This window comes from Nicotiana tabacum, chromosome 5 (assembly GCF_000715075.1).
Source record: "Nicotiana tabacum cultivar K326 chromosome 5, ASM71507v2, whole genome shotgun sequence".
Classification (NCBI taxonomy): Eukaryota; Viridiplantae; Streptophyta; class Magnoliopsida; order Solanales; family Solanaceae; genus Nicotiana; species Nicotiana tabacum.
Genome location: NC_134084.1, coordinates 144125106 through 144197194, shown reverse-complemented (window position 1 = coordinate 144197194; position 72089 = coordinate 144125106). Strand labels below are relative to the sequence as shown.

At 38.1% G+C, this 72089-nt stretch overlaps 4 protein-coding genes, 1 long non-coding RNA gene and 1 other non-coding gene across 9 annotated transcripts; 2 read left to right on the top strand and 4 right to left on the bottom strand.

Moving 5' to 3' along the window:
* Positions 1-5174: 5174 nt before the first annotated feature.
* Positions 5175-7685, top strand: LOC107799869 (uncharacterized). The gene has a single exon (XM_016623006.2). The coding sequence runs from the start codon at positions 5942-5944 to the stop codon at positions 7445-7447; it is 1506 nt and encodes a 501-aa protein (XP_016478492.1). The 5' UTR covers positions 5175-5941; the 3' UTR covers positions 7448-7685.
* A 2400-nt stretch (positions 7686-10085) lies between these two features.
* Positions 10086-13593, bottom strand: LOC107799868 (heat shock cognate 70 kDa protein 2-like). 2 transcript variants are annotated; one of them, XM_016623005.2, is made up of 2 exons: positions 13201-13593; positions 10086-11955 (listed from the first exon to the last, which is right to left on the bottom strand). In XM_016623005.2, exons 1-2 carry the CDS (start codon positions 13412-13414, stop codon positions 10223-10225), a joined length of 1947 nt encoding a protein of 648 aa, XP_016478491.1. In that variant the 5' UTR covers positions 13415-13593; the 3' UTR covers positions 10086-10222. The 2 variants fall into 2 exon arrangements, with proteins under 2 accessions (XP_016478491.1, XP_075110266.1); XM_075254165.1 differs by lacking the exon at positions 13201-13593 and adding an exon at positions 12505-12596.
* A 13816-nt stretch (positions 13594-27409) lies between these two features.
* Positions 27410-27910, bottom strand: LOC142181016 (uncharacterized). The gene has a single exon (XM_075253126.1). It carries the CDS (start codon positions 27908-27910, stop codon positions 27410-27412), a length of 501 nt encoding a protein of 166 aa, XP_075109227.1.
* Positions 27911-34068: 6158 nt separating this feature from the next.
* LOC107796602 (THO complex subunit 4A) lies at positions 34069-63568 on the bottom strand. The gene is made up of 5 exons (XM_016619395.2): positions 63299-63568; positions 63043-63201; positions 44144-44212; positions 43861-44042; positions 34069-34676 (listed from the first exon to the last, which is right to left on the bottom strand). Exons 1-5 carry the CDS (start codon positions 63470-63472, stop codon positions 34517-34519), a joined length of 744 nt encoding a protein of 247 aa, XP_016474881.1. The 5' UTR covers positions 63473-63568; the 3' UTR covers positions 34069-34516.
* On the bottom strand, positions 52171-60125 carry LOC142181260 (uncharacterized). Of its 3 annotated transcripts, none has more exons than XR_012709891.1 (4): positions 56627-60123; positions 56046-56525; positions 55667-55946; positions 52171-55583 (listed from the first exon to the last, which is right to left on the bottom strand). It is a non-coding gene; the product is annotated as an uncharacterized LOC142181260 (long non-coding RNA). The 3 variants fall into 3 exon arrangements; XR_012709890.1 differs by having other exon boundaries at positions 52171-55946; positions 56046-56283; positions 56430-56525; positions 56627-60115; XR_012709889.1 differs by having other exon boundaries at positions 52171-55946; positions 56627-60125.
* A 103-nt stretch (positions 63569-63671) lies between the features above and the next one.
* TRNAV-AAC (transfer RNA valine (anticodon AAC)) lies at positions 63672-63745 on the top strand. The gene has a single exon. It is a non-coding gene; the product is annotated as a tRNA-Val (tRNA).
* The last annotated feature ends 8344 nt before the right edge of the window (positions 63746-72089 follow it).

The following is a 72089-nucleotide window of genomic DNA, read 5'->3' as shown; positions in this document are numbered from 1 at the left end:
TATTTATTTAGAGGATACAGGAATCAGCAAAATTAAATAATAAATCCAGCAAGTTAGAATAAACCGGAGGGAAGAAATAATAACAAGAGATAATGATTTCGTTAATAGTGGAAATAATAATTATAGAAATAATTAGCTAAAGAAGAAAGCAACGATTATCTAACAAAAGTGTAAAAAGACCAATTTTTGTTGATTGCACTTACGGATGAATCAAGAAAGCTATTTATAGAGATGCTAGGAGTTTCTTAAATTGCCAAGTGTTTAATTGCATGAAAGATGGTTGCCACTTGTTTATGGCTTAGCCATTTGACCACATATCTTCATGCAAAAGACCACATGGTAGATATTCATAGCCATTTGTCCACAAAAATATTGAAATACTACCACAGTCCCCCACTATTTCAATTTTTTGTTTGTACAAATAAAAGTAATTGATAGAAAAGTAAAACTTGCGGGATTTGTATGGTCTAAATGTAATAGATTTGGTGTCTTCTGGATTATGAACCAAGCTTAGACTAATAAAATTTAACTTACACAATTACTGGTGAAATATAATATTTTTACGAACCAATAATTTTTATTGTAAGTCAGAGATTTTATCAATCACATTTCGACCCTCACAGTTTTGTTGTTCAACGCGGTTTTGCGCCCAATAGGCCATGCGCGTGCCTGGTTATTCATGAGAGCTCTAGAGACTAGGCCAAAATCTCATAGGAGCGGCCCCACTCGACTCTCATATAGGTGAATTCATCAAGTGTATACTGCTTTTAAATACAACATCCATAAGGAATATGAATTCATTAAGAGTTATAACTCATCCTCTCAATTAATAGCAGTCAAGCACTCTCTTTTAGTGCCTTAGTGTCAATATCGACTTGTTATTACCCATATGAACCTACTTCATGGGATCTCTAATCACATAGGTTGGGTTACCATCTTTGTTGACAACATGTCGGCCTTAATCTCACCTCTTTTGAGGTTTGAAGAATTAATTTTCTTCCCACCGGTTTAGCCAGAGGATCGGCCAAATTTATCTCTGATTTCACATAGTCAATGGAAATTATTCCATCTCTCAGCAGCTGCTTTATGACATCATGTCTCAATTTCATGTGTCTACTTTTACAATTATAAGATTTATTTTTTGCTATAGCTATTGCCGTTTGGCAATCACAATGTGTAGACACAGGAGGCAATACGTCTTTTATTAAAGGGATATTAGCTAAGAAGTTTCTTAGCCACTCAACATTAGAACCAGCTAACTCCAGAGCTACAAACTCTGATTTCATAATCGATCTAGCAATGATCGTCTGTTTAGCTGATTTTCACGATATTGCACCACCACCAAGGGTGAATACATAACCACTAGTGGATTTTGTCTCATCTGCATCAGTGATCCAGTTTGCATCATTGTACCCTTCTAAAGTAGAAGGAAATCCACTATATAGGATACCATAATTCATGGTTCCTCTCAAATATTTCATTAGTCTATCTAATGCAGACCAATGCTCTCTGTTGGGATTATGAGTATATCTACTCAGTCTACACACTGCATAGGCTATATCAGGCCGTGTAAAATTCATTAAATGCATCAGACTCCCAATAATCTGCGCATATTTAGATTGAGCAATTGGGTTACCATTATTCTTTTTCAACTGAGAGTTAGCATCGAAAGGAGTGCTCACAGATGTGATATTAAAATAATCAAACTTCTTAAGAAGTTTCTCAACATAATGTTCTTGTGACAACATTATTCCATTTTCACTCCTTATAACTTTAACTCCCAATATTGTAGTTACTTCACCTGGATCTTTCATATCAAAATTAGCATACATAAATAATTTAGTACTTTGCACAATATTTAAACTTGTACCAAACATAAGCATGTCATCAACATACAGACATATTATCACATAATCATTGTCTACCACTTTAGTATAAACACATCTATTCACCTCCACTGAAGGAAAACCATCTCTTTGTAAGACTTGTTCAAATTTCTCATACCACTGCTTGGGAGCTTGTTTAAGGCCATAAAGAGATTTAATTAATTTATAAACTTGATTTTCTTGTCCAAGAATGACACAGCCTTCAAGTTGAACCATATAAATTTCTTCTTCTAAATCACCATTTAAAAAAGCTGTTTTGACATCCATTTGTTGGATAAAAAGCTTACGGATTGAAGCTAAGACAACTAAACTCGAATAGAATAAATTCTAGTCACTGGTGCAAATGTATCAAAATAATCTATATTTTGTTTTTGAGAAAATCCTTTTGCTACTAACCGAGCTTTATATTTATCTAAAGATCCTATCAGAATTAAATTTCTTTTTGAAAATCCATTTACAACCAATAGGTTTTGTACCAGGGGGTAAATCAGTTAAAATCCATGTATTATTTTTCATAATAGAATCAATTTCAACTTTTATTGCCTCTTTCCAATGTTTAACTTCTGAAGAAGATATAGCTTCAAAATAATTTGATGGTTCATTATTGACAAGAAAGGTTTGAAAATCATTTCCATAAGAAAAATATTCTTTCCTAGGTCTTTTGCTCCCTCTCAGTTCCTTATTAGAGGTAACTTCACTATTTGTTTCAACAGGTGTATGAGAAATTTTATCAGAAAATGGATAAATATATTCAAAGAACTCAACATTCTTTGTCTCAAATATAGTATTGCAATCAAGCATATCACTTTTTAAAACAAGAAATCTATATGCAGCACTATGTTCAGCATATCAATAAGCATGCAATCAGCAGTTTTAGAACCTATTTCCCTCCTTTTAGGTTCAGGCAAAAGAACTTTAGCAAGGCACCCCCACATTTTTAAATATTTCAAGTTAGATTTATAACCCTTCCGCAATTCATACGGAGTTTTGCCAGTTCTTCTATGTGGTACTCTATTTTGTAAGTGACAAGCAGATAATATAGCTTGACCCCACAAATTATCAGGAGCATTAGAACTAACTAACATAGAGTTCATCATCTCTTTCAATGTTCTATTTTTCCTTTCAGCTACTCCATTTGACTCAGGTGAATAAGGCGGAGTTACTTCATGAATAATTCCACCGTTTTCACAAAATTCATTCAAAGATAAATATTCTCCACCTCTATCAGATATAATTCTCTTGATTTTTCTACTAAGTTGATTTTCAACTTCAGTTTTATAAGAAATAAAAGCATTAAAAGCATCATCTTTATTTCTAAGTAAATACAACTTAGTATATCTAGAAACATTATCAATAAAAGTCATATAATATCTTTTACCACCTCTTGTCATAGTCTACTTTAAATCGCCTAAATCGGTGTGAATCAAGGATAACAATTCAGTTTCTCTATTTACGGAAACACAAGTCTTTCTAGTACTTTTAGCTTCAGCACATATTTCACACTTGTCAAAATTATTTTGAGTCTAAACCAGATATTAATCCTAGCGACGGCATTTTCTATATATATGCAACATTAACATGTCATAATCTAGCATGCCACAAAGAAATTGACTCAACCATATAAGCAGAAGAAGATGCATTTTTATTGCTAGTATCGGAAGTTTTAAGTACAAATAAATCATGGTTACAATATCCATTGCCCACAAAAATATTATTTTTGGTCAATACGACCTCATTATTTTCAAAAGAAACCTTCATTCCAACTTTTACTAATAACCCCACAAAAATATTAGGAACATGCAAAATATCTCTCAATGCTAGAGTTTTACCAGATGTGAGTTTGAGAAGAATTTTTCCTTTCCCAAGAACACGAGTTATTCTTGAGTCACCAAGATAAATAGTTTCTTCTCCTGCCTCAACTTGGGTGTAAGACAAAAATTCATTTTTGTTTGCACAAATGTGCCTAGTAGCACTAGAGTCTATCACCCAATCTCTCACATTGACCACATTATTTATTTGGGAAATGACCGCAACAATTATATTATCCGCTTTAGGCAAATTTAATTTTGACTTAGCGAGATTATCATGTATCCCAACTCTTCATTTGCATTGAGGTGCATTTTTCTTGAAGGTTTTAATTTTAGCATTGGATATGTAACTATGTCTATTTACATACCTGTGTTTTGACATTAGTATCTGCCAAAGTTGTGGATGCAATAACGTATTTGCAACACCATGAATATCTGACAGGACAACTGGAACCGTAGCAGCGGAGACAACACCAAAATTGGTAGCACCATCAAAAATTTCCGTAGTAGTATTACTTGTCATAGTTTCTTAGATTGTAGGGGAAATGACACCGAAAAAATAAAAATAATAATACTGCAATAATATTATTTGTAAGAATATACACGGATTGGCTTGAGTCGTGGTAGGCACTGTCCTAAGAAACTATTTCAGCAATGTGAAATATTTCCCCAGGATTAAACAAGCACATCTCTATTTATTTAGAGGATACAGGAATCAGCAAAATTAAATAATAAATCCAGCAAGTTAGAATAAACCGGAGGGAAGAAATAATAACAAGAGATAATGATTTCGTTAATAGTGGAAATAATAATTATAGAAATAATTAGCTAAAGAAGAAAGCAATAATTAGCTAAGAAAAGTGTAAAAAGACCAATTTTTGTTGATTGCACTTACGGATGAAATCAAGAAGACTATTTATAGAGATACTAGGAGTTTCTTAAATTGCCAAGTGTTTAATTGCATGAAAGATGATTGTCACTTGTTTATGGCTTAGCTATTTGGCCACATATCTTCATGCAAAAGGCCACATGATAGATATTCATAGCCACTTGAAAATAAGTAGGACACTTATAAAATTATACATTATCAATATATCATAAATGTATATCGACTTAAAAAAATATATTAAATCTTACCAATTATTTGTGTGATATTCCCTATTTATGTTCTTCTTCTTCACATGTCCGAACCAATCTTCCGAGGCATATCACTTCCTCTTGATAGCGAGGAGAGTAAAAAATAGTAAAGTCAAACTTTGTGTGAAACATAAATAAACAAAATCTAAACAACTCAAAAAGTAGTAAAACTTCAAATGGTACAAGCAACTCACTAAACACCAACCCTAATTAATTATATCAATCTCTTACCATCCCCGACTTTATATCTACCCCACAAACAGTCCAAAAAACCACCGTCACCGTTAGTGAAAATGGTGACAGCTGTTCTTAGATCAATCAAACGGTGAACACTCTTTGATCAAACGGTGTTATCTAGTACAGGGTATTTCTGTTTGTCACCACCAAACAGCAAAAGCACAAACTAATTTCCCCATATATTTGTGTCCCCCTTTTTTCCCCTCTCTCTTTGTAGTCTTGACTTGAGTTCTTTTTTCACTTCATTCCTATGTAATTGCTGTGTGTTTGTGTTAATTCTTCAAACCAAAAGTAAAAAATCAATTACTAGTAGAAAGTGAAGATATGAGGATGGTAAGGGCTATTGATTCTTCAGAGTGTCCAAATATTTGTGGGTTTTTAGTTGTTGAAGCTTATCCTAAAAGGTATTCATCTAAGATCCCTTCTGATTTAGTCCTTTTCTTGGGCCTTGGCTTTATTGATTGGTAATACATTCTCCTTTTTTCTAGTCCCATATCAATTTTCTTGATTTTTACATAATCAAAAATACATATAGTTCTGTTATTAGATGCAAAAAGATACAGTTTTTCTGTAGGTTTTGGGGGAAATAAAGACTATGGGGTTTCCAAGATTTCATTTTTATAGCTTTTCTTTGGAGTTTTATAGCTGTTGCTGAATATTTTGACTATTTTCCTATTTGGGGTTTGTAGTTATGTGATGAAATAAGTTAAAGGGATTTAGTGGTGGTGTGAATGTTGTGGTTGGGATTATCAAGATGGATGTGTTGTTTGTAAAGAACAATTCTTTGTCAAAAAAGTTCATTTGGGTACTTAAATATTGGAGCTAGCATTTAGCAATAGAGTCCCTTTATTTTTAAGGGGATAAATTTGTGAAATGGTAGATACTCTTCTTAAAACATTGTCAATGGAGAATAATCATCACCCTTCAACCCTATTGTCAATGGATTCAAGTGCTTCTTCTTCACATGATGAATTAGACCTCGAGATGAATCGCCAAGTTGTTATTACTCGTCCGCCTGACATCAATCTGCCCTTATCAGCTGAGCGTAGCTCGCCTCCTCAGCCATGGAACTCGGAACACTGTGATATTCTTGATGTCGGGCTTGGTACTCAGATCTATGAACCTGAAACATTTCTTAGTGTGCCTAAAGTTGGGAGGAAATGTGTGAAACGAGTAGATAGCATCTGGGGCGCTTGGTTTTTCTTTAGCTTTTACTTTAAGCCTGTTTTAAATGAGAAATCTAAGCCAAAGATGGTCCGAGATAGTAATGGGGTTTCCGGGTTTGATAAATCTGATCTACAGCTCGACGTTTTCATGGTTCAGCATGATATGGAGAATATGTACATGTGGGTATTCAAGGATAGGCCCGAGAATGCACTGGGTAAGATGCAGCTACGGAGTTACATGAATGGTCATTCTCGACAAGGTGAACGTCCATTTCCCTTTAGTGCCGACAGGGGTTTCATTCGATCCCATAGGATGCAACGGAAGCATTACAGAGGCCTATCAAATCCTCAATGTGTTCATGGGATCGAGGTTGTGCCATCTCCGAATCTCATGGTTCTTGATGAAGAGGAGCGCAAAAGATGGAAGGAACTCACAGGTAGGGACGTCAACTTCACTATTCCACCGGAAGCTAGTGACTTTAGTTCGTGGAGAAACATCCCCACCACTGAATTTGAGCTTGAGAGGCCAGCTCCGCCAATAAAGAGTAAGAAATTGCTTAATGGCTCTGGACTTAATTTGTCAACTCAGCCGTCCAATCATAGCAACGGAGAGGCGATGGATCTACTACTACCTGTCAATGGCAAAAGGAAAAAGGATTTCTTCTCGAATGGAAATGAAGAAGAGTGTTATCTGCAAGTAAATCCTCCTACTTCCTATCAAATTCCAGACCTGGAAATTCACCCAAATGAACCATATTGGTTAAATGAATTTAGTGGGGTGATGAGGGATGTTTATGGGCCCGTAACAGCTGCAAAATCCATCTACGAAGACGATGAAGGCTATTTGATCATAATCAGTTTGCCATTTGTAGATCTTCAAAGGGTGAAAGTTTCGTGGAGGAACACGCTCACACATGGGATAATCAAGGTTTCTTGTTTGAGCACATCTCGAATCCCGTTCATCAAGAGACAGAACAGGACTTTCAAGCTTGAAGCGTCGTCCTCAGAACATTGCCCTCCGGGGGAGTTTGTCAGAGAGATCCCTCTTTCAACCAGAATTCCTGAAGATGCTAAAATAGAAGCATACTACGATGGATCAGGAACAGTGCTTGAGATATTGGTGCCAAAAGTTCGCGAGGGGCCGGAAGAAGAGCATGAAGTTCGGGTATGTCTTCGTCCTCACCTTGTGGGAAATGATCTCATGTTGACCTAAACGCTTACTCGGAGATATGCATGGGTGGTTGTTAGGGCCGATGCTTCATTGGACGCTGACTTTATATTATCTATATTGTGGTTTATGGAACTGAATATGATCTTGTGTTCCATTTTCACACACTAAATGTTGTGTTTGGTAGTCTTTTTCCAGCTAGTTTTTGTTGTAACAGTGTTTGCTATGAAATTTCACTCCTTGGTTTATTAGCATAGTAATTGATGTTGTGTTATCTATTAAACTTCATAGCTTCTCATGCTTAGCATAGTAATTTGGTTAGCTAACAAAACGAAGCATTTGGTTCTCTTTCTGAAGAATGTTAAATGTTGCATTGTAGAATGGATTTTGGTATTCAAGAAATTACTTCATACATGTGAATCTGTTGTGTTGTGAATTTTTCAAAATAAAATTGAGGCCACAGAAATAAAGAGGTATATAAGGCAGCCACACCTTTGGCATCAACTTATCTTGGATAGCTTGTAAGCTTTAGATGAGGAATTTTGAACTTATTTTCCTTTTTGTATGGATGCTCAAGAAAGCAAATTTCAGTAAATAATCTCCTCCCCTAAGCCAAACATGATTTTTAGCAAGAGATTTGAGACAGGCTGATGTTGTGTATGGTTTTTGAAGAAAAGGATGGTAACATAATCGCCATGATACGACTAGCGGTTAATGAAATGAGATAAAAATCATGAGAAATTGGTGTTCAAATTTCAACAGAAATTTAAAAATACGCTAGGTGCTTTCTTCTCATTTGTCTAAGTCGTGTCATGGGTAGGATTATTCGATACATATACTTAGAGGCGGACCTATGCTATATAGGGAGGGGTCACCTGCACCCATAAAGTTCGGCAAAAATTTCATGTAAATATTTTTATAGAAAATAGTGATATATTAGTGGTGGATACAGATTTTTGTTGAATTTATAAGTGCACCCCGATCTTCAAATTCTGTGTTATCCCTAAGGAATAGTCGAGATGAGCGCAATTAACAAAAAGTAATTTTTTAAAGAAAATGAAAGAAGGAAAGTGATAAGGTTGTTAGGTTGAGGAAGGATTATAGAGTGGTTGTTGGATAGGTGATATGGTCTTGTTCATATAACTCAAAAGAACCCCACTTGGATATTTTGGAGGACTTATGTTATGTGTTAAGGACCCCAATTCCACATCATGAGAGCCTGCCTATATTTGTGCCATATAAAAATATTGAATAGGTGTAGTATGTCGTGACTTAATTATTTAATTTACAGAAGCTGTTTTTCAAAACTTAATCCTGTCTTTTCTTGCAAGTTGTTAATTGTCGTGGTCAAGGCTATCAAGTGCTTTATCCCGATTTTTGTTTTATATTTTTCCAAATAATCTTGAGTCGATGGTCTATTGGAAATAGCCTCTCTATCTTTACAAAGTAGGGTGAGGTCTGCGTATACACTATCCTCTCCAGACCCCACGGTATTGGATAATACTGGGTATGTTGTTGAATTTTTCCAAATAAAATCTATGTCACATAAGGAGTAAATTATATGGTTCCCACACGAATTCTATTATTGAGCCAAAGGTATCCATCCCACTACAAGTAGCTATTGATTTTTCTGCCCCCTTTCATTGTCTTTATTGTAGTGTTATTTCCTTTGCCTTCAACTTGTCTTGGTTTGCTTTGCTCAAGAAGACAATTTTCAGTAAACTACGTCCACTCCATTCTCAACCACACGAAATTCCCCAAGCTAAATCATGATTGTGATAAAGAGAGAGGGACTATATGGTCAACAATAACAATAAATTCAGTTTATTTTTATAAGTGAGGTCTGGGGAGGATAATGTGTAAGCAGATCTTATCTCTATCCTATAAAGATAGAAATAGACTATATGGTCGAGGATAGGAAAATAAACAAAGTGACAAAATTTGTGAGTTTAAGGATTTGGTAATAGAAGATTGATTGGATTGGCAATATGGCTCCTTCGCGGACATTGCGAGAGGATGGACATATCTTTTATTTTTGTGGACCACAAGTCCACATCATGAGAGCCAATCACTTTTTGCCACGTATAGATTTGACCTGATTACCTAGTATTCGCTCAAAACTTATTTAGGACTATCTTATTAGTATCTCTTCATGGGAAGAGTTGAAGAGGATTAAGAACCTTTTTTTTTAATTATTGTGGGATCCCTTTTAGAGGATTTCTTCCTCTTTTAATATAATTTCATTTTAAAACATTTTGCACGTTACAAGGAGTTGATAGTTACATGCTATTTCTCTGCTTGTTCCCAATTGTCGTGAGGTGTAGAAGGTTAAAGATACTAGAAACTAAAGACTACTGACATCAAAGAGGTGTGGAGACCCTCGACAGAATTTGGCCTTTCAGATCTGGAAATATTGTTTAGCAAATCCGACCCCTCTTAGTAGTACCCCCTTGACCCAAAATAAAAGAAATTTACTACTATTATAAGTACTAAACAAATCGGCAACCTCCCTGGTCAAAATCCGCTTAGTTAGGATTAAGAGAAACAAAAAAACAAAATAGGCGTCTTTCACACTTCGCCTAACTCAATTTAGTTAAGCTATAATATAAAGTTGACCTCAAGCTCAAAGGGGAACTAAGACTAAGACATAAGGAAGAGCAAACATTTGATGAAAACCGAGAAATAAAAGATAGCAGTACTTGATTGCAGAATGAAAATAATATAATTCAACTACTAAGCAAAAATCATAGCCACATAGATCTTTAAAATAAAATTGCAGGTCTCTAATTAAGAAATAAAAAACAATATAGGAGCACCAACTTAGTCCACCTCCTCAATCTTAGGACCAGCACCGCCGCCGCTAGGAGCAGGACCCTCATCATCCATGGCACCACCCATGTCGCCGCCAGCGCCCTGGTACATTTTTGCAATGATTGGGTTGCAGATGCCCTCGAGTTCCTTCATTTTGTCTTCAAATTCATCAGCCTCGGCAAGCTGGTTGCCATCAAGCCATTGGATGGCTTCCTCAATGGCATCCTCAATCTTCTTCTTGTCTTCAGCGGACAGTTTGGATGCAATCTTCTCATCTTTCACAGTGTTCCTCATATTGTATGAGTAGTTCTCCAAAGCATTCTTCGCCTCGACCTTCTTCTTGTGCTCCTCATCCTCAGACTTGTACTTCTCTGCTTCCTGAACCATCTTCTCAATCTCCTCCTTCGAGAGTCTGCCCTTGTCATTGGTGATGGTAATCTTGTTCTTCTGCCCGGTGGTCTTGTCTTCAGCAGAGACATTCAAGATACCATTGGCATCAATGTCAAAGCAGACTGTGATTTGAGGAACTCCTCTAGGAGCAGGAGGGATACCAGAAAGCTCGAATTTTCCAAGCAAGTTGTTGTCTCTAGTCCTCGTTCTCTCACCTTCATAGACTTGAATCAACACACCAGGCTGGTTGTCAGAGTAGGTTGAGAAGACCTGCTCTTTCTTAGTTGGGATAGTGGTGTTTCTGGGAATCAACACGGTCATGACACCACCAGCAGTTTCCAGACCAAGGGAAAGAGGGGTAACATCCAACAGCAGGAGGTCCTGCACCTTCTCGTTACCCTCACCACTCAAAATTGCAGCCTGCACTGCAGCACCATAGGCAACAGCCTCATCAGGGTTGATGCTCTTGCAGAGCTCCTTCCCATTGAAAAAGTCCTGCAAAAGTTGTTGAACCTTTGGGATTCTAGTGGAGCCACCAACAAGGACGACGTCATGAACTGTGCTCTTGTCCATCTTAGCATCCCTCAAACACTTCTCAACTGGTTCCATACACTTTCTAAACAAATCCATGTTAAGCTCTTCAAATCTAGCACGTGTGATGGTGGAATAGAAGTCAATACCCTCGTACAGAGAATCAATTTCAATGGTGGTCTGAGCAGTGGAAGAAAGAGTCCTCTTTGCCCTCTCACATGCAGTTCTCAACCTTCTGAGTGCCCTAGGATTACCAGTGATATCCTTTTTGCTCTTCCTCTTGAATTCCTGAACGAAATGGTTAACCAACCTATTGTCGAAGTCCTCACCTCCAAGATGGGTGTCTCCAGCAGTAGCTTTCACCTCAAAGATACCTTCCTCAATTGTAAGAAGAGAGACATCAAATGTACCACCACCAAGATCAAAGATAAGCACATTCTTCTCACCAACACTTGTTGCCTTCTTATCAAGACCATAAGCAATGGCAGCTGCTGTAGGTTCATTGATAATACGCATCACATTCAATCCTGAAATAACACCAGCATCCTTGGTAGCCTGACGCTGAGAGTCATTGAAGTAGGCTGGAACAGTAACCACAGCATTCTTAACAGTTGTGCCAAGGAACGCTTCAGCAATCTCTTTCATCTTAATGAGCACCATAGATGAGATCTCCTCGGCAGCAAACTGCTTCTCCTCACCCTTGTAGTTGACAACAATCATGGGTTTATCACCAGCACCAGGAATGACCTTGAATGGCCATAACTTCATGTCACTTTGCACAGAGGCATCACTAAACCTCCTACCAATCAACCTTTTAGCATCTGCATGGCGCAAAAATTCAGGTTAATATTTAAAGTATGTCGTTGTCAAGAAACTGAAATGAACAAACTAGATAAATTTAATTGCCAATGTGCATACGCTCCAAAACAGCCATATACAAACTTCCAAGAAATCCACATAACAGTAACACATTAATATGCTTATGATCAGTAGGAGTTTGTATGTTGCTCTTAACACTATCATCACTCAATAGGAGTTTTATCTGCTCACCAGTAATACTGTATAAGCAAGTCGGCAACACTACATATGAAGAGAACGCAGTACATCCATTAACTCACAGGAGTCTAATGGTAATAGAAATAAGATGCACAATGGATATGCTAAGCCTATATTGAGCATACACGTTAAGGTAACAATGATTGTTTCAATAACATCAAGTAGGGCTCCCTCCAGTGCTGTAACTGCTAAATCTATCACTACAAAATACCTGAGTTTGCCCCCTAACATCCTATTTATTTAGTGGTTGAAGATTCAATTAATGATGATTAACCTTCCTGGCCAAACAAAGAAAAAAAATGAACACAGCTTACCACTTACACTTGCCACTATTCCTCCAAAGAAACTTCACAAAGATCAACTAAATCTTCAACTTAAAGAATTCCAGTCAATCAAAGATGATTAACCTTCCTGGCCAAACAAAGAAAAAAAATGAACACAGCTTACCACTTACACTTGCCACTATTCCTCCAAAGTAACCTCTCAAAGATCAACTAAATCTTCAACTTAAAGAATTCCAGTCAATCAAAGATGACAAGCAAATCACATATCCTGATTTAAATCTCAACTAGCTTCCCCGATTTAATAACATGATACTGAACTTAGAGTTTTCCCCCAATATACTAGTAACTTTTTAGTGCGCATGTCCAGTTAGTTAATAATTTAAAAAGGTTGTGTTTTTAGACGTTCAAAAAACACGAGCACAGCCATTTATCAAATAAAGATTCATAATAAACGCTCTCACAAAGTAGTCCAGAGTATACAACTAATCTAGCTTAACCGATCATAGTAAATAGCTGAAGTAGCTACAGATTAACAGATCTAAATTAAAAGCGCGTTTTTGTATCGTTCTTACAACTAAAGCACTTCAAATCAACAGATCTAAATTAAAACACAGACAGTAAAACCTCGGATCTATCAATTACAATAAAAATCAGTGAAATATAAAGCACATCGCATGTTACTGATGAAAAATCTGATATTGGAACCACAAAGAAAAGAGATCTTACCAAAGACAGTGTTGGTAGGGTTCATAGCGACTTGATTTTTGGCAGCATCACCAATGAGACGTTCAGAATCAGTGAAACCAACATAGGATGGCGTCGTTCTGTTACCTTGATCATTGGCAATGATTTCAACACGGTCGTGTTGCCACACGCCGACGCATGAGTATGTAGTGCCGAGATCGATTCCGATCGCCGGACCTTCTCCTTTCCCGGCCATGGATTTTACTCTCCTTTTGTTTAGTGTCGGCTAGTTTAGAGGAGAGCTTAGAGAATGCTTTGGAGAACTAGGGTTTTTGAGAGAGAGAGTATGGGGTAAAGAGGAAGGTTTTATAGTGGGAGCTGACAGTAGGTTCGTTTTTCTAGAATGTTCGATAACCCTAATTAGTATGTCTACCACCGTTAGATCTCTGAAGTATGTTACGGTGCAGGTTTTTCTTTTTTCTTTTTGGTTTTAGAAAAGTATTTTTTTTTTCTTTTTTCCAATTAATATTATACATGGGACAGGGAAAATATTCGATTTTACGGATTTAAAAAATTATAACTTAACTCCAAATCAAATAAGTTTAGATTGGTTCAATTAATTTTCAAATTAATCATTTTCAATATTTTGCCTTTTTTGTTTTGAAGATATAAGGTAGATGTATTCTTATAATTTGAATTTTCAATTAAGATATTTGTATCAAATTATCTCAATAATTCATCTTTCTCCACCATAATTATGATATGAAATAGGTAATTGTAAGCTTAAATACAAATCATTGACATGAAGAAAAGGTATAACAAGAATAAACAAGAAAAAGTAATATAATATTTAGGGATATTAGGTTTTAAATATCTGTCCTAAATTTAGCTTTAAATGTTCTTTCATAGATTTTCGAACCTTCGACAGATAAAATCTCCATGCATGCGTTCTTTCTCTCCTCCTCTTTCGACTATAAAACAGTAAAATATGTCACTCAATTTATTTGTGAATGACAACTAATAAGTCGCTTATAACAAGTACTATATGTCTATTCTTTCTACTAACATATGTTAAAGGACATCAATTTATATTTCTACTCTTTCTATTAATATGTAATAAGAGAGGATCATTCGAGTGATTAACAACCTCTACCTTTAACCAGGGCGGATGTAGAGTAGTGGAGTCGGGTTCATTTAAACCCAGTACTTTTGATGTGGAACATAAATTTATACGTAAAATTTTACTAAAATTGTCATAAATGGTAGGTCTGAATCCATAAGTATAAAGATATAATGGGTTCAATTTTAAAAATCTTAAAGGCTGAACCCATAATGTTTAAATTCTGGATCCGTCTCTGCCTTTAACTCTAAGGGCTCGTTTGATAAATTTAAGAAGAGTTTATTCCGGAATAACTAATCCTGAGATAATTAACTCTGGAATAACTTCTTTCCAAACAAACGACCACAAATATTATAACCTTGAGTTATTAAGGAAGCAAAATGAGGAGCTCTTGAGAAATATAAAAAAAAAAACTTATATAATTGATGTCGGCTGAATATTGAGAACATCCCATTTAAGGGGAAAGAAAACATGAAATGGCCTTATTGAAATGTAGGTGCACATCTAGTTTGTCAAGATATTCAACTGTCACCAGCCGACTTTACTAGTAGGCCGCTATTCGGTCCAATGAAAATTTTGGATACAGTGTAAACGCGTCTTATGACATGACTAACGCAACCAGCTCGAGTTGATTTAGTTCTTGGCCCATGTGATCTATGCCATTTCCATAGTGTTCTATTGATTTTGTGCTTCAACCAATTTTGAATATCTCGGAGACTTGTGCTTTAGACCAATTTACATTAAGTATTTATTTCACATTGAAATTTTATCAACCAAGCCCTACAAATAGGATGTAGTAACATCCTATACTGGACACGTCTCAGACTTTCATGATTCACTATTTTAATACTGTATATATTTTTATCAGATAATCATAAAATAACATATAATTGTTTTTACAGCATGGTATTCAAACCAACTTGAGCACACCTCAATTATTCTACTGGATAACTGTTACCTTCTACCAGCACATGTGACTTGTGAGACCTTATATTTCTCCTACCACTTTATTAACTGTCATGATCCAATACGAAGTGCAGCAGCTGGGATTCGAAATGAAGAAAACAATAGCAGAAAATGGGAAGGGAATAACAGAAATTTGAATGAACGGCTAGGATTAGTTTAAGCTTTAATGAGCTCCAAGGGCCACGATTTGGCCACGTCAGCTGAAGGTTGTTATAACCAACTGCATCAGAGAAAGGGAGGCATCGTTCATCAGAGTAATTCTGTCTTCTCTTTTCTCACTCTTTTCTTCTTTTTCTTCCTAACAGATCTCTTTCTTCTCTTCTTCTTCTTCTTCTTCTTCTTCTTCTTCTTCTTCTTCTTCTTCTTCAGGTTACTGCAGCCATGGAGTTTAGTTAGAAGTAGTCAATTTTCATTCAGTTGTAATCGTTAGATTTCCTTTATCAATATAACAGAAAATTGTCCCAAAAATCATTCTATTTCCATTATTGTATTTTAATTCCTTAATTCAAATTGAGTTCATTACAATTGGTATCAGAGCCTCGATTCTGCGACTGTGAGAAGGTGATGGTTGAAGGAACTAGGCTGAAGGTTATGGATGATAAACTAGTTAGACACGAGGAGGTTCTGAACGAGGTTATGACCACTCAAGAGGAACTCTGCAATACTCAAAATGTAATACAAGGCACACTGGAACTGATCATAGAACGACTGACCAACCTGGAAAGGGTTCCACAAAGAGCACAAGGGGATAGACCTTAAGGTGATGGATTACTGCCTATACCATGTCAAGAAATAATGCAGCATCGACCTCCAGCAGTACAAGCTCTTGCGCCTAAATGGGAGCTACGTTACTTTGAAGTTCATGAGCCTAAAGGGCGGATTCGGAAAAATGAAAGGTACTTCAATTTGTATAGGACTCCTGATAACTTGAAGGTGGAAGCAACTGCTCTCTATTTGAATGGATTGGCAGACATCTAGTATGATTCCTTAGTTCTAAGCAAAGGTGAAGTAAGCTAGGCTGAATTCAAAGATGAACTGCTGATTCGATTTGGGGAGGAATTAATGGGAGACATAGTAGAGGAGTTCAACAAGCTAAGTCAGACTGGGACAGTGGATGAATTTTTGGGTAAGTTTGAAGACTTAAAGGCCTAGATGTTGATCAGGAATCTTAACTTAGATGAGTCACACTTCATATCTAGCTTCATTGGGGCTCTGAATGAAGAGATTAGGTTTGGTATGAAGCTATTCAAACCTATAACTCTACGATTTGCGGTAGAACAAGCTAGGCTACAAGAGAAGGCCATCGAAGCTGCTCTCAAGCGTACAAAAATGGTAACCAAACTCTCTCTGATCACTGGCAACTCTAGTATTGCCAAGGCACCTATTGCAACTGTAGTTAAACCAAATTCATTCTGGCTTAGTCCTGAGAGTTATGAGTATAGGAAGAGCAACCATTTGTGTTACAAATGTGGTAAGAAGTATACCCAAGGCCATCAATGCAAGAAGAAGCAATTGAACAATATGATAGGGACAACAGAAGTTCCTACTGAAATTGGTGAGATATGAGAAGATCAGAACTCTGCAGGGCTAATCATTGAAGGAGAAGTGGAATAAGAGGTCATAAAGGCAGTATGTTTGAATGCCCTATCAGGTGATAACAAAGGGGTTAATACCATACTGGTGCGTGGTACTATAGGTAACAGGAAACTACCAGTGTTAATTGACTCTGGGAGTACCCATAGTTTCGTTGATGCTAACACAGTCAAGGAGACATGCTACCAGGCTAGGCATTGCCCACCAGTGAGAGTGACAGTAGCTGATGGGAACTATGTCATGTGCACCTCCATTTGCACAGGATATCAATGGAAGATGCAAGGTAGACCTTTCCAAGAAGACTTGCTAATCATTCCACTAGGAGGCTGTGACATGGTTATGGGAAATAATTGGATGAAGAAGCATAATCCAACCAAATTCGACCATGAGAAGATGTGTGTTACTATTGGTAAGAAGGGCAACAAGTTGGTATTGCAGGGCATCACTGAGGAAGGGAAGCTGACTATGATCACCAGTGGAACCATGGGGAAAATGTTAAGAAAGGGTCAGGCTCTAATAGCTCACTCATTCATGATGAGTGCTTGTAGACAATAAATTTGCGTCGAGAAAATAAAATCAAAACCGAAAATATCGCAACAATCGTAGTATTTTATTTTGAATATTTGAGTGTTACAATCTCTATGAATCCTTTGATTCTTCTTTCCAATACTAAATAAATTCAAGGGCTTTCGAGCTTGATCTTGAATCTATATTTGTTGCCATAAATGATGATATTGAATTCAACTAGCACAAACTTTGATTTGAACTCGTACTCCTTGAACCTTGATTTGTTCTTCGTTCTTGAGCTTGAACTTGATTTTTTCTTCATTCTTGAGCTAGAACTTGATTTCTTGAACTTGAACTTGATTGCTTGAAGCTCAAAACTTGTGGAGGAATTTGCAGCGTTTGATCCACGAGCTCTTTCTTGCTTCTTGTTATAACTTCTGGTGTCTTTTCTAAGTTATGCAGACCCCTATTTATAGTCGTGGAAGGGAGGAGTTGTGATAAGAACAAACTCTTTCCGACCAATCAAATTGAAGTGTGACATGGCCACATTTGATTGGCCAGAACATGTCACTTGCACACGTGGCGCGATTTCATTGGCCTTTTAGTGTGATTGGGCATGCCTTGTTATTTTGAGACGTGGCATGGTCCTATTGGCTCTTCCGCTTGACTTGGCGCGCCACGTCATTTGACATGTGGCGCCAATTTGGGCCTCTAGGAAGATGACATCTTGGGCCTGATGAATTGGGCTCATCACTTTAGCCCAATTAAATGGGCTAGCCCAATGAATTAAGACTTACTTATTTAATCCATATATATTGGACTTATATAATTAATTCAATCATATTAGCCCATAGTATTTATTTGGACCAATATATCTCAAATTTAAAATATAGTTCAAATTATTTTATGAATTTAGTTTATGTAAAATTTATATGCCTACAGTGTTGTTAAGGTAGAAGAGCAAGACCCAATTGGGGAGGCCATTGAGGAGGTACTGCAACAATACTCAGATGTATTTGCTAAGCTAAAGACCTTGCCTCCTGTCAGAACCTTAGATCACACCATACCCTTAAAACCTAGGGCTATGCCAGTCAGTTTGAGGCTCTATAGATACAACTACTCTCAGAAGGAAGAATTAGAAAGACAGGTCAAGGAGATGCTCACTAATGGCATCATACAGCATAGCTAATCACCTTTTTCTTCACCAGCTTTACTTGTTAAGAAGAAATATAGTTCTTGGAGGTTTTTTATAGACTATAGGGGTTGAATGACATTACAATAAAGGATAAATATCCAATACCCATTGTGGATGATCTATTAGATGAGCTAAGTGGGTCTGTGATGTTTTCCAAAGTAGATTTGAGGGCTGGTTATCACCATATTAGAATGAAGGCAGAAGATGTATACAAGACAGCTTTCAGAACTCATTTAGTCCATTATGAATTCAGAATTATGCCATTTGGATTAACAAATGTGCAATCCACCTTCCAAGCTTTGATGAACCAGATTTTTCAACCTTTCCTTCGAAAATTTATGTTAGTTTTCTTTGATGACATACTTATATAGAACTTATCGGAGAAGGAACATGTAACTCATTTGAGTGCAGTATTTGACACCTTAAGGAAACACTCCTTATTTGCTAAAAGGTCTAAGTGTTCCTTTGGTCAGTCCAAAGTTGAATATTTGGGGCATATCATAACTGTAGAAGGAGTATCAACTGATCCTTCCAAAATCAAGGCCATGATCGAATGGCCTAAACCCAACTGTGTGAGAGCTTTGAGGGGATTCTTGGGATTGACTAGGTACTATAGGAAGTATGTTGCCAATTATGGCACCATTTGCAGACCTTTGACTGACTTATTAAGAAAGGAAGCCTTTAAGTGAAATGAGGAGGAAAATTTAGCATTTGAGAGATTGAAGAAGGCTATGACTTCTACACCTGTGTTGGCACTACCTGACTACAACAAGGAGTTCATAGTGGAAACTGATACTAGCCAAATGGGCATTGGGGCTGTACTAATGCAGGAAGGTAGGCCAATAGCTTACTTTAGCAAGGTCTTGGCTCCAAGACACAAGGGTAAATCCAACTATGAAAAGGACTGATAACGCCAAACTATGCCTTATACAAAGACACACACGGACTTAGCAAATATAATCTGAGTAATTCTGCCTAGAGTCGAACCACAGAGAAATAACTTATCAATTACTTTTGACAGATTTACTAAATTCACAGAATCAATTTCCCCAAACTTTGTAATTCACAATTGATGATATCTCTAACAACTAAAGTCTGAAAATAATTAACAGCTGAAAATTAACTATGCTTGATGTGTAAACAGTTAGAATAAGGTCTAAGGTAATGGTTTCTCCCGTGGTGATTTCCTTGGTTGTACGTTTCTTATAGCGATGCCTTAGTTGTCTCTATCAATCAAGAACTCTCCGGCTATCATAAATCTCTCTCAAGCAATTATGATAATTTACTAGACGCACTCTCTCAAGCTACGTTAGCTAGATTCACATTACCGTTCTTTTAGATTGCACCCGAGATATCGTTATCTCTAATACAATCTCTAAACCCTCGGTTATGACTCTCGTCTATACTCCGGGAGTGATGTTGTTCAAATAACTACCTAAATATTCACTCTCTCTCAAGAAGATACATAATAAATAGGAACGGATAATTGAGGGTCCTTTCAACTAACCACAATCAAAACGTAGATGAACAAATAGAGATTAACAACCAATTCAAATTATATTATTATAATAACCAAGTCATCCCCAATGGGTTTCACCAAAACCTTAGATTAAAGTATTTAGCTACTCATGACAACGTAAGAATAAACTATGAAAATATTCATAATGGAAAAATTGCAAGAAAATTAGAAGAGAATAAGAACTATGATATTTTGGGTGATCTCTCACACTTGTTCTTCTTGCCAAAATAATCTCAAAATCAGCTCTCCCTTCTTGGGCAAGTTTCCTACATCTTATAAGGATTTTACAAAAGTTTTCCCGACTTGACACTTTGGCCCTTTAAAATTTGGGTTGTGAACATGCCGCCGCGGCGTCGACTGCGGCGTCGACTGCGGCGCTGACCGCGGAGAACACTGCCTCCAACCGTAGTGCATGTGCTGAGCCTTTTTTTCTCTATGTTCCTTCTCTTTTTGCTTTTTTGTGTTTGGGTACCTCTTGAGTGAGTGTTTTATTCACGTTATTGCCTCTAAACACTTCATGTTGCTTCCTCACATCTTATATTCCTTGCGAAACCAAATAGCATTAATTAAAGCATTTTATTGGCAACTTACATTATAAAACAACAATAAAGCATGAGCAATTATGGTGTAAATAACAATTATATAGCCTATTATCAACACCCCACACTTAAATTATTGCTAGTCCTCGAGCAATTCACCACACTCCATAAAAATTCATTTCCTATGTTTTTCCCTCAACGACTCACGCCATGAACATTTCACAAGAGTTACACCTAGTAGTGAACAACTTTTACCTCAAGAATCAAGTTTTCCGTACCCTGTAACATTTGCACTTACTCAAACCACTCTACACAATAGTCAAGATGCACCTTTCTTTTGTGAATCACATGCCCTCACATCACACAAGAGAGTAATTCCATATATATAATGATAGTGATAACAATTAGGAACACAAATAGACAGAATTCGCTCACTCTCCAAAAAGAACATTCACATGCCACAAAGATGCACCATAGGCTTGCCCCTAGTGTAGTACTCAACTAATCGAGCCCCACTTAGTCTAAGATCAATAGGACTTTATTTGGTTGTAATGTAGGCTAAGGGACGGGTAGGATACATTTGGATATAGTGACTAACCTCCCTAAGAACTTTTAGTACAATTACGTTGAATTTAAAAATGATCATTTTGTAAGCCAACACTCCCCCGCATTTATTTAAACATCCTCATGCATTAGGTGCAATTTGTACAAGCTACCACTTGTTAATCACGACAAAATATATATGAACTTTTTTTTTTGTGGTGCTTTTCTTTTTACGCTTCACATTCTGCACCTTTTCTCTATTTCCATGGTTCCACTTCAAAAACCAAACCACCACCCCACACTTTTGTTTTCACATAATCTCAATACCAATCTAGTGCTTAGTGATAGGGAGGAAAATTGGTTCAGACAGCAGGCTATTCAAACAAATGGTTAAGGTTCACATTGTGGTTGCCAAAGAAACAGGCTTATAGGCTCAACGGGGTTAACTGAGATGTAATGCATTTATGTGGGTTCACTTTATATGTCCGGCTCAACAAATAAATGTCTGTATCACTTCTAAAACCGAATGAAGCTACTATTTTGCTTTGCAAACACACAGGGCAAGTTCTAGGCATCAAATGTACAACATGGAATACAATGATACTCACACCCACATGGCACATGACTCACTCCAGATTAGTTTATCAAAACATTCTATTTTGAGTGTTCAAGTTAGGTACAAACATACAATTTTTAAGGCACTTAAACAAGATTCAACCCTTGAAGCTAAGCGCTACACTCTAGCGTCTATCGTGTTCGGGTGTAAGAACGCTAAGGGTTTTTTTTCTTCAATTTTAAGCTCGTCACCCATTAATCCTAACCTAAAACAACAACAAAAAAATCTACCTATACCCGGTTCAAGCTAAACCCTTGAAAAAGAACCGTGGCCTAAAGAAAAACCAAGGGGGAGTTACTACACTACCTAAGAAATAAAAATCTTTTTGGTGTTTTCTATAGACTAGCTTCCCTCAAGAAAATTTGTCTAAAGAATCCGTCATTAGGAAGAGTCTTTATATTTCAAAAAAAAATTCTCGACTTAGTCCCTCAAGAACCCCGCCGAAAGAGATCCATTGTCGGGACAAGTCACTTCTATTTTAACTTCCTAAAAAAAACCAATACTCTATTTCTAAAGAAACTAACACAAAACAAAGACAAACAGATAATATTCACAAGTACAACATACAACAAAGTTTACCCCACCCCACACTTAAAATTAAGACATGTCCCCATGGCTTGACAATATAAAGATTAGTGAGGTAAAGAAACTTCCCTGAAGGGTCACTCTTGATCTGAAACTGTGTCTGGGTTAACGTTGCAGGCGCAACCCAGTGCTCTCAACCAACCCATGAATTTCTTTTCCGACATCACCTGTCGGTCAGCCACAACATCCATGGAGGTCCGCAGTCCAGTCATTTCCCGCTCCAAAGCATCCATCTGAGTTCTCCGACGTGGCTGTGACGATACTGCCTCGTCCCCTCTAGGAGGGGATGTGATCTCAACAGCTTCAGTAGCATTAGAATCATCCTCAGACTCAGACTCATCAGACGAGTCATCATTGCGTCGTACAGGCTCTCGTCCCTCTTGCCCAATTTTTCTCGCGCGAAAAGGGGTTTTTATAGGTAATTTCCCATCAACTCGGGAGTTCTCAGGAACATTATCAAGGCGGCATATACGGGTAATAGGCGAAGGGAAGTAGTGGCCTTTGCTTAGTTCGGGCAATCGGATGAACATTTCTTCAAAGAGGACTCGGGCGACATCAAACCCTTAGTGAGTCATGAAGTAGTAGATCATAGCGGCCCGTGACCCATTTACATCGGTGGTATTGCTGGATGGTAGCAACCGAGTGGTGATGACAGTGAGCCAACATTTGGCCTCCCAAGTAAGAGACTTGGAATGCAGAGTCGTCGATTGTGCTACTCATTTGGGCTGTCTGCCTGGTATACAGATGACCTCCAGAATTCTGTCCCAGTCATCCATCGGGTGACTAGTCATGATGTAATGATCATTACCCGTGAATGCGGGGAGGCGATACACTCTGCGGATGACCTCTATATAAGCATTAACCGGGGTGTTGCGCACAATCACAACCTTGTCCTCGTGTTCTGGCAGGTTTGCATAGAAATCCCTCACTAACTGAATATTTGCTTCCTCGGGAGCCTCAAAGAAGATGTCCAACTGACACCTTCGTAGCTCATCAAATATATTGGGGCATTCCCTCACCAAAGCCTTCCTGTCGATATGGACCTCATGGAGTAACTTCCTGGCAAGTTTCTAATTGTACCTTGCCTCTGCTTCTGCAGAGACGAACCGAGTGCTATCAAACTGTGGTGCACTGGTTTGGCCCCTAGCTCGTGAGGAGCCTCCTAGGCCACTAGTAGAGGACCCAGTGTTTCGTCTCTTACGGGCTGAACTCATAATACCTGTCAAAACAGAGAAACACGTATTAGGATGAGCATAAAATGTGTGACTATGGGTGGTTACTCAGACTTCACCACAACCATGTCACAACATCTCCTTATATCACTATTGAGGCAATTTCTCAAACACATTGTGGGCAAGGCATTATCTTCATATTCATGGCCCCAAGGGAATCAAGAAAACTTTCTCAGTTCAACTATCTACTACACCCACACATTCCACACTCTTTGTTAACCATCACCCACCAACAACACCATTCCAAACATTCAAAATACAGCCCCTTCACCAGACATATGCTAAAAATGAAATTACACTAAAAAGAAGAAGAAGAACTAAACAAAACAAAATCTTATTACTACTACTACATTAGAACAACATGAACTAGCATAATGCAACAAAAACAATAGAAGAAAAGGAGAAGGGGGGTCGAAAACATACCTTGGGGGGAAGAAGATGAGGGGTGTTGTGAAGGAGGAAGAAGAAGAAGAGAGTATGGATGGGAGGGTTTGGAGGGGAGGGTTAGAGAGAGAGAGAGAAGTGGGGATTTTAGGAGGGGGGATTGTTTATTATGATATAGGGAAGGGTTTTAAAATTTAAAAGAAGAGTGGGAAAAGAAAAAAAAATTTAACATTTCAGCGAACGTCGCCGCGATCGACGCTGCGAGACAGAGTCTCCCGCGGTCGACAACGCGGCCACAGTGAAAAAATTGACGTCCAGGGATTTCCGCGGTCCTCACCGCGGTCCGCGGTCTCGGCTGGCAAATTTTTTTTTTTTTATTATTTTTTTACTACACTTACAACACATTCGTGGTTGCCTCCCACGTAGCGCCTGATTTAACGTCGCGGCACAACGCAAGTAGTTGAGCCATCACTCCTCCTTCGCGTACTGGGGTTCTTTCAAATTGATCACCATTGTATCCCCTTTTTCTTCAGCTATTCCAAGGTAATGTTTTAACCTTTGCCCATTTACTAAGAACTTGTTCGTCCCATCTTCTGACTCGATCTCAACAGCTCCACTTGCAAACATTTGCACCACTCTAAATGGCCCTGACCATCGGGACTTTAACTTACCCGGAAACAATCTCAACCTTGAATTATACAATAATACCTTGTCACCGGGGTTGAAATTTCTGTCCACAATGTGCTTGTCATGCATCTTCTTCATTCTTTCCTTGTAGAGCCTCATGCTTTCAAAGGCTTGATATCTAAATTCTTCCAGCTCATGCAACTCTGTCAGTCGATTTTGTCCAGCTGCTTTGGGATCCATGTTCAATTGTTTCAATGCCCACCAAGCTCGATGTTCTACTCCACAGGCAGGTGACAGGCCTTCCCAAGTACCAACTTGTATAGTGACATACCTATTGGTGTTTTGAACGCAGTTCTATAGGCCCAGAGTGCGTCATCAAGCTTCTTTGCCCAATCAGTTCGTGTGGCATTCACCGTCTTGGTTAGTACATTTTTTATCTCCCTGTTGGACACTTCAACCTGCCCACTGGTTTGCGGATGGTAAGGGGTAGCCACCTTGTGGCGTACATCATACTTTGCAAGCAATTTCTCGAAGGCTCTATTACAGAAGTGAGTGCATCCATCACTGATGATCGCTCTTGGTATCCCAAATCGGGTGAATATATTATTTTTCACAAAATCTATCACCACTCTTGCATCATTAGTGGGCAACACTGCAGCTTCCACCCATTTAGACACGTAATCTACAATAACAAGTATGTATTTATTGCCAAATGAGCTGACGAAGGGGCCCATGAAGTCAATCCCCAAAACATCAAACACATCTACCTCTTGAATCAGGTTCATGGGCATCTCGTGGCGACGGGAAATGTTCCCGGTTCGCTGACATTCGTCACAGCCCTTCACCCATAGGTGTGCATCTCTAAACACTGTTGGCCAAAAGAACCGGACTCTAGCACTTTCGCAGCTGTTCTGGCTCCTCCAAAATGTCCTTCATATGCTAATGCGTGACAAGCTTACAAAATAGAAGATTGTTCTATCTCGGGGACACACCTCCGGATCATATTATCAACACAGATTCTAAACAAATAAGGCTCGTCCCAATAATACATGCGGCAATAACGATAAAACTTTTTCTTTTGGACAGATGAAAGGTCATAGGGAACAATACCGCAGGCCAGGTAGTTTGCAAAATTTGCATACCATGGCGCTTCCTCAAGACTGGCTGCGAGTAGCAGCTCATATGGAAAGGTTTCCAGGATCTCTTCGACCTCGACTGATTTTTCAGCTCCTTCAAGTCGCGATAGATGATCAGCGACTTGATTTTCTGTGCCCTTACGGTCACAAATTTCGAGGTCGAATTCTTGCAACAGTAGCACCCAACAAATCAAGCGCGGCTTAGACTCCTTTTTCTCAATTAGGTACTTGAGTGTTGCATGGTTAGTGTATACAATTACCTTGGAACCAATCAGATATGATCGGAACTTGTCAAACGCAAACACCACCGCCAACGCCAACATCTCCTTCTCCGTCACTGTGTAATTAAGTTGTGCACCGCTTAGCGTTCTCTTTGCGTAGTAAATTGGGTGCATCAACTTATCTTTTCGCTGCCCCAAGACTGCTCCTATAGCATAGTCGCTGGCATCACACATGAGCTCAAATGATTGCTCCCAGTTGGGTGCAACAATGATGGGTGCAGTGATCAATCTCTTCTTCAGTTCCTCAAATGCCAACCTGCAATCATTAGAAAACACAAAGGGTTGATCCTTTTCAAGGAGTTTGCATAATGGGTTAGCAATTTTGGAAAAATCTTTATGAAACGCCGGTAGAATCCAGCATGTCCAAGAAAACTTCTCACCGCCTTGACTGAAGTGGGCGTTGGTAACTTCTCAACCTTAGCATGGTCGACCTCAATTCCTTTACTGGACAATCGATGCCCCAGGACTATACCTTCTTGTACCATAAAATGGTACTTCTCCCAGTTTAGCACTAAGTTTGTCTTCACACATCGTTTAAGCACTCTCCTTAAGTTGTGAAGATAGTCTTTGAATGAATCTCCCACCACGGAGAAATCATCCATAAAGACCTCCATAATATCCTCCACCATGTCTGTGAAGATGGCTAACATCCATCGTCGAAAAGTGGCGGGTGCATTGCAAAGCCCAAAAGGCATTCTCCGAAAGGCAAAGATGCCATACAGACATGTGAAAGACATTTTCTCTCTATCTTCGGGGGCTATTAATATCTGATTGTACCCCAAATATCCATCCAAGAAACAGAAGTGCGATCGCCCAGCCAGCCTGTCCAACATTTGGTCAATGAAAGGTAGGGGGAAATGGTCCTTTTGGGTGGATGTGTTCAATTTCCTGTAATCTATGCAGATACGCCACTCTGTGACTGTACGAGTTAAGATCTACTCATTGTTCTCATTTTTTACAACAGTCATCCCCCCTTTTTCGGTACACATTGGACAGAGCTGACCCAATTACTATCAGAGATGGGGAAGATGATTCCCGCATCTAACCATTTGATTACTTCTTTCTTTACAACCTCTTTCATGTTAGGGTTCAGCCTTCGCTGGTGTTCCCTGGAAGGTCTGTGCCCCTCTTCCAGGAGAATCTTCTGCATACAGAAAGCTGGGCTGATACCCTTTATGTCTGCCATGGTCCAGCCAATGACAGTCTTGTTTTCCTACAGTACCCGTACGAGCCGTTCTACCTGCACATCTAACAAACCGGATGATATGATAATAGGCAAGGTCGAATCAGGGCCTAAGAACACATACCTGAGGTGATCTAGGAGTGGCTTTAGTTCCAACTTGGGTGGTTCCTCTATTGATGGCTTTGCTGGAGGAGTGGCCCTTTTTTCTAGATCAAGGGACTCGAACTAAGGTTCCCTTGACCAAAATCCTCGGCCTTCCAGTGCCATGACCCATTCAGCTAACCCTTCACCATCCATTTCTTCTAAATTTGTCAGACATGCCTCCAATGGATCTTTTACAGTTAGGGTCATATCATCTTCTTGTAGGATTACATCCACTGCTTCAACTAGAGAGCAATTAGCATATTCACCGGGTCTCCTCATAGATTGTTGAACATTGAATATGACTTCTTCATCGTTCAATCTCATTTTTAATTCCCCAGTTTCACAGTCGATCAGTGCTCTCCCCGTGGCTAAAAATGGTCTCCCTAAAATAAGGGGTATCTCCTCATCCACCTGACAATCCAGGATAACAAAGTCTGCAGGGAACATAAATTTCCCCACTTGTACCAACACATCATCAAGAATACCAGTGGGCCTCTTCACTGTGCGGTCAGCCAGCTGTAGCAGCATCGAAGTTGGCCTAGCTCTACCAATGCCCAATTTGGTGTACACAGCCAGCGACATCAGATTTATGCTGGCTCCCAATTCACACAACGTCTTTGCAAAGGCATAACTTCCAATTGTTCATGGAATAGTGAAGCTACCTGGGTCCAACATCTTTTGAGCTATCGGTTTTGCCACCACTGCGCTGCAGGTTTGTGTCAAAGTTACAGTGGATAGATCCTGAAAATCAAACTTCCATGATATTAGATCTTTCATCATCTTAGCATAGCTGGGCATCTCCCTCAAGGCATCTATCAAAGGAATATTCAACTGAATTTGACGCAACATCTCCATGAACTTCTTATATTGGTTTGCCTTCTTTTGTTTGACCAGTCTCTGAGGGAAGGGTGCAGGTATCACCCTTTGTGCATTGCTTGTTGGCTTCTCTCTGTTAGAATATTCTGGCACAAAAGGTGACACCTGTTCTGCAACTTGCTCATTCATCTTATCTTTGCCTTTTTCCTCCTGACTCTGCTCAACCACCACTTCAGTAAGTTCTGTTTGCTCCTCTACCCCTAATTGAACTGGAGTGGTTGGTGTAGTGTCCTTGCTGGCTTGTGCAATTTCCTGCTCTCTGTCTAAATCTCTCCCATTCCGGAGACTTACTGCCATCAGCTGATTCGGGTTTTGGTCCTTGGGGTTTATGTTTGTGTCTGCAGGCAGAGTTCCCTGAGGACGGTTGTTCAAAGCCATGGACAGCTGACCCAGCTGCGTTTCAATATTCTTTTATGGCTGAATCATGCACTGCCAATTTTTCATGCACTTTATTATTTGTCCCAATGAGTTGCTGAAGCATACTTCTGATTTCCACCATGTTGTTATCTTGCTGCTGAGAGGGTGGTTGGTATGTCAATTGTTACTGATTTTGCTGTGGATAGCCTTGTGGTTTCTGATATGGTACTGGCACCAATTGGTTTTGAGGGTGCATACCCCCAGGCTGCTGCATATTAGGCATGTACTGCTGATTTTGATGCGGTCTCCACTACTGTGGTCCTTGCCTCTAACCCCTATAGTTGTTGACATAATTCATATCTTCCTTTGCCCCTTGATTTTTACCTTCTCCGCTCCATGAACACACATAAGACTTATTAATACAAGGTGTACACAGTCCCCCATTTGTTGTATCAACAATGTGCACCTGTTTTGTACACATCTCATCAATCTTCTTTGTCAATATGCTCATCTGGGTCATGAGTGAGGCCATGTTCTCTACATGTGAATTATTTGGTTCAAGAGGAACTGAATGCACTATGGGTGCCAGTGTTGTACCTCTAGTCATCCACCCCAAATTTTTTGACATCTTATCGAGAAGGATTTTGCACTCAGTGAACGTTTTACTTTAAAATGCACCTCCAGCTGACGCATCCACATTTGCTTTCAAATTGTCAGCTAGCCCCATGTAGAATCTCTGGCCGAGCATCTAGTCTGGAATGCCATGGTAAGGACACTTCACTAACATCCCTTTAAACCTTTCCCAAGTTTCTTGCAAGGACTCAGAAGGCTGCTGCCTATACTGTAATATGTCATCAATCTGTTTTGCAGTCTTGTTAGGCGGATAGAACTTGTTCAGGAACTGCTTGACTAATTCCTCCCAAGTGATGATAGAGTTGATAGGGAGCGAATTTAGCCAAGTCTGAGCTTCCCCGGTTACCGAGAATGGAAACAATAGCAGCTTGATATCTTCCGGAGTTGCATTTGGATGCCTTTGGGTCATACAGATTGACAGAAAATTCTTCAAGTATTGTTGCGGGTCTTCAATGTGTGACCCGGAGAACAGTCCTTTCTTCTGCAGCAGATGCAGCATGTTGTTGGTGATCTGGAATGTCTCCACTTGAATTGCGGGCACAACTATCGCAGTGGCCAGATTATCAGTTGTGGGTTGTGCCCAGTCATAAAGTGCAGCTTCGGGCACAAAAGGTGCCACCCTTTTGACATTTAAGTCAGCTGGCTCAATCCTGACGTTTCCGTTGATGTTATCTACGTCACCCATGTCAAATTCGAGTTGGTGTGATTGTTGAGATTGTTGAAGTCTTTTGTTGGCACGGTTCAATGCCCTGAATATTTTCTCGGGGTCTGAGAGTCCTTCTAGCAGTTCTCCAGTCCTCGAAGAACTTCTAGGCATACACTTGTTTCCCACAAAAGTTCAAACGTTAGAATTTCAATGAAAAGATTGGGTATAGAGAAAACTGACTACACTTAAATTTTTTGTATTTCTCTCAATTGTAATTGATAACACCGTTAATTCCCCGGCAACGACGCCAAAATTTGATAACGCCAAACTATGCCTTATACAAAGACACACACGGGCGTAGCAAATATAATCTGAGTAATTCTGCCCAGAGTCGAACCACAGAGAATTAACCTATCAATTACTTTTGACGGATTTACTAAATTCACAGAACCAATTTCCCCAAACTTTGTAATTCACAATTGATGATATCTCTAACAACTAAAGTCTGAAAATAATTAACAGCTGAAAATTAACTATGCTTGATGTGTAAACAGTTGGAATAAGGTCTAAGGTAATGGTTTCTCCCGTTGGTGATTTCCTTGGTTGTACGTTTCTTATAGCGATGCCTTAGTTGTCTCTATCAATCAAGAACTCTCCGGCTATCATAAATCTCTCTCAAGCAATTATGATAATTTACTAGACGCACTCTCTCAAGCTACGCTAGCTAGATTCACATTACCGTTCTTTTAGATTACACCCGAGATATCGTTATCTCTAATCCAATCTCTAAACCCTCGGTTATGACTCTCGTCTATACTCCGGGAGTGATGTTGTTCAAATAACTACCTAAATATTCACTCTCTCTCAAGGAGATACATAATAAATAGGAACGGATAATTGAGGACCCTTTCAACTAACCACAATCAAAACGTAGATGAACAAATAGAGATTAACAATCAATTCAAACTATATTAATATAACAACCAAGTCATCCCCAATGGATTTCACCAAAACCTTATATTAAAGTATTTAGATACTCATGACAACGTAAGAATAAACTACGAAAATATTCATAATGGAAAAATTGCAAGAAAATTAGAAGAGAATAAGAACTATGATGTTTTGGGTGATCTCTCACACTTGTTCTTCTTGCCAAAATAATCTCAAAATCAGCTCTCCCTTCTTGGGCAAGTTTCCTACATCTTATAAGGGTTTTACCAAAGTTTTCCAGACTTGACACTTTGGCCCCTTAAATTTTGGGCTGTGAACATGCCGTCGCGGCCGCGGCGTCGACCGCGGCGCTGACCGCGGAGTACACTGCCTCCAACCGCGGTGCGTATGCTGGACCTTTTTATCTCCACGTTCCTTCTCTTTTTGCTCTTTTGTGTTTGGGTACTTCTTGAGTGGGTGTTTTCTTCACGTTATTGCCTTTAAACACTTCATGTTGCTTCCTCACATCTTATATTCCCTGCGAAACCAAATAGCATTAATTAAAGCATTTTATTGGCAACTTACATTATAAAACAACAACAAAGCATGGGCAATTATGGTGTAAATAACAACTATATAGCCTATTATCAAGGACTATATGGCTCTGCTGAATGCAGTGGAAAAGTGGAGACAATATTTACAATACAAACATTTTGTGGTGAGAACTGACCATCACAACTTGAAATACCTCCTAGAACAAAGGGTGTCTACTACTATACAGCAAAAAGGACTAACCAAATTGCTTGGATTGGACTATGAGGTGCAGTATAAGAAGGGGTCTGAAAATAAGGTTGCTGATGCCCTTTCTAGACAGCAAGAAGGTTCAACAGTTCAAAGGAACCAACTACAGGGTGCATTGCAGGCCATCAGTATTTTAGTCCCTGCATGGGTGCAAGAAATCACACATAGCTATGAAGGGGGCCCTAAACCTACAGAAATCATTAGCCAAATAGTTGTGACTCAACAAGGACCCAACATATGGCACTACACTGCCAGCATACTCAGGAAGAAAGGAAAAATTTATATTGGTACTAATGGTAGGCTCAGAAATCAGTTGATATCAACCTTTCATGACTCTCCTATGGGTGGACACTCAGGACAGCTTGGAACTCTAAAAAGACTATCACAAATATTTTATTGGCCAGGGATGAAACAGATGGTTATTGATCATGTGGCTAGTTGTGATGTATGTCTCAAAAGCAAAGATGACAACATGGCCTACCCTGGGTTGCTGCAGCCCCTACCAATCCGTAACCAGGCCTGGAGCCACATCAGTATGGACTTTATAGAAGGGTTGCCCAAGTCTAGGAACAAAGATGTTATCCTTATAGTTGTGGATAGATTAACAAAGTATGCACATTTAATAACACCTGCTCACCCTTACACAACATCATCTGTAGCTGAGGTGTTTTGGAAGAAGATACATTGCTTACATGGGATTCTAGAATCTATAGTGACAGACAAAGACAAGGTGTTCCTAAGCCACTTTTGGCAAGCCCTATTCAAACTCCTAGGGACTCAGCTTCATTACAGCACTACCTATCACCCTCAAAGTGATGGCCAAACTGAAAGGGTCAACAGGTGTCTAGAGAACTATCTCAGGTGTATGACTGCTAATAGGCCAACACAGTGGAGACAATGGTTAACTGTTGCAGAATGGTGGTACAACACCAATTTCCACACCAGCTTACAGTGCACCCCTTTTGAAGCACTATACAGATTCTCACCCCCACAACTGTCATTGGGCCCCTTATTGGAGATTGTGGTACCAGTTGCTGAAGACACAATGATGCATAGACAACAAATGCAGCAACTATTGAAGGACAACCTCACTAAAGCACAAGAAAGGATGAAACACTATGCTGATAAAAGGAGAACAGACAGGGAGTTTCAAGTTGGGAATTTCGTGTATTTGAAATTGCAACCCTATAGACAGACATCTCTAGCATTAAGAAGAAACTTGAAGTTGAGCTCTAAATACTATGACCCCTACAAGATCCTAGCAAGAATTGGCAAAGTGGCTTACAAACTGGATCTTCCGCCTGAATCTAAGGTCCACCCTGTGTTTCATGTGTCTTTACTCAAGAAGAATGTGGAAGATAGAGTAGTAGTGCAGATCACACTACCAATCACTGGCGAGGATGACAAGTTTCTAGTGCAACCAGTGGCAATCTTGCAGAGGCAGCTTATTAAGAGGGACAACTCTGCCGCGGTAAGGGTTCTGGTACAGTGGTCAAATCTCACTCCAGAAGATGCCACTTGGGAGGATTATCATTACATCAAGGCAAGGTTTCCAGATTTTGATTCCAACCCTTGAGGACAAGGATTGTTTGAAGAGGGTGAGTATGTCATGATCCAATACGAAGTGCAGCAGCTGGGATTCGAAATGAAGAAAACAATAACAGAAAATGGGAAGGGAATAACAAAAATTTGAATGAACGACTAGGATTAATTTAAGCTTTAATGAGCTCCAAGGGCCACGATTTGGCCATGTCAGCTGAAGGTTGTTATAACCAACTGCATGAGAGAGAGGGAGGCATCGTTCATCAGAGTAATTCTCTTTCTCTCTCTTCGATTCTCTCTTCTCTTTTCTCACTCTCTTATCCTTCTTCTTCCTAACATATCTCTTTCTTCTCTTCTTCTTTCTTCTTCTTCAGGTTACTGCAACCATGGAGTCTAGTTAGAAATAGTCAATTTCCATTCAGTTGTAATCGTTAGATTTCCTTTATCAATATAACAGAAAATTGTACAAAAAACATTCTATTTCCATTATTGTATTTTGATTCCTTAATTCAAATTGAGTTCATTACATTAACCAATATGCCACATTACAAGAATTTCATAATTTACTAGACTAATCAAATATCCAAATAGAACTGAACCAATACAAAGAGAAACATATCTCCTTATAATCTATGATAGGTCTTTGTGAATACATATCAAGTGGTAATGCGTGTCTTATAGACACAGGTGGCACATTAACTGATTTCTATGTAGAAATTCCAGGACAATCTATCTATTCGCGTCTTGAAGAATGTTTCCGTTGACCTTTCTAATTATGAGAATGCCCCAGTAGGAGAATTTTGGAGGATCTTACTGGTAAACTGATTCCCCACAGTTCAAAGATTTCTATTGATATGATAGAACGTGAGATGATGAGTCTTACTGCTAAGGTAAGATGTTCCTCATGGATTTAGGGTGTACTTGGTATAACAGAAATCCGACTTGCGGAAAACAATTTCCGAAAAACTATTTTCTTTCATGCCAAACATGCCCTTACAGCAAGTGTGGACGCATATTTTCACACCAACCATAATTTCACAGCATTTCCAGCGTCTGTTTCTGAAAGCAAGGAATTTCTCAACAATTTCTTGTTTACATAAAAACAAACAGAAGGCAAAGCAATGGCAGGAAAATACAGAGCGTGTACAAGGCAAGATTTCTATATCATCAAATGCTTAAAGCTGAAGAAAATGTGGCAATACTACCAAACACACTCTTAACATAGAAGTTATAAGATCGTCCAGTAGTATGTAGGCTCTACGCCTTTCAGTCTTTTCCCCAGAATCTTTTATCATCACACTTCTTCAAGAATTGTTTGTACCAATTCATGAATAGAATAACCTTCGATCCTGTGGATGGTGAACATGTTACAAGGGAAGTATCTCGTCAAGCATGTCAGAATGTCAGTTCGTCTCCATTGCTTCTGAATGATACTTTTCCAAGTCGGCATCAAGATCTTCTGCAGAAATGTTCTCACCACGACCTCTGCCCCTTCCACCCTCCTTTCTCATGCTCCCTCTACCACCTCGAGGAGGACGTCTAAATCCACCACCTCTTTGTTGACTGTCAAATTATTTCAAGATATAGTTACAAAATGCTGGTTAAGATCAGAATACAATGTCCACATAAGAAAACAAGTAAAACTGAATAAAGAAGATCAAAAATAATATTATATCAAGCTAAAAGAAGCTTCAAAGATGGGCATATCCATCAGTGCCGCTTGACATGAAAATACCAACATTCTAAGATAATGACTACGTGACAAAAGAGCCAGCTTCTGCCACATCAAACTTTCTTTGCATAATGCTAAACAAAGAATTCTTTGCATTTCACTTTTGACCAAACCAAATACAGCAAATTACATAAAAACAGTAAGAGTGCAACAAGACTTTATCCTTCCCTCTGTTCTTTCGAAAACACAAATTACATTTTTAGTACGAAACATTTCATTAGAGAAGCAGAAGCAATGAAAACTTCCGGTCAAAACCTGCAACAACCAACTCCACAACGTGAAGGCAAGGAAGATTGTAGAAATAGATGGGACTTTCTTAACACAATGTCATCCACAGTGACACAAATATCAGAAGCAGAATACTGAAATACCAACATATTTACAACTATAATTAGACTACAACTATCCTATATACAATAACTCTAACCTAAGCACTTCCAAGAATTTTACGAACTCTAAGCCCAGGTATTTGGTAGCTACATTGGATAATATCTTTGCATACTATCCCATAATGATAAAAGAGAGAGTCATTGTCTGCTTAAGTCCTTATACGATCTAGGGCAGTTCTCACCTCATGAGCTAGCTCTTGGGGTTGAGTTAAGCTGAGATCTATTTTCTTAACATAATCAGAGCCAAACCAATCTGAATTCTTGCTCCATCCAATGTTGGATCCCTATGTTATGTTGTTCAAGCTCCAAAGGGCTGGTCCAAATGTCCCGTCCTGGGCACTTTGATAGGGGAAAGTGTTATGTGTCCCACACTGATTGAGGGAATGAGTTTTTTTTTTTTATGAAGGAAGGTATTTCATTAGAAAGGCATCTAGTAGATGCAATAGTTACAAAATCAGAAGACAAAAATACAGAAAAATAAGAGTTTGTAAGCCCCTTTAAGATGTGCTAAACTATAACTAAGGAGCTAACAAAGTCCAAAAGGTGATCAATGCTAATTACAGGGGTTAACTTCACCCAGCTAAAAAGGATAAGTAAACAATTAGCTTTAAGAGTGTGATTTGGAGTTGAGATTCCATCAAAGCATCTTTGGTTTCTTTCATTCCACAAACTCCAACAAATAACTGCCGGAATCATTAACCAGATCTCCTTGATGGCCTTATCAACTTCCCAAAGACTCCAGCTTGTGTATGCCTCTCTAATATGCGATGGCATGACCCAGTTCAAGCCGAAAAGACAAAAAAACATGTTCCACACATCAGTGGCAACTGGGTAATGCAAGAGCAGGTGACTGACATTCTCTGAGCTTTCCTTACACATGTAGCATCTGTTGACCAGTTGGAAGCCTCTTCTATTGAGATTATCCTGTGTTAAGCAGGCTTCATATAGAGCAATCCAGCTGAAACAAATAACCTTGGTGGGTAGTTTGGTCTTCCATATAAGTCTCCATGGCCAAGGGTCTGCGTCAAATACCTGGTTCTGAGTACAGATGTGCTTATAGCATTCTTTCACTGTAAAGATGCCCTTGTTCCCCCACTTCATAGTGTCAGGTAGATTCTCATCGATGGTGAAGACCTCCACTCTGGCTAACATGTCCATCAAGCTGTCCATTTCCCAATCTTGTATAGATCTTCTGAGGTGCACATCCCAAATATTGTCAGTTCTATTCTGGGCAATGGAGGAATCCTTATCAAGGGCAATCTGGTAAATGGTGGGGTATTCAAACATGAGTGGGGTGTTGCTCGTCCATTTGTCTTTCCAAAATTTGATATGTGCTCCATTCCCTGCTTTGTAGTGAACATTCTGGACAAAGTCCTGTCCAAGTTTGCTGATGTACTTCCATGGCCCAACCCCATAAGGTGCAATTGCAATTTTAGTGCTCCAATTATCTCTTCTCATGCTTGGCGTTGATTACCTCCTTCCAGAGGCTTGAATCACTTGTGCCATATCTCCATAGCCATTTCATTAGCAAGCTTTTGTTGTGGATGGTTAAGTCTCTGATACCCAGACCTCCTTTGAATTTTGGTTGCATGACCTTGTTCCACTTTATCAAGTGGAACTTATGAGAGCTGTTGTTCCCCTCCCATAAGAAATTCATCCTGATCTTGTCTAGTTGAGTTAGCACCTTTTTGGGAATGGGGAACAAAGACATGTGATATGTAGGGATACTATCGAGCACACTATTTATGAGAGTTAACCTACCACCCATTGATAGGTATTGCATCTGCCATGATACTAATCTCTTCTCAAATTTCTCAATGACTCCATTCCATACCTCGCAACTCTTGAATTTAGCCCCAAATGGGAGACCTAGGTAGGTCGTAGGAAGTGCTCCAATAGTACAGCCCATGATACTAGACAACTCCTCTAAGTTTGGCACATTGTTTACCGGATAGATGATGCTTTTCAACTTGTTGACATGTAGCCCTGATAAAGCCTCAAATAGCAGAAGAGTCAGATTCAAGTATAGAATTTGAGATCTTTCTGCCTCACAGAAGATCAAAGTATCATCGGCATACAGTAGATGTGATACTTTGACAGTGTTCTCAACATTTAAACCAACTCTGAAACCCTGAATCCATTGCATTTGTCTGGCCTTCTCCAACATTTTGCTCAGTCCCTCCATGGCTAGGATGAAAAGGAAAGGTGAGAGTGGATCTCCCTGCCTTATCCCTTTTTGCGGAGAGAAAAAACCCACAGGTCCTCTGTTAACAATAATTGAGTATTTCACTGTTGAAATACTAAATCTGATCCACTTGATCCACTTTTCCCCAAATCCCATCTTCCTTAAAATAGAGATAAGGTAAGACCAATTAAATTGATCAAAGGCCTTCTCGATATCTAGTTTGCACATAACCCCAGGTTCACCGCTTTTAATCCTCCAGTCTAGTACCTCATTGGCAATGAGAGCTGCATCAGTTATTTGTCTGTGTTTAATGAAGGCATTCTGATGGTTGGAGACTAGCTTTCCAATTACCTTCTTCAGCCTTTCTGCTAGTATCTTTGTTGTAATCTTGTAAACACTTCCAATGAGACTAATTGGCCTATAGTCTCTGAGTTCAATTGCTCCTTTCTTTTTGGGGATCAGAGCGATGAAAGATGCATTACATGATCTCACCATGTAACACTGCTGGTGAAAGTGGTTGAGCGCCCCCATCACCTCTGGCTTGATAAAGTCCCATGTCTTTTGAAAAAAGGCCATAGTAAATCCATCTGGACCAGGTGCTTTATCTGGAGCGCATGACTGGACAACGGCATGTACTTCTTCTGCCTCAAAAGCTTTTTCTAACATCTCCCTGTCTTCACTCGATAAGCTGGCTACATCATCAAAATTAGCACTGGGCCTCCAGGTTTCACTCTCAGTGTACAGTAGGGCTGCTCGGTGGGCCGGGCCTGAATCGGACCGGGCCCGCGGTCCTAACGGTCCTGGTGGGCCGGTCCTGGGTGGGCCGGTCCTGGTGGTCCTTCTGAGCCCGTCACGGGCCGGTCTTCAAGTTTGAGCCCACGAGCCCGGGACCGTCAGGCGGGCCTGGGCCGGTCCTGGAGGGCCCAACGGCTATTTTTTTTTAAAAAAAAATTTAAAATTCTCCAACGGCCATATTTAAAATCTAGCCGTTTGGGCTGAAAATATGACCGTTTTTAAGTTTAAAAAATGGGCATTTGGCCCCCAAACTTTATATAATTACACTTTTCCCCATTTCCCAACTATAAATACCCCCTCATTCTTTCATTTTTATTCACCAATTCATCAATATCTCTCAATCTCTCTACTACAATTACTTAATTTATTGTTGAAATTTCGTGAAAAATTGTGAAGTTGTTGAATTGAAGTTTTCAAGTGTTCAACAATTTTCAATTTTCAAGAAGTTGTTCGGCAATCCGGTAAACTCGTTTCAACTCTTACGTTTTTAGAATATATTTTTGTGTGGTTTAGTTTGCATAATTATAATTAATATGGCATTTACTTTGAAAAAAATGTTTGATAAAGGAAAAGATAAAACCGGTGAAAGTAGTGGCCAACCAACTACCCTTCCCCCGGCTCCCCGACCTAGAAAAGATAAGCAAGTTGAAAGTAGTCGCCAACCTAGACGTCCTCCTCCTTCCGTAATTCTTGATAGTGATCACCCTTGTTTTCAATTTACCGATAGTGAATTTTATCATAATGTTGCACCAGGTGAAAGATTAGATGATGAAATTATGAATGCTCTTTATCCTAATGAAACCATCTTAGAAAATAATGAGGAAAATGAGGATGATGATGAAACTCAAGCACCGGATTTAGATGATACACCTACTAGTCCTCTTAATAACCCAACTGATGCACCGGTCGACCAACCTGTAGAAACTCCTACTTTTAATAGAGAACCTGCTAAACGCCTAGAAACATCATTAGTTTGGAATTTTTTTACTCAAGTAAGAGAACAAAATAAGGCTAAGTGTAAAACTTGTGGGAAATTAATGGTGCATAAATATACTGGAGACCGTAGCGGCACGGGTAGTTTGACTAGGCACATAAAAACACACCCTAGAGATAAAGCTAGATTTTTTCAAATGAAAGCGCAACTAGAGGGGACAAGTGTAGATTCTGCGGTTAACCCTAGTACAGGTTCAAATCTAGTTCAACCAGGAATTAACACTGTCACCGGAGGTATTTTATATTACGATCCAAATAGAGATCGTGAAGAATTAGCAAAGATGATTACTGTTATGTGCTTACCTTATACTTTTGCATCTAATCCTAATTGGGTTCATTATATTAGAAGAGTTTTTAATCCTACTTATAAAGGTTGGCCTCGCGCAACAGTTAAGAGTGATATTTATAAATTCAAACATGAATATGAACAATATTTGCGGTATTTATTTACTCATATACCTAATCGGATTTCTATTACTACTGATATTGGTAGAAGTGGTAATGATTGTGATTATCTAACTGTTACAAGTCATTGGATAGATGAGGAATGGATAATGCAAAAACGCATAATTGCATATAGAATAATTAATTCGCGTCACACAGGTAAGTTTATAGCTAACACTGTTGCAGATATTTGTAGATATTTTTGCTTTAGCGATAAAATAATGGCAATTTCAATGGATAATGCTTCTAGTAACACCAGTGCTATAGGCATGCTTACAACAACACTAAATCCTGCATTTACTAATATTTTCCATGTTAGATGTATTTGTCATATTTATCATTTAATTGTCGGTGATGGTATGCGAATATTAAACATAGAAATTGAAAAGGTTAGAATGACTCTTAATTGGCTTTTTTATTCAAACCGAAGAAGTAGACTTAGAGAGTATTTTAAAAAATGTGATGAATATGGCCTTAGAGAAAGAAAGGTTCCTAAACCTTGCCCGACTAGATGGAATTATATGTACAAAAGTTTAGTAGTAGCATATGAATATAGAAACCCAATTAATGCAACGTTTAATTCTCGGGTAGGTGGTGAGGATGATGATGAAATGCTTACCACTCAAGATTGGACTAATGTTAAAATTCTTTTATATTTTTTAGAACATTTTCAAATTGCTACAAATGCATTTTCTGGGCAATATTATCCTACTATTTCAAACTGTTTAGTTTATATTGCAGCACTATCTGATTTGTTTGTTGAATTTAGTGAGGGTGGGGATATTTATGAACTTGCTATAAATGAAATGAAACAAAAGTTTAAAAAATATTTTTTTCCTATCTCTCCTATTTATGGTCTTGCTGCAATGCTAAATCCTACAATGAAATTGGGAGGTCCTCATTTTTGGTATTCAAATATTTATAAGGCTTTAGATCTTTCAAATGAGGAAATTGCGACACTTGCAGATGCAAAAGCTTCAATTAAGATTAATGCTCAAACAGTTTATAATGCTTATCAACTTGCCTTAGAGCATGCTAGGCCAACTATTCCAACCCCTACTTCGTCTAGCTCACAATCCTCTAAAAGAGTTGCGGGCTTAAAAGCTCTTAAATCTTGGACGGAGTTCAGGGGGTCTCAAGATGAAAATTATGATGAAACTTCACATCTAAATGAGCTTCAAGTTTATTTGTCTCAGGGACTTGAAAAGGAGAATCCAGACGACTCTTTTGATCTTTTGGAATGGTGGAAGGCAAGGGAAAAACATTTTCCTGTTCTTGCAAGGATGGCTCGGGATATTTTATCAATTCAAGCTTCAACTGTTGCATCAGAGAGCGCTTTCAGTCAAGCAAGACTGCAAATAGGTGATCATAGAGCGTCTATGAGGGATAGCTTGGAAAAATCAGTATTGTTTAGAGATTGAATCCGCTCGGAAAGAAGAAACTTTGGAATTGCAGAAGCACAACCGGCCATAGATGAAGCTTATGAAGAAATGATAGCGGAACTTGCGGAGGATTCGGCTTCGCCCGGAAGTGGTGATGAACAAACTTCTTTTCCACCACCACCAACGCAACCTCCTCCGAACCTTGAAGGATTTATGAGATTTGTTAGAGATAATACATAGAATAATATGTAACTTGTATTTTGGCACATCTTCCTTAGTTTTTTTTCCTTCTAATGGTGGTATTAGTACCTTGTTGTGCTCATTCCATTGGGGGAAGGATGACTAAGAAAGATATGCCATTTTTTGGTAATAAAATTTATTGTTTCTACCCATGAGCTTCTTTTCGCAATATTTCTTTGTCTATACTTAGAATTATTTATAAGCTACAATATATACATAATATACAATATATATACTACAAGAAAATATATAAGCGAATATATATACATAATATACAATATATATACTACAAGAAAATATATTATGCTACAATATATACATAATATACAATATATATACTACAAGAAAATATATAAGAGAATATATATACATAAGATACAATATAATATACTACAAGAAAATATATTATGCGAATATATATACATAATATACAATATATATACTACAAGACAATATATATAAGAGAATATATATACATAAGATACAATATAATATACTACAAGAAAATATATTATGCGAAAATATATACATAATATACAATATATATACTACAAGAAAATATATTATGCGAACATATATACATAAGATACAATATATATACATAAGATACAATATATTATGCGAATATATATACATAAGATACAATATATATACTACAAGAAAATATATAAGAGAATATATATACATAAGATACAATATAATATACTACAAGAAAATATATTATGCATGACAATTTAGTGTTTTACTATTGTTTTGTTATTTTCTTTTTCGTCAAGCACTTTAATAATTAGATATACATATATACTACATATATATTTTTAATATAGCCATGATACTACAAGAAATTGCCTTAAAAAAAAACCGCTAGGCCCGCGAAGCCCACGAGCCCGGCCCGTTAAGCACAGGACCATGTGGGCTTAGGCCCGTCACGGGCCGGTTCCACCCATTGAGCCCACGAAGACCGGGACCGCCAGAGCCCAGGACCACGAAGCCCGGGACTGCGAGGCCCGGCCTGTTAGGCCCACTAAGGCCCGGGCCCGGGACAGAATACAGCATTAGTGTACAGGTTCTGGTAATAGTTCAAAATCTCTTCTTTGATCACTTCCTTATCATCTGTTATTTCATTATCCACTTTGAGCTTGTCAATATTGTTGTTCCTCCTGTGTGAGTTTGCAATTGTTTGGAAGTATCTTGTGTTCCTGTCTCCTTCTTTGAGCCACAAGCATCTTGATTGAGGGAATGAGTTTGTTGTCTCCTCATATAGTCTTGGGCAATCCTCAACTCATAAACTATTTTCGGGGTCAAGTTAGGCCCACGGTCTATGTTCTTAACGCATACGATGCATAAGGCTTGACTGCTCTTTTACCACCTATAGCAAGCATGGAAATTTGCCAACACTTTTCTAAATATTTCTCTGTCTAAATTGTTCTCGTTGTTTGACCATACAGTCCCTGTATCTCAGGAAACAACTTTTGTCTGAAAAGGTATTAAATCATCTTAGACTTTCAAATTTGTAAGAAGTTTCAAGAAGCTTCTAAGATGAGGGAGGAAAGAAGAAACTGTAATTACATCAAAAAGAATACGCTATAGACAGTTGAAAGTAATGTCTAATAAATACAACCACCATGCATGCATTTATTGTGCATAAATATTTATCAGATAATACATCACATATATAAAAACAAAAAAGAGGTATAGAGGATAAAAGCATATTTCAGAATTTCCTTGTGTAAATTAAGAAGGATTCGATTTTTTTATATAATTTACGAGATGTCACCATGATGCCACGCCAATCAACATGTAGCACAAACAAAGTCAGATTTTCAAGATTAGAACATTGAGGGATCCTGAAAAGAGTGACTATTCTAACATTAATTGTCTACAATATTATATTGCTAGGGTTTTCTGGGACCACTGCCAAAAAATTGTGCAAACTTCAAGTAATCTTTTTCTTCCTCAGTTAAAAATGAAAATCTCATTGCAAACAGGAAAATAGCACCCGGCATTACACAGCAACCTAAGGAGTCAATTCATGCAAATGATCATTTTCTTCTTATTCTATAGGTAACCGTACAAGGAGTTATAATCATCAATACCAATAGATTTGCATCCCTCATTTAACTACAGCAATTCGTTTTTGTTTTTCCGGACTCTCTTCCGCTTTGCATACTAAGTACTCCCTCCGTCCCACTTATGTCCCACTTATGTGAACGTGTTTGACTGACCACGGAGTTTAAGAAAGGCTTTTTAAAGTTGGGGTTAAAATATGCCATAGACATTTTTGTGGGTATAAAATCATGTCGCTTAAGGGTACATTGACAGTTTAAAGTTAAAATGTTTTCAAATATAGATAGGTGTTATTCTTTCTGGACAGACTAAAAAGAAAAGTGTGTCACATAAAATGGGACAGAGGGAGTAGTAAATTAAAATATTTGCTATAGCAAAATGTTGGCAGTTGGCTGTACTGGTTCCAAGCTGGGCTAAGCTCAACAACTTGAGTCCAAGGTGTGTGAATGTAATCTCAGAAATCTCATATAAATATTGGATGAAAAGTGTATAAGGATCCATATACAACAGAAAAAAATACCTTCTTGGAGCAGGATTTGGATTTCTGTACAGACGATTTCTAATTGGAGGAAGAGCAGGAGCACCAATGTTTGGTCCCGCAAACTCAATTTTCATGGGCTTTCCATCTAGCTGAACATTGTTATATTTCTTGATAGCTGCCTCTGCATCCCTTCGACGTGAAAAGATTACTTCCGCAGTTCCCTAGAAGAAAGAATTTTTTGTTACTATGGGGTTTTTGGAGACTCCTGAAAGCACCTTAATTTATGCCAAATTAACCCCCAAAAAGGTAGATATCCAGATACCTTTGATCTTCCACTTTTGTCATAATGAATTGAGTAACGCTTTATATCACCAGCTTCTGAAAAAAGCTCCTGAGAACACACAACAAGGCATTAGATTTCAAAGCTTTCATTCTTTTAGGTCTTTCCTCTGGGAAGGGGAGTTATGGCCCGAGAATTTCATTTGACAATCTCATGAATTAAAAAACAATTACTCCAAACTATAAAGGTCAAGAATAGGGTCTGTAACAACAAATCTTCGTGTCGAGAAAAAAAAAATTCAAGACTAGAAAATTGCATAACAAATGTAGTATTTGATTTCAATAAATGATGAGCATTACAATCTCTATAGTATTCCTTTGATTCTACAAGAATATAAACTATCTTGATGAGCTTGATTTTGATTTTGATCCAAGGGCTTGTAAAGCTTGGTCTTGAATCTTCTTCTTGAACTTGAATTTGGATTTGATCACAAACAAGTAATTTGATCTTGAACACCTTGGTATTTGATTTGTCTTCGTTCTTGATCTTGAACTTGTAGCTTGTAGAGCTTTTGATCCACGAGCTCTCCGCTTGCTTGTTGTTCTCACTTATGGTCTTTTCTAGCTTTATGAAGGCCTCTATTTATAATTGTTTGGAGTGGTGTGGCACTACGATTTGATTCGTCCATTTGAACTGACCAATACCATCTAGACACTTGGCACAACTCTATTGGTTGTTGATTTGATTGGGTATGCCACCCTTTCTTGACACATGGTGTAATTTCATTGGCTCATTTATTTGGCTTGGATTGCCATATCACTTGACACATATCATGATTTCATTGACTCATTTATTTGGCTTGTATTGCCACATCACTTGACACATGGCATAAACCTGGGCTTTAAGACTAGTCATTTGAACTTTGGGCTAGTAAAATGGGCTCATCTTTTGCAGCCCAAATTGGCCCAAATAAAATTAGACTTTAATTTATATCCATGATGGACTTAGATAATTAAATTTAATTTGGACCTGGTATTTCTCGAATTTAAGAACTTGTCCAAATTTAATATGGACTTTAATTCCATAAAAAATTTACATGTTTACAAATATCCCCCTACTTTAAGACTCGTCGAAAATGAAGACTAGACTTGAAGTACAAACGAAGATAACATATGTATTTGAAGCAATTGACACATGAGACAATTGTTCTCTTGGATCTTTTGGGCCTAGGGAGGACCGTTGATTATATTTAATAAATTTGATCCCCATCCATCAGAACTTGGAGCTTTTGCTTGGGCTCTTTTAGAGAATAACTAATTTGGGTCCATATAATTCTTTCTTTTTTTAAAGAATTAATGGTCCAACACATGGATAAATATAATTCACATAAGAAAGTGATATGATGATATCACTTCTTTTTGGATACATCACTAGTAAATAAAGGATAACCACACTCCTTTGGGCCTTATCATCTTTTCTTCTCTTTCTTTATCTCCGGCAATCTTTTTGTCGGATTCTCCGGTATTATTATTTTTTCATGTATTTGGACTCTTTTTCAACTATGAGACTTGTGTTAGCTTCTTGAGTTCAAAGTAAATAATACTCTTACTTCCAGAAGTTACTCCTAATTGGAGATTTCACGACTTAAGTCAATCCTTTCCTAGTATAGAAAATAATTATTTTGTCATCTCCTATTTTTTTTTTAGAGATATCAAAGAATCCTATTTTGTAGAGCAGATAATAGCTATCCTAGACTCCTATTACACCAGGAGAGTCTTCTTGAGTATCTATATAAGAGGCAAATACATCAATAATTCATAGTATACCTCAAACTTTCTAATTTTTTTTTTTTGGTCTTTCGGAAACAGCCTCTCTACCTTCATTATGTAGGAGTAACGTCTGCGTACACTTTACTCTCCCCAGATCCCATTTGTGGGATTTCACTGGGCTTCTTGTTGTTGTTTTTCATCTTTTTCTTTCAAGTGCTGCAGTGATTCATGCTTTCCATCTTTGTGGGTATAGATTCCCTTCTTTGAGCAAAAGAAATTAATTATATTATAAAGGCGAAATGGCTTCCTGGCCACTTAAACTTGCATCAGTTTGTAAAGCCGATACATGAACTTGCACTTTTTCCATTTGAACACTCCAACTTGATGCAACAAAAACTAATAAACACATTTGACCGTTGACTATGCCTATGTGGAAGCGGCGCAGCTGACATGGCTAAATTGTGTGCATATCACGCTACAAAGGCGCGTGGACAGTAATTACTTTTATTAAAAAAGAAAAAGAAAAAAGAAACCTTTCTCCTTCTTTTCTATTTTCCCCTCATGCTGTCTGACGAAGCATGTGTCAAGGTGGTTGGACGCACCTCATGGAGTCATCACAAAGAATAATGAGGCTGGTGATGATTAGGAGGAGGAAGAGGCCATTTTGAAGGTATTTTAACTTCCAGTCCGTAATTAGATCTTCAAGATTATTTCAGTCCGGATCCATCCTAAACCAAAGAGCATCGGGATCCCCTTTTGGAAATTAATTAGGAAATGACAACAGTCTTCCCTACCAAATCCAGAATGACCACCTGAGTTGCTGCTATTAGTACTGACGGCGTCGACGGACGAAAAACCTAACGGGTAGGCCTGAGATCGGCCAGGTTTGAAGAGGCCATAATTCCTGTCCGAGCTAGGACCAGGCTTGAGGTTCTCGTTAAACAAGGCAAACACGTATATGTTCAAATCGGAGTTAGGCCTCATAGGCGTTCCCTTCTTCTGACCAAAAAGCTTCATTAGAAATTGAAAAGCTGTTAGAAATTAGAAATTAGAAATTGAAAAGCTGTTAAAGCTTATTTCAGACCAGGTGTTTGATAAGTCGGTGTCGATTGGGCGACTCATCACTAACTACCAATTAGATGGTCGCGATAATGGTGATGAAGCTCTTGATTATGCGAAGAAGAAGATGAAAAGAGTGAGCTCGATGATGAAGAGGATGATGTTGGAAAAGAGATGAAAAGTAAAGGGCCCACAAATTGGGACCTTGAATATACAGGTGTCAACAAATGTGAATGAATGGATGACGTGGCTATATAAAATATTAAATTAAATCCATGTCAGCAGCAATTGAACAACACGCACCATCAAAAGTGTTTATTAGTAGCCATTTTTTCAAGTAAAGGCGTTCAAATGGGAAACTCAAGAGTTTATATATCGGCTTTACAAACTGATGCAAGTTTAAGTGGCCAGGAAGCCATTTCGCCTATTATAAGCTTTACACCTCATTCTTCATGCCTTTTTTAATGAATTTTGCTTTCACTTTCAGAGATGACACGTAGAAGAATTCTTGGGTGTTGTTACCTTTACCATAAACTTGTTTTAAGGTTCTTTTTCAATAGCAAGTACAATGTCACTTTTTTGTACTATTCTTTTCTTTCTTTGCAAGAAATATTCACACGTGAAAGCATTCTTAAGCTTTGTTTCCTTTATCACAAACTTGCTTCAAGGTTCTTCTTTCTTTATGTCACTTTCAAGAGCAAGTACAATGTCACTTTTTTGTACTCTTCACTTCTTATGAGACATTCATACGTAAACTTTTCTTGAATTTTATTATTTTTGCCACAAACTTTATTTTCAATTTTTTTTCTTATGTCACTTATATAAAAACACAATATGGCTCTTCCTTCGTAGCATGATTTTTCCACTTTGTAATATCATGTAATTGAAAATCCTTTGTCCTTTCCTGGCTTTATTTATTGTAAACTTTCATTTTTTCAAATGAAAGAACTAAACTTTTGTACTGATAGGGGAAAAAATCCTTTTATTTTTCTCCCTTTTGGTCATGCAGATTCTTTTTCTTTGGAGATATCATGTCTTTGCAATTTATTTTTTTTTTTTTCAAAAAAATCGTGGCAAAACATATTCTCTTACAATCATGCTTGTTTTATTGCATACCATTGTGTGTGAGCTTATGAACTTTTTCTCAACTCTTAAAAGAAAATTGGTCCCTTCTTTCAATGATAGCAACTTCATTCTTTTCTCAATATAAACGAGACCATTGCTTTATTATGATGCACATATATCATATTTTGTGTTTGCTTCCATACTTTGCCCCTTTGTTTCTTTTTACTATTACTATCTCGAATACTCGTGTCATATATAGATGACTGGTTTTGGTTGTTAATTTAACTTGACTTTTGATTCTCCGCAGATACCCCGAAATGAAAAAAGTATAGTTGAGCAGTGTTGGTGTTCTTCATTTTGGACTTGAACAGGTAACTCATTTCATTTCACTATCTTGGACATTCTTTTTTTTATGCATGTAAAGTTCAAGAGAATAGCAAAATTTCATTCATGGTGGCAACAATATTACTTTATACAAGACGATGGCATTACTTTGAATAAGGCGAAGACTTTACACCGTCTCAAGTATAAGACTTTTTTTAGGCGGAGACTATTACACCGTCTAAGCTAAAGACTTTATTTTGTCTGAAGCGAAGATCATTACACCGTCTAAGCTGAAGATCTTATTTTATTTGAAGATTTGACTTTCTTCATTAGAGGCAAAGACCATTACACCGTCAAAGTCAAAGATCTTACTTTGTGTGACGAAAACAACTACACCATCTAAGCTATAACTTTATTTTGTCTGAAGCAAAAGATCATTACACCATCTAAGCTGAAGATCTTAATTTGTTTGAAGATTTGACTTTTACTTTATCTGAGGCAAAGACAAATACCGTCTAAACCAAAGATTTATTTTATCTGAGGTGAATATCATTACATTGCCTGACCCAAAACTTTTACTTTGTTTGCAGTAAAAACCATTACACCGTCTGAGCAAAAAATTTTACTTTGTCTGAAGCAAAGATCATTACACTATCTAAGCAGAAAACTTTATTTTGTTTGAAGATTTGACTTTACTTTATTTGACGCAAAGATCATTACACCGTCTAAGCCAAAGATTTTACTTAATCTGAGGCGAAGACTATTACACCATCCGAGCCAAAGATTTTATTTTGTCTGAAGCGAAGACTATTACACCGTCTAAGCTTTTGTGCGGTGTTAAGACCAGTACACTATCTAAGCTGAAGACTTTACTTTGTCGAGGCAAAGACCATTACACCGTCTTAGCCAAAGACTTTACTTGTCCAATACAAAAACTATTACATCATTTTTGCTGAAGACTTTACTTTGTCGAAGTGAAGACAATTACACCATCTAAGCCAAATACTTTACTTGTCCAATGCAAAGACTATTATACTGTTTAAGTTGAAGACCTTATTTTATCCTATGTGAAGACCATTACACCGTCTAAGCTGAAGACTTTGCTCTGTCCAATGCGAAGGTCATTACACCGTCTAAGCCAAAGATTTCTCTTTACAAAAAAGACTGACCACCAAGGGTATCTCTTCAATTTTCAATCCCCAGAGGTAATTTTACCATCTCCTTTATATAAATATGTTTGTACCTTTTCTTTTATAGGTAGAAGCACGAATCAGCTTGAAAGACTCCATTTAGCAAAGAAAACCACTAGGGATATCAAAATAATCATCTACTTGAAGATGTTGCAGACTACATCGGAGGCTTCCATCAGAAAACTATGTTGAAGTTCCCAACTAAAGAATTAAAGGTCGCATCAATTTGAAGAATTAAAGACTATATTGGCAATATCTGCTTGGCTTTTACTTTAACATTTGGTGGCTTGGAAGAGTTTAACTTGCTTATTTCAACTTGACGGATTTGAAGACTTTTGACTTGAAAGTGTGGCAAACTCGAAGACTTCAACTTACAGACTTGGTGATTTAAAAGTCTCAACTTGCACTTGGTGGATTTGAAGACTTCGACCTGGAGACCCGGTAGATTTGAAGATTTCAGCTTGAAAACTAGCACTTTAAAGCTGATTCAACTTGAAGACTTCGCAAATTCGAAGGTCTCAAATCTAGTTAGCAGGTTTGAAGACTTCAACTTGAAGACTTAACGGTGTAATGGTCTTCACCAAATAGCCTGTTTGGCCAAGCTGGAAAAATCAGCTTATTTTGAGAAGTGTTTTTTTCAAAAGTGCTTTTCGAAAAAGTACTTTTGGAGAAAAGTAGTTTGTGTTTGGCTAATCAATTTGAAAAGCACTTTTGAACAATAATTTGTGTTTGGTCAAGCTTTTCAAAAAGTGCTTTTAAGTGTCAAATTACAAATAATGAAGAGATTTGCTTAATAGATAATATTACAAAGTAGATAATAATTACAAATATTTATTATTAAAGATACTCCCACCGTTTCAATTTATGTGAATCTGTTTGACTGGGCACAGAGTTTAAGAAAAAAATGAAGACTTTGGAATTTGTGGTCCTAAACAAGTCAAAAAGGGGCTCAGATTATTTGTGTGGCTATAAAAGTTTCTCATTAAGGGTAGAATTGTAAGTTTAAGCTAAATTCTTTCCAAATTTAGAAAGGGGTCATTCTTTTTGAACGTAAACTGGAACGGAGGGAGTAATAATTAAGTTTTTTATTGTAATTAAGTAAAATATAAAAATAAAATTGAAAAGTACTTTATTCTTTCAAGATAATTTAAATATATCAAAAAATCATTCAATAAATATGAAAGTTCATCCCAAAAGTCATTTTATTACTTAATAATTTAAACTAAGGTTATTTTGGTATATATAATATTTTGCAAAGGGTAGTTATTGGTAAGAAGAAAAGTCAAAATTGCTTCTGCTTATGCCTCTGGAGAGAAGCTATTTTTTTCTGCTTCTTCAAAACTGCTTCTAGTTCTAGCCAAAAGCACTTTTCCCCCAAAAAAGGGGCTTGGCCAACACCTCAAACCGAGTAAAAAAGAACTTTTTTGAAGAAAAAAATACTTTTGGCATGGTAGAAGCTTGGCTAAAAAGGCTACTAGACATAATAAATTTTTGAATCAGATGGTGTAATGCTCTTCACCTCAGACAAAATAAAATCTTTGGCTCAGATGATATAATGGTCTTTGCCTCAGATAAAGTAAAATCTTTAGCTTAGATGGTGCAATGATCTATGCCTCTGATAAAGTGAAGTCAAATCTTCAAACAAAAAAAAGTCTTCGGCTTAAACGGTGTAACGGTCTTCGCTTCAGACAAAGTAAAATTTTTTGCTCAGACAATGTAATGGTCTTCGCCTCAGATAAAGTAAAGTCAAATCTTTAAATAGAATAAGATCTTTGGATCAGACGGTGTAATGATCTTCACCTCAGACAAAGTAAATTTTTAGCTCAAACGGTGTAATGGTTTTCACCTCAGACAAAGTAAATTTTTAGCTCAAACTGTGTAATGATTTTCACCTCAAACAAAGTTAAATCTTTAGCAATAATCTTCGCCTCAGATAAAGTAAAGTCATATCTTCAAAAAAAAGATTTTTGGCTTAGACGGTGTAATAGTCTTCGCCTCAAATAAAGTAAAATTTCGGCTTAGACAATGTAATCGTCTTCGCCTCAGGAAAAAAATCTTCTACTTGAATAAAGTAATAACATCTTGTATAAAGTAATCGTCTTTGCCTTGTTCAAGTAATAACATCTTGTATAAAGTAATATTTTGCAAACATGAGTAAAATTCCAGGCGGATAAACTTTAATCGCTTCAGATTTGCTACTCTCTTGAACTTTACAAGCATGGAATCCAAGATAGTGGAAAGAAATGAGTTACCTCCAAAGGCAGCTCGTCATCTGAGATAGTGATCCTGTTTGCCTCGAATATCTTGTTGGCAATCTTCTCCGAATGGTTCACTGTGATCTTATCAGGGACATGAGCCTCGTTCAAAATCTTCATGAAGGCCCGGCGGTGCTCGTCTGAATGTATCAACAATGATAGAAGAGAAATTCGAGCGGGAGTCTTTCTCAATTGTTCCACTATGGAGTAATCCTGCACCTTCATTTTTCTGAAAAATTCTTCCGCCTCCTTCGGTGACTGGTTTCTCTTCTATCATTGTTGATACATTCAGACGAGCACCGCCGGGCCCTCATGAAGATTTTGAACGAGGCTCATGTCCCTGATAAGATCACAGTGAACCATTCGGAGAAGATTGCCAACAAGATATTCGAGGCAAACATGATCACTTTCTCGGATGACAAGCTGCCTTTGGAGGGTACGGAACACAACCGGGCTATTTACCTCACAGTGAAATGCGAGGATTCCGTGATCATAGGGGTGCTAGTTGATAATGGGTCAGCGCAAATATTTGCCCTGATCGACAAGAACATTATATGTGTCTGAGGTTTTGACGAAGGGGGAAAAGATTCTGTTGGCGATATTGTGCTCGAACTGACAATAGGACCGGTTGAATTTACCATGGAGTTCCAGGTACTAGATGTGGCCGTCTCTTACAATCTGCGATTGGGTACGCCTTGGATACATGTTGCCAAAGCAGTCCCGTCTTTTTTGCACCAGATGGTAAAATTTGAGTGGGACAGACAGGAAATTGTGGTGCATGGTGACGAGAACTTGTGTGCTTACAATGATACATCTGTCCCGTTTATTGAGGCCGAAGATGATAAGGGGCCTTGGTTTACCAAGTTTCCGAAACAGTGTCAGTTGAGAAGGTGCCGGAAGGGGAATGTATTCCAGGTCCAAAGCTAGCTTCTGCGACCATCATGGTAGCAAATGAAATGTTGAAGAATGGTTTTGTACCTGGCAAGGATCTGAGCGCATCTTTGCAAGGTATCGTGCAGCCAGTGTCTTTACGTGAAAAGCTAGAAAGTCGAAAAAGAAGGCATGGTCGCTCCCACGCCTCTCCAGGTCCTTCGTCAATTCAGGGATCGTGAAACGCCCCGTGTCAGTAGATCCAAAGCATGTGGTCAATTTTGATGAAGAGCTGATTGAAAGGTTTCAGAGCCTATTTGGTGAGGTGAACATGGTGGAAATTGGGGAGGGTTCCAGCAAAGCTTATTGGGCCAAAAGTGAAGCTTAACAATTGGAATGCTACTCTTCTCCCTACTCGGAAGGAGTTTTGATAGTTTGCTTTGTTTTCCTTTCTGTTATCTGGATTATTCCAGGGTTGTAACCCAGATTTTTATTTTCTGCTTGTTTTGATGTACAAACCAATCTATCCTTTATTTTCAATGAAATGTAATTTCCCTTTTTCCATTACTCATGATAGTGTCATTTTTGTCTTTCTTTGTACAATTCTTTTTATGCTGGTTTCCATGACATGACATGCATGAGGAATTTTCGGCCAAGTCTTAAAAGCCAATCTAACTCTGAAATAATAATCCAAGAAATAGAGTGTGATGATGAAACAGGGGTACCTATCAAACCCACCTGTGTTGGTCCCGCCGGAACCTGGGAGACCTTTAATTCTCTATTTGACAGTCCTGGATAATTCACTCGGTTGTGCGTTAGGTCAACACGACATCACTGGCAAGAAGGAGCAAGCCATCTATTATCTCAGCAAGAAGTTCACATCCTATGAGGTTAAGTATACTCCCTTTGAAAGGGCATGTTGTGCCCTGACTTGGGTGACACAAAAGTTGAAGCATTATCTGTCGTCTTACACTACTTACCTCATTTCTCGCCTATCTTTCAGAAGCCTATGCCCACAGGAAGACTCGCAAAGTGGCAGATGTTGCTCACAGAGTTTGACATCATCTATGTGACTCGAACCGCGATGAAAGCCCAAGCATTGGCCGATAATTTGGCCGAGAACCCGGTGGATGAAGAGTATGAGCCATTCAAGACTTATTTTCCTGATGAAGAGGTGATGCATATTGACAAGGTGGAGCAGGATGAAAAGCCAGGCTGGAAACTTTTCTTCGATGGAGCTGCTAACATGAAAGGTGTCGGAATAGGGGCTGTGCTCATTTCTGAAACAGGGCACCACTACCCTGTTACAGCCCAGCTTCGTTTCTATTGTACCAACAACATGGCTGAGTACGAGGCATGCATTCTGGGATTGAGGTTAGCTGTAGACATGGGAATCCAGGAAGTCTTGGTTTTGGGAGATTCGGATCTGTTGGTGCACCAGATTCAGGGAGAATGGGAGACACGGGATTTAAAGCTCATACCGTATCGACAATGTTTGCATGATCTTTGTCAACGATTCAGATTAGTAGAGTTCAGGCATATCCCTAGGATCCATAATGAGGTTGTCGACGCCTTGGCTACCCTAGCGTCAATGTTACACCATCCGGATAAGGCTTAAGTTGACCCTCTGCATATTCAAGTTCGTGATCAGCATGCCTATTGTAATGTGGTTGAGGAGGAACTTGATGGTGAACCTTGGTTCCATGATATCCGGGAATACATCAAAATGGGGGTCTATCCGGTACAGACCACGTGTGATCAAAAGAGAACGATTCGACGCTTGGCTAGTGGATTTTTCTTGAGCGGGGGAGTCTTGTCTAAGAGAACTCCAGATCTTGGATTGCTGAGGTGCATAGATGCTAAACAAGCTTCGATCATCATGCCCGAAGTTCATTCCGGAGTTTGCGGGCCGCATACGAGCGGATATGTTTTGGCAAAGAAAATTCTTCGAGCAGGGTATTATTGGCTCACCATGGAACAAGATTGCATCATCTTTGTACGCAAATGTCATCAATGACAGGTACACGGTGATCTAATTCATTCTCCGCCATCTGAGTTGCATACAATGTCCGCACCTTGGCCCTTTGTCGCTTGGGGCATGGATGTCATTGGACCAATTGAGCCAACAACATCGAACGGGCACAGATTTATTCTGGTGGCCATCGATTATTTCACTAAGTGGGTTGAAGCTATGACTTTCAAATCTGTCACCAAGAAGGCAGTGGCAGATTTCGTCCATGCAAACCTCATTTGCCAGTTCGGAATCCCCAAGGTAATCATCTCGGACAATGGTGCTAATCTTAACAGCCATTTGATGAAAGAAGTATGCCAACAGTTCAAGATTATGCATCGAAATTCCACTCCGTATCGCCCCAAGGCAAATAGAGCTGTTGAGGTAGCTAACAAGAACATAAAGAAGATACTTCGAAATATGGTGCAAGGTTCTAGGCAATGAAAAGTTGCATTTTGCTTTGCTGGGTTACCACATTACTGTTCGCACTTCAGTAGGTGCAACTCCTTATTTGTTGGTATATGGTACTGAAGCAGTTACACCCGCGGAAGTCGAATTCCATCCCTTCGGATTGTTGCTGAAGCTGAAATTGACGATGACGAGTGGGTCAAAACCCGTTTGGAGCAGTTACGTCTGATCGATGAGAAAAAGTTTCTTTTGTTTTATTTGTTTTGTCACAATATCAGGCGCCCACCGGGAGAAGGGAATTCATTTTAAGTTTAAGTTGCAGGCGCCCACCTGGAAAACAAGGAAATTTATTTCAAATTTTAAGTCACAGCATCAGTCGCCTACCTGGAGAACAAGGGAATTGATTTCAAATTTTAAGGTCAGCATCAGGCGCCCACCCGGAGAACAAGAAAATTCATTTCAAGTTTAAGTTGCAAACGCCCACCTGGAGAACAAGGGAATTCATTTCAAGTCTTAGCATCAGGCGCCCACCTGGAAAACAAGGGAATTCATTTCAAGTTTAAGCATCAGGCGCCCAGGGGAATTCATTTCAAGTTTTAGCATTAGGCGCCTACCTGGAAAACAAGGGAATTCATTTCAAGTTTAAGTTGCAGACCCCACCTGGAGAACAAGGGAATTCATTTCAAGTTTTAGCATCAGGCGCCCACCTGGGAAACAAGGGAATTCATTCAAGTTTAAGTTGCAAGCGCCCACCTAGAGAACAAGGGAATTCATTTCAATTCTTAGCATCAAGCGCCCACCTGGAAAACAAGGGAATTCATTTCAAGTTTAAGTTGTAGGCGCCCACCTGGAGAACAGGGGAATTCAGTTCAAGTCTTAGCATCAGGCGCCCACCTGGAAAACAAGAGAATTCATTTCAAGTTTAAGCATCAAGCGCCCACCGGAAGAACAAGGGAATTTATTTCGAATCTTAAGTCAGCATCAGGTGCCCACCTCGAGAACAAGGGAATTCATTTCGAATTTAGGTCGCAGCGCCCACCTGGAGAACAACGGAATTCGTTTCAAGTTGCAGGCGCCCACCTGGAAAACAAGAGAATTTGTTTCGAATTTTAAGTCAGCATCAGGCACCCACCTAGAAAACAAGGGAATTCATTTCAAGTTCAAGTTGCAGATGCCCACCTGGAAAACAGTGGAATTTATTTCGAATCTTAAGTCAGCATCAGGCGCCCACCTGGAGAACAAAGGAATTCGTTTCAAGTTCAAGTTGCAGGCGCCCACTTGGAAAACAAGGGAATTCATTTCGAATTTTAAGTTAGCATCAGGCGCCCAGTTAGAGAACAAGGGAATTCATTTCAAGTTTAAGTTGCAGGCGTCCACCTGGAAAACAAGGGAATTTATTTCGAATCTTAAGTCAGCATCAGGCGCCCACCTCGAGAAGGGAATTCATTTCAAGTTTAAGTTGCAGGTGTCCACCTGGAGAACGAGGGAATACATATCAGAGTTAAGCCCCAGACATCAGCAGGAACCCGCCTGAAGAATTAGGTCAATTCAAGTTAGGAATAACAGAAGCTCACCTCGAGAGTGCGAGTCAATAGTTCGAGATGCACGGCAGAACTGCAGAAGTTTCAAGATCAAGTTTGAAAACAGTTCGAGATACACGGCAAAACTGCAGGAGTTTCAAGATCAAGTTTGAAGACATATAGATAGGAATCTTGTAACTCATAGATCATAGATTTGCCTAGCTTTTTTTCATTTTGGTTTCGGTGTAATAAGGAGTTCAGCAAGCAGTAGCAGCGGCAGCAGCCGTGAAATCACAGTTTCCCGGTAGTCCCAGCTACCAAAAACTTCCAGAACTACACTGACATGATTCCTTTATAGCCAAGGATATGTAGGCAGCCTCGGAAGCAAGGTTCGGTCAAACTTTTCAAAAATGCTTCCCACGGAGTATCCAAACGAGCAAAAATCGCTCGTATTCGCTCACTTTATCTTTGCCCGAAAACTCTTCGTGTTTCCGAGCAAAGAGGGGCAGCTGTGAGCACATGATTTTTGCCCAACCCAAAATACTCCTACAAAATCACAAAATAGATTTTGTAGTTTATTTTAATTTTATAGAATTTTTAGGAATATTTGTTTAATTATAGGCATTTTAGGTGGATTTTTGCATACATTAAAAGCATAGAAAATACCCAAAAAATTATATATTCGAGTTTCATGCATTGCATTCTTAGTTTGGTAGTTGCACTTTAGTTTAATTGTTAATTAATCGCGTCAACAAAACAAAAATCAAAAAATATACTTTGTTCCATTTTTTTTAGTTTTAGTTTTAGTATTTTTCATTTTGATTTTGCACCGGGTGTTCAAGTCTTTCGAGCCCCGACTAATCACGGGGGTGCACAGGCCCTCGGCAAGGAGTTTTCCGCAAGTGCACCACGGTTAATTCAGGTTTTACCCAGTCCGATGGCCCTCAGAAATTGTTTGCACCCAGTGGGTTTCGAACTTGAGACCTTGAAAGGGAGCAAACCCCAAGGCCTATTATTCTTTCATTAGTTCTAGTATTTTTCTTTCATTAGTTCTAAAATCAATTAATTATTTTAGTATTAGAATTAGCTAATTAAGTCAATTTCATTAATAGGTCTTGTTTAGGATTTAATTTAGGGTCTATTAAATTTATTAGTGATTGGTAATTAGTATTAAATTTAAGTCAAATAAATAAGGAGAAGAGAAGGCCTGTTTGGATTCATTTAGGCCAAATCGTTCCGGGCCCAAGTTTTCCCCCAAATCAACCCAGCCCAAATTCCACACCCAGTCCATCCCTCCCCACTTAACCAAACGGTGTCATTTCGCAGTCATCAATCCCAGCCGTTGATCACCATTGATCTAATGGTTGGGAACTCATTTCTCCCCTCCCTTATATATGTCGGAGAGACCCCCACCAATACCCTAGAAAGCCCTTCATCCCCCCGGTCTCTAACCTGTAAACCCTAGCCGCCGCCCACCGGAAATCGTTTCACGGTGGCGGCCGATCTCCAAACCCACTCAAATTCACACCCCATAACCTCCACACCCCCCTAAACTCAAATCCCTTATTGATTTCTCCAAACAACCCCACAAAATCCCGGAATTCCAAATCTAAGAGGAGGTCAGTTTGTTCAAAAAGCTCTCAAGTTTGCTATTTCCTCAGTGTTCGAGTTCAAAAACTTGTTCTCTGATGCTTCTCATTTGAAAAAATGAGAGTTTACAATAAATAAAGCCAACAAAGGACAAGAACTTTTCAATCACATAACATTACAAAGTGGAAAAGTCATACTAAGAATTGCAGAGAAGTATTAATCGCCTTCTAAGAATACCACAAAGGAATCAAAGATATCATAAAAGAGAAGTAAGCTTACTACCTTGAACTATGAACTAGTAAAGGTTGAAAGATAAATCTCAAAGCACAAGTAACAAAAGTTCAAAGGAACTCTCAAAGTATGATATACTTAATCAATAATGTAGTGTCTTATGAATGAGAAGAACTCCCTATTTATAGGAGTACTAAGGCATAAAAGTCCTTAAAATTAGGTAGGGTGGTTGCTAGGGCATACAAAGTCATTACAATTAGGTAGGGTGGTTGCTCAAGAGTAAGAAAAGTCATTAAAATTAGGTGGGGGCGGCCAAGACCCTTTGAGGCAGATTTGGGCCTTAAAACAATTAGTTTGGGCCATTGGTTTGGACTTCAATTGGGCTCTCTTTGGACCTCTTTTAAGCTCATTTTGAGCCCATTTGGTGGATTTCAAGGACTGATTTGGGTGACCCAATCTTCCTTCTCTTGGACTTCAATTTGAGCCACCAAATAATTGTAAAACTTAGCAATTCTTCTCCATTGGGCTTGAGCTCTTCCTCTATAGTTAGAATCTTCTTTATTTGTCATTGAAGTCCAGCAACCTTAGTCTGCAATTCTTTAGCTTGAGATCTTGTAAATGGCCTTCTTGGAGCTTCCAAGTTCAAAGTTCAAAGGAGAATAGTTGCTTCCAAGTTCAAAGGAGCTCTCAAAGGAAAAAGAAAAGAAAGGAGGCGAAGAATTAGAAAAAAGGAGAGATGGCCGAGAGAAAGAGAGAGAGGGCAGCATTTATCTTTCAACCTTTACTAGTTCATAGTTCAAGTTAGTAAGATTACTTCTCTTTTATGATATCTTTGATTTCTTTATGGTATTCTTAGAAGACGATTAATACTAGTTATTAATTGTTGTCTCAAGTTACTCGTAAAGCGGTCAAGATCCGAATCTATTATTTTGATTTGCTTTTTAAGTAAAGGCGTTTGATTTCTTCCATAAATTAAGACGTTGTTACTTTGATCTTGTCAAGACTATAGAACTTGCGTTCTTGGAAGTTCTTGGAATTCTTTCCTTGAATTTTTCCCATATCCTTTATTTTCATCTTTTTAATTCGAGTTGTTCAATTCCTGTTGTTATTGCTTCCGCATTTACTTCTCAAATTCTTACTCTAATTTGGATTCCCGACCTAGTTGTTATCAATGATAGCATCACTAATAAGGATAGAGTTTTGGAAGCTCCAAGAAGGCCATTTACAAGATCTCAAGCTAAAGAATTGCACACTAAGGTTGCTGGACTTCAATGGCAAATAAAGAAGCTTCTAACTATAGAGGAAGAACTCAAGCCCAAAGGAGAAGAATTGTCTAAGTTTTACAATTATTTGGTGGCTCAAATTGAAGTCCAAGAAAAGGAAGATTGGGTCACCCAAATCAGCCCTTGAAGTCCACCAAATAGGCTCAAAATGAGCTTAAAAGAGGTCCAAAATGAGGTGTTACAAAAGGAGCCCAATTGAAGTCCAAACCAATGGCCCAAACTAGTTGTTTTAAGGCCCAAATCTGCCACAAAGTGTCTTAGCCGCCCCCACCTAGTTTTAATGACTTTTCTTACTCTTTAACAACCACCCTACCTAATTGTAATGACTTTGTATGCCTTAGCAACCACCCTACCTAATTTTGAGGACTTTTATGCCTTAGTACTCCTATAAATAGGGAGTTCTTCTCATTCATAAGACACTATATTATTGATTAAGTATATCATACTTTGAGAGTTCCTTTGAACTTTTGTTACTTGTGCTTTGAGATTTATCTTTCAACCTTTACTAGTTCATAGTTCAAGTTAGTAAGATTACTTCTCTTTTATAATATCTTTGATTCCTTTATGGTATTCTAGAAGGCGATTAATACTAGTTATTAATTGTTGTCTCAAGTTACTCGTAAAGCGGTCAAGATCCGAATCTATTGTTTTGATTTGCTTTTTAAGTAAAGGCGTTTGATTTCTTCCATAAATCAAGACGTTTTTACTTTGATCTTGTCAAGGCTATAAAACTTGCGTTCTTGGAAGTTCTTGGAATTCTTTTCTTGAATTTTTCCCATATCCTTTATTTTCATCTCTTTAATTCTAGTTGTTCAATTCCTTGTTGTTATTGCATCCGCATTTACTTCTCAAATTCTTACTCTAATTTGGATTCCCGACCTAGTTGTTATCACATTACAAAGTGGAAAAGCCATATTGTACTTCTTTTTAAGTGACATAAGGAGAAAAAAACTTAAAAATAAAGTTTGTGGCAAAAACAACAAAATTCAAGGAAACTTTTTACCTATGAATGTCTTCTAAGAGGTAAAGAGTACAAAAAAGTGACATTGTACTTGCTCTTGAAAGTGACATAAAAAAAGAAGAAAAAAAAAGAATATTAAAGCAAGTTTGTGATAAGGGAAATAAAGCCCAAGAATGCTTTCACGTGTGAATATTTCTTGTAAAGAAAGAAGTGAATAGTACAAAAAAGTAACATTGTATTTGCTCTTGAAAGTGACAAAAAGAAAGAAGAAGGAAAACAAGAACCTTAAAGCAAGTTTGTGATAAAGGAAACAAAGGCCAAGAATGCTTTCACCTGTGATATTTCTTGCAAAGAAAGAAGTGAATAGTACAAAGAAAAAAAGGTGACATGGTACTTCTTTTTGAAAGTGACGTAAAGAATGTGAAATAAGGAACAAAAGCTCAAAGCAAGTTTGAAGGCAACAAATTGAAGAGTTCTTCTACGTATTATAATTCAAAAGAGAAAAGTCATATGAGACAAAAGAAGAATCAAGAGGCCTGCAACAGAAAAGCTAATAAAGTAATTCTACTTGTTCAAAGAACAGGACCTGCAAACCACGAAAATGAGAATGTTACAATCTCTATAGTATTGCTCTGATTCTTCAAGAATGTAAACTATCTTGATGAACTTGACTTTGACTTTGATTCAAAGGCAAGTAAAGCTTGGTCTTAAATCTTTGTCTTGAACTCGAATTTAGATTTGATTTACTCTTCACATGTGCTATGATGGCCTTCGCGAACAAGTAATTCTCTCCCACGAGCAAGTAACTTGATCTTAAATGCCTTGGTATTTTATTTGCTTTCGCTCCTGATCTCGAACTTGAGCTCGTAGCTTGAGCACTTAACTTGTAGCTTGTAGAGAATCTGCGGCCTTTGATCTACGAGCTCTCAGCTCGCTTCTTGTTCTTAATTCTGGTGTCTTCTAGCTTTATGAAGACCTCTATTTATAGTTGTAGGGAGTGGTTTGGCTCCGCGATTTGATTGGTCTGTTTGAACTGACCAATGTCATCTAGACACTTAACACAACTCTATTGGTTGTTGGTTTGACTTGGTATGCCACCCTTTCTTGACACATGGCTTGATTTTATTAGCTTATTTATTTGGCTGGGATTGCCACGTCACTTGACACGTGTCATAATTTCTTCATTGGCTCATTTATTTGGCTTGGATTGCCACAACACTTGACCCATGGCATGAACCTGGGGTTTAAGACTAGTCACTTGGACTTTAGGCTAGTAAAATGGGCTCATCTTTTGCAGTCCAACAAAATGATTTGGCCCAAATAAAATTAGACTTAAATTTAGAGCCATGATGGACTTAGATAATTAAATTAAATTTGGATCATGTATTTCTCGAATCTAGGAACTTGTCCAAATTTAACATGGACTTTAATTCCATAACAATTTACATGTTTATAGGGTCACCAACGAAACTCAACCAAACACTAAACTATTACTCGACAGAAATAGAAGACAAAAGGGTACTCATTTGATCATTTTTAATATCTTCCATCAATTTAACAATAACTAGATGTATATATCTATAATGCTATAACCTATTAAAAAATTATTTGTTTTCATAAATCTTTCTTCTATACTATAACACAACAACAATAACTACTACTACTACTACTAATACTATTACTACAACTCAATCCCAAACAAGTTGGAATCCGTGGCATGTCCAATAATGATGATGACAATAACCTATTAGAAGAATATATCCTTTTTTACATTTTATAGTATTTTTCTTTTACTTTGCTTCTCCTTTTGTGAATTATATAGCTTTTTACTTAAGGTCACTGATATTGCTATGAATGAAAGCTAACTAGATAACTTGGTGCAAGTGCATCGCATTTGGTTGTTGCTAACTCTTGTCATTGAAGCACCATATTTAACATCATTTTGGCAACTAATTCCGAAGTAATGATGTACTCCCTCCAATTCCAAATATTAGTCATTTTGGCAAACCGGAGTTGTTTCAAATATTGGACATTTAGAAACAAGAAGTAACTTTTACTTTCTTCCAAATTATACTTAACTGCTCCAGTTAGTGGGGTGGACCACTAATTAACTGAGGCACTTAGCGAGAGATAAAGGGTAGTTGACACAAATGTTCTTAGTAAGGCTATTAAATGTCTTTCTTAAGGGGTGTGCAGAAACCTTAAAGGATTAGTAATTTACAGGGTGGGGTTATAGCCCGTTTATTTATTATAGGGAGGTAATGTCAATGCAAGAGTTTAGCCAACTATCACTGGGCTATTTGATGTTTAAACTTCCTGATGCTAGTATACAGCAACAGCACAACTAATGAAGTACTCTTACTTAAACTAAGAGGCCCTAGAAAGAGTAAAGCAAGAAATATAACCTTGATATCTTCATTTGAAACCCCATAATCCAAGTTTGAAATGAGGAGCTTGATACCGGTCTCAATCCCCGATATCCCACCGGCTCCACGGGCAGCTGGATACGCCGGGGCATGCTCTGCAAACATGTCGTGGTCCCATGTACTCTCCGGTGCGTGAACCTGTGGAAATCATTTCGACTATTTTAACCTAAATTCACAAGAAACAAAATTACAAATGGATGTAATGTAAGAGGCAGTAACGGAGATTAATTCAGACCGGTCCGGAGGAATATGGAGCGGAACGGTTGGCGGCACGGTTAGGGAAGCGACGCCTTGGACCGGGGCCTCCGGATCCGGATCCAGATCCGGATGTTCTTGGTCTAGGGTTCCGACTGCTGGAACTTTTGTTCCTTTTGATTAAATCGTCGAGGGATACATCGAGATTTGACATTTTGATGAACCCTACACCAAATTGTATGAAAATTGAGATTTGGACGAGCGAGTACTGAGCTGAGCTAAAGGGTTTTGAAGTTGGGGGAAAGGGTTTTAGAGCTAAGGATTGGGGAGAAACGATCTCCACTCAAACTGTGGAGGGTAAGGATGCTTACGGTAAAGTAAAGTACTATTTTAAGAAATAAATAGCAGGAAACGGTGTCGTGGTGTAGTTGGTTATCACGTCAGTCTAACACACTGAAGGTCTCCGGTTCGAGTCCGGGCGACGCCAATCTCCTTCTCAGTCTATTTTTTATTTGTAGCTTCAAGAAAGGTTGAAATATCAATGCAAACATTAAAAAAAAAAAGCCATTTATATTTTCACACTTTAATATGTGTTATTCTATTTTATTTGCCGTAAGCATATAATGGAGATAAACTTGTAAAAATAAAAATAAAGAATGAAGTATTAGCCAAAAATAATTAGCTGTACATTCATTAATATATATACATATAAAAAATTTGTTAAAAAGGCACCATTAGAGAGGCAGAGATAGACAGAGGAGGAAGAAGGAAGAAAGAAAGCTGAGGAAATATCGAATCTCATTGTGGAATGTATTGTACATGTGTATATATACATCACTAACCACTAAGAGGTCGTTTGGTAAGAAGAAAGGTTATTCATGTATAAGGGGTAATATGACTTATACCATGTTTGGTAGACATTAGTTATTTTGTATAAAATTCTGCATAACTAATACCATGTTTGGTTGACATTTTACAATTATGCATAAATAATACATGTATAAGTTATGAGTCAATCTGTATATTATTTTATGCGGGGTAGAAGATCAAATAACTAATACATGTATTAGTAATACATGGATAAAATACTGAAATGATAAATTTACCCATATCACTTTATACATAAGGCTTCCTTAGATATATTGATCTGTATTAAACCTTTGGATAGCAAGACTGGAGATAGTGATGCATCACTACTAGGCTCTTCCTCTTCTCAATCTATTAGAGACAAAATCAATAAATTGACATATATTTCTCTGATCTAGCGCCTACAGAATGTTCTCTCATTCAGGTAAGAAATTTTTGAATCCCTAAACTTTTCTTTTCTTATTTCTTCTCCTTTTATTTTTTCCTCTTGTGAATCTGCTGAGAGACAAATTTCTGGAAGAAACCTTAATTTTTTCATCATTTTCTAATAAAGTTGAAGTTTTGAGTACACCCAAATTTGATACAGGTTTTGTTTTGTTTGTTAAAAGCAACAAAAAAATTCTTTCCAATAAAAGCGGGTTCTGGTATAGTCGGTTTCTTTAGCTTCAGAAATTGCAAGATGAGAGCAACCTTGACTTTGTGTTTGAAGTATTGTTATTTCTTTGAAGATTCAGAAACATAAAAGGTCTAAAATTAAATACCAAAAGAATGATACTCTAATAAGATTACTTTTGGTTGATAAGACTTCAGAAATATTTGTTTTAGTGTAGCAATTGTGAAATTTATTTGTCTAGGAGAAGAAAATAAGAACTTGAAAAAAGTTTCTTTAATATGTAATGTATGTTTCACAATATATGCTCTGTTTAATAATGATTTTGCATCTTTTAATGCAAATAGGTGTTTATGGATCCTCAACAATTATGTGATGTCGAATGCTTTATCATCCTTGAGTAGATTGTGGTGCAATCTTAAATTGTCCTTCTTTGTCTTTTTATGACTATTTACAACATGTTCTTAAGAACACAAAGTAGAAATAGACGGGTCATTAGATATCGCATGAGTGCTAGAATACCTAAAATCATGTCTCACCTAAATTTTATTATCCCTGACAATGATATTGTATGTATTGATAAGCTTAGGATGGATAGAAATGCCTTTCACATATTAGCTACCTTAACCAAGGACGTTGGAGGGTTGATGGATAGTACAAATATGTTCAGTAGTGAAAAGTTAACAATGTTCTTAAATATTTTGGCTCATCACGAGAAGAACAGGACTATCAAGGTTGATTATATTAGATCAAGATGGAGTGTAAGTCAAACCTTCAATGAATGTCTAAGAGCTATTTTCAAACTAACTCCATTGTTAATTGTTAAACCTAAGCCGGTGCTCGAAGGTGAAACTGATGACCGATGGAGATGGTTTATGTAACGACCCGACCTGTTATTTTTAGCATTTCCATCCCGTTTAGCTATTTGAAGTCTTGAATAGCATCGTTTTGTGTATTATGACTTGCGAGAGTGGTCAAGTTTTATTTTTTAGATGATTCAAAATTTAATTGAAAGAATAATCCATGTTTTGGAAGCTTAAGTTGAATAAATGGACCTAATGGTAAAATATGTGTAAATGATCCCGAAATGGATTTTTGATGATTCCAATAGCTCTGTATGGTGATTTTGGACTTAGGAGCGTGTCCGGAATTCTTTTTGGAAGTCTATAATTAAATTAGGCTTGAAATGGCGAAAATAGGAAATTTGAGTTTGGAAGTTTGACCGGGGAGTTGACTTTTTGATATCGGGATCGAATTATGATTCTGAAAATTTGAACAGCTCCGTTATGTCATTTATGACTTATGTGCAAAATTTGAGTTCAATCGGAATTGATTTGATAGGTTTCGACATCGAATGTAGAAATTGGAATTTGTTAGTTTTGAATAGGCTTGAATTGGGGGGTGATTCATGTTTTAGTATTGTTCAATGTAATTTGAGATATCGACTAAGTTCGTGTCATATTATGTGACTTGTTAGTATATTTGGTTGGGGTCTCATGGGGCTCGGATGAGTTTTTGAAGAGTTTTTGGAATAGATTGGTATTTTGAGCATAAAATGTAATGATCCAAATGTCCATTTTTAGTTTTAGAGATCAAAATTTGATTTTGAGACTTCAGAAATTTTGATAATGAATTATAGGAGTGATCTGAAAATTTTGGTCAAATTTCATCAAGTAGCGATAGGGTTTTTAATGCGAAACATGAGTTAATTATTTAACGAACGAAATGGGTATCGCATTGAGCAAATGAGCTCCGAATTGAGTTTCGATTGAAGGAATAGGTCCGTATTATTATTTTTGACTCATAGGAACAAGAATCGTCGAATTCCGAGTTCGTATGATGGAGCTAGAGCATTTTTAGTAAATTTAAAGACTGTTGGTGCAGTAGGATCTGGTGCACATCGTTAGCGACCAGACTTGACACTTTTAGTGACGGTAATTGGGCCTTTAGCGACCAGAATCGGGGTTTTAATACCGTACTGTTTTTTTTAGCCCATTTTGACATTTTTGGGCGAAAAAACACGGCATGGGGCGATTTTTTAGCAAGAAATCATGGGAAATCTTGAGGTAAGTCACTTGTGATAATTTCTACTCCATAATATTGAATTATCATCGAATAATCTGACTAAATTACATATTTTTGAGGTGTAAATTGGGGATTTGGACCTAGGGATTTGAAAATAAGATTTGAGGATTTGGAGGCCGAGTTGTTATCGGAATTTAGTAATTTTGGTATGGTTGGACTCGTGGTTGAATGGATTGTCGAATTTTGTGAGTTTCGCCGGATTCCGAGATGTGGACCCCACGGGCGATTTTTGGTTAAATTTCGGATTTTTGTGAAAAATTAATATTTTCACATGGAATTATTTTATATAAATTGTATTGACTGAATCACATTAATTGTGGCTAGATTCAAGGCATTCGGATGCCGATTTACGAGGCAAGGGCATAGCGGAGTAAAGAACTTCACGGTTTGAGATAAGTAACTCTTTTAAACTTAGTGTTGAGGGTATAAAACCCTGAATTTTGTGCTATGTGATTGGTGTTGAGGTGACGCATATGCTAGGTGACGGGCGTGTGGGCGTGCACCCTGTGAATTATGACTGTTGTTTCTAGGGCACTGAATAGTGGCCCTAATTTGTTGATATATGTGTTTTCACCATGTGATGAAATAAATGAGTTGTACATCATGCTAGATATCATGTTTAGACTTTATGCTGATATTGTTGGGACCCATAGTGGTCGTTTCTTGCTGTCATCTCATTGAATTCATTGATATTACGTACTCAGTCACATTCATGCATTCATATCATATCTTAGTCTCCGTTGTTATTTATTGACACATCATATCATTGTTATCGGGCTAGTTTCATGACATTGTGAGCCCGTGAGTGAGACTGGAGAGATTGATGACTGCGTGAGGCCGAGGACCAGTTTGTGAGATACTGATACTATAGCACGTGAGTTGTCCGTGCAGATACTGATATTGATACTATAGCACGTGAGTTGTCCGTGCAGATTTTAGCGCTTGGGCTGAAAGAGCCCCTATGGAGTCTGCACACCCCCAGTGAGCGCAGTCGACTATAAATATATGGATCGGTTTGCATGCCACAATGAGCCTTAGGGCCATATTTATATATGGATCGGGTTGTACGCCGCAATGAGTATAATACAGTGCTGAGTGATTGAGAGTGCTGAGTATTGAGCACGGTAAGAGATAATGCGAGGCAGTGATATTGAGTACTCTGAAAGTGTGAGTGCATGAGTTCATCACTGAGAGACATTGCATTTGACATGTGTACTTGAGATACATGCATAGAGTTGTTTTTCTTTCTGCTGCCTGGTTTTGGTGACATTCATGATTTTACCTGTATCTTGACATGTAGGCATAGAGATGTACTTTCCTCATGCTATCTGAAAATGAAACGTTTACTTGTTGAAAGGTTTTTGGGAAAAATCACGGTTTTTAGCTTTCCTCACATTTTTGTGATTTTAATGAAAATAATTGAGTTTTACTATTATACTTGAAAAGAAAATGTTTACTTTTCCTGAAATGTGAATGAGCTGAGCATTTTATTATTAAGTTATTCTTTGTGTTGCTTTAATTATATTGTTATGAGATGTTACTGGATATTGGTGTGGACTTTGACCTTGGTACAAGCCCGTCACTACAACCTAAGTTTAGGTTTCTTACTTATTGAGTACATGGGGTCGGTTGTACTCATACTATACTTCATGCACATTGCGTGCAGATTTCGGATGCCAATGGCGCCATGTTCGATAGAGCTGATTTGGAAGATGTACCGACGTCCCTGTTGTAGCTGCCTCTTGTTCATGGTAGCCTCAGAATCATTAAACTCTGTTTATGTACTTTACAAACAGAAGATGTATTTGTTTCATATCAGTTTTGTAAATTCTACTCATAGAAGCTCATGATTTGTACTACCAGTCATTGAGAAGTGTATAAGAGATCATTTATTTTTTCTCAGCATGTTATATTTTCATTGGACTTGATGAGTTGGCTTACCTAGCGAGATGGATTAGGTGTCATCATGACTAGCTGGATTTCGGGTCGTGATAGTTTAAAGTTGGTAAATTTTAGTCTAGCATTTGATTAACTATAGAAAGATTTAAATATTATTATTAAACTATTTTATTGATAACTCTATTTTAGTATCTAGACTTTAATTTATTTTATAGGGTTGTCTAGGTGCATTGGATGGTACTTACATTCCCATTAGAGTTCCATCTATATATAAACCAAGATACAAGACACGGAAAGGAGATATAACAACTAATGTATTGGCAGTTTGTGATAAAAATCTCAACTTTATCTATGTATTACCTGGTTGGGAGGGATCAGCTGTTGATGGTCATGTATTGCAAGATGCTGTTGTACGAAGGAATGGTTTGAAAGTACCCGAGGGTATGCTATATACACACACTTATCTATTCCAATTAAAAAATAGATTAATATTTCTAAGTATTATATTTTTTTATATATTTTTAGGCAATTATTATTTATGCGACAGAGGATATAAAAATAGAAATGGTTTTCTTTCACCCTACCGAGGATATAGATACTGGCTAAAGGATTGGCAAGGTGACAATCCACCACCTCGATGCCGAGAGGAGCTCTTTAATATGAAGTATGCTAGAGCGTACAATGTTATTGAAAGAGCATTTGGTATATCGAAATGATGTTAATACTTAGAAGTCCTTCATGGTACTCAGTTAAGGTCCATAATAGAATTATTATTGCTTGTTGTTTGATACACAATTTCATTCGAAGAGAGATGAATGTCGACCCCTTAGACGTGGAAATGGAAAACCATATGGAGCATCAACATGAAAATGAAAATATTAATACCGTTGAACTATCTGATGAGTGGACCACTTGGAGGGATGAGTTAGCTCAATCTATGTGGAATGAAATATCTGAAAATTAATCCTTGTAATTCTTAGATTATCGTTGTAAATAGTAGTAGCTTCATTGTTCTGTGAAGAAAAATAGTGAATCTTTTTGTATGTCTCACATTGTTGTTTGTGGAGACAAATAGTAAATCTTAATGTATTATTGACACCATCTTTTTGAAGACAAATAGTAAGTCATTATGTATTTATAGATTTTTTGGTAAATAGTAAATCTTTATGTATTTTTATAGATTGAAATGACTAGTTTTATAGCAACAACATCTAATGGAGCTTCAAAAAGGGCAAGAAAAACAACATATAAGCCTCGAAGGGTATGGACTCCAGAAGAAGAACTCACTTTTGTAGATGCATTAAAGAATTGTGTGCCAATGGTTGGAGAGGAGATAATGGAACTTTTAAGAACGAACATTTAATGGAGTTGGAATGCTACATGCATGCTCATCATCCTATTTCAGGATTGAAATCTCAACTACATATCGATTCTAAAATAAGAGCATGGAAGAGGAGTTATTCAAGCATATCGTTACTAAAGAGTCGAAGTGGCTTGGGATTCGAATATAGCAATGGAACTATCTTAATTGACTATCCAAAAGCTTGGGATGACTTTATAAAGGTGATTACATCTTTTTAAATCATTAGTGACATATTGCTAGTTACTTGTGCTTTTTCTCGGTAAAATGATTTATGTCTTTGGAATATTGCTAACTATTTCTTGTATTTCTTTTTGTTTCATTAGATTGATCCACTTGCCAAGTCAATAAACTCGAAGAAATGGCCATTGTTTGCTGATTGGGAAGAAATATTTGGCAAGGATAGAGCAATTGGAGAGTTGATGAGAGTCCGAAAGATGTTGTTGAAGAAATAGAAAGAACTGAAGCTCAGGAAACTCCTAATGACATGTGTTTGGGATTTCCTCTCATTGTGGTTGATGAAGATGATGATGGGGATGCTCCAACCACAAGAGAAGATCAACCTGCTCAAGAAGAACCTAATATACCAACTGGAGCAGCACAAAGTCCATTTACTGCTCAAGATGAATCTAATATGTCAACTGGAGCAGCACAAAGTTCATTCACCGGGACAACTCAGAGTGGTGGAACCCAACAAACTCAGAAACAAGGTAATATTTCTAAGGCATACTCTTCTAATACTAACGAAAAAGGTAAATGCAAAAGAAGAACAACTATTGAGGATGAGAATGAGACTGTTCTTAAAGGTCTAGTGGATGTGATGAAACAATTTACTGAAAGTCATGATATAAAAGAATGGGTGCTTTAATTGACAAGTTGGGGGAGCGTAACTTATCTGATATTCGTGGTAAGATCTTCTCTATCTTTGGATCACCAGCATTTGAGTTATACAGCTCGGATCAGCGAGTCAAGACAGCAATGAAAATTACTCAAGATGTAAAAAGAATGAAATTCTTTTTAAGCGTTGGTGAACTTGATCGTCAGACTATGGTGTGGATAATTATTAATGACAATCATTAAAGATTTCCATGGTTTTTATGTATCTACTTTGTGATATCTGGATGTTGTATTTTGTTACCTCATCGATATCCACAAATGTAAATATATGTGGATGTTCTAGCCTTAGAAGGAACCTCAGCACTAGAATCACGAACATAGGCCAAATAGGCCAAACACCCCTTCTCGACCATTCGTCGAGCCTTCATATATGAGATAACCCTACGGGTAGAATGACCCGGAGTCCCTCTCCACTCTAAACGAGGTAAACCCGGCAAGGCTAAGGTCACAGTCTTGGCATGACAGTCCAAGATAGCGTGGTAAGGTGATAACCAGTCCATCCCCAGTATGACATCAAAATCAACCATATCCAAAAGTAACAGATCTACTCGGGTCTCAAAACCCCCAATCATGACTATATATGAAATGGACACTATCCATCACAATAGAATCACCCACCAGTGTAGACACATATACAAGAGCACTCAAAGAATTACTGGTCATGACCAGATACGGGGCAAAATAAGATGACACATAGGAGTATGTAGACCCTAGATCAAATGGAACTGAAACATCTCTACTACAGACCAGAACGGTACCTGTGATAACTGCATCGGAGGCCTCAGCCTCGGGCCTGGCTGGAAGAGCATAACATCGGGGTTGGGACCCACCACTCTGAGCTACGTCCTTGGGACGACCTCCTGATGGCTGGCCTCCACCTCTAGCACCTCTACCCCCACCCCTAGATGGCGGAGCGGGCGGAGGAACACCTGGTCCTGAACCATAGCACGGGAACCTGCTGCTGCGACTGACTACCCACTAATCTCGGACAAGCCCTCCGGATATGACCATAATCACCGCACTCAAAGCATCCACCTGAGTGTTGCGGCTGAAAAAATTGAGACTGACCCTGGCGGGCCGGCTGACCATGAGAATAGCTCTGAATAGGAGGTG

Coding starts and splice junctions, on each gene's coding strand:
- LOC142181016 (XM_075253126.1), bottom strand. CDS start 27,910: ATGTCGCTGGCTGTGTACACCAAATTGGGCATTGGTAGAGCTAGGCCA.
- LOC107796602 (XM_016619395.2), bottom strand. CDS start 63,472: ATGTCAAATCTCGATGTATCCCTCGACGATTTAATCAAAAGGAACAAA. Junction 44,043..44,143: donor ACAAAAGTGGAAGATCAAAG/GTATCTGGATAT, acceptor TCTTTCTTCTAG/GGAACTGCGGAAGTAATCTT. Junction 34,677..43,860: donor CCAAATCCTGCTCCAAGAAG/GTATTTTTTTCT, acceptor ATAATTTGACAG/TCAACAAAGAGGTGGTGGAT.
- LOC107799868 (XM_016623005.2), bottom strand. CDS start 13,414: ATGGCCGGGAAAGGAGAAGGTCCGGCGATCGGAATCGATCTCGGCACT. Junction 11,956..13,200: donor CCCTACCAACACTGTCTTTG/GTAAGATCTCTT, acceptor TGCGCCATGCAG/ATGCTAAAAGGTTGATTGGT.
- LOC107799869 (XM_016623006.2), top strand. CDS start 5,942: ATGGTAGATACTCTTCTTAAAACATTGTCAATGGAGAATAATCATCAC.